This window comes from Theropithecus gelada, chromosome 4 (genome assembly GCF_003255815.1).
Source record: "Theropithecus gelada isolate Dixy chromosome 4, Tgel_1.0, whole genome shotgun sequence".
Taxonomy (NCBI): Eukaryota; Metazoa; Chordata; class Mammalia; order Primates; family Cercopithecidae; genus Theropithecus; species Theropithecus gelada.
In genome coordinates, this window is record NC_037671.1 from 52,406,728 (window position 1) to 52,478,816 (window position 72,089).

Genomic DNA, 72,089 nt, shown 5'->3' on the forward strand with positions numbered 1-72,089 from the left:
CACAAAGTGACAAGTAAGTATTTCATAAATGTTGCAGCTGTTGCTGTTTTTATGGTTATTGTAATCATATCAGTTGCGATAGGCAATATTAAGCTATGTAACAATTATCCCCAATATTTCAAGCATTTAAATAAGAAAGGCTCATTTCTCACTCATGCTGTACTTCCATTTGCAGAAGAGCTATATTCATCAGAGTTATTCATAGATCCTGGCTGACGGGGCAACCACCGTCTTGGAACTTGATGGTTGATGTACCAAAGAAGAGAACTCTGAAGTGTCTTGAGTCAACATTTAAGTATCCCAGCTCACAAAAATGCACATCGCATTTTCCAGAAGCAAGACACTTGATCCTATTAAATCACAGGTTAGCAAGGAATGAGAAAGAACTACATTATTGTTATCTGTGGACAATATTAATGCACAGCATTATTTTATTATCATTAATTTTATTAATAGTAGTAGTAATATATTTCAAGACACAAATGGCCTACTTATTAAAGTTTAATATTCCTAACAAGAGAAAATTTTGAAAAAAAAATGTCTATACGTATGCATTTTATTCTTACCAATACAATATTTCATTGAGGAACAAATAATTTCCATTGAGCATGTGTAGATAATACACTACTTGCTTTCAAGTGACTTTTCACATAATTCTAACAACCCTAGAAGATAAGCACTTCTGGCCCAATCTTACAGATGAAGAAGCAGTGTCTGGAGAAGTTACATAACTTGGAATCAGCTCTACCTGATTCTGTGTGCGGAATCTTTATGTTATGCCCCATTACACATTAAAAAGGTTAATCTAGTACAAATAAGCGAAGATTGAGGCCCTTGGGTCCCTATACGAATTCCACCTAGACATGGACTGGCCTAAGAGAAAAGTAAGCTTTTACTGAGTGATTTTGTAAAATCTTAAACCACTTTTTTTTATTTTCTGGTAGTGGAAGGGGAAGTTTTGACTGGTTAGCAACACAGATATCTATTTAACCTATTGTGGGATGATTACTCAATTTTAAGTTAAATAAAATACTTCATTCACATTATCCTGGTTTTCACACCCAAAGCAAAATTTGAACTTGGGCACTTAGTCATAAAAGGAGAGTAAGGCATATTAAAAAATGTTAGTCTCGTGTAGGTAGTTCCATTGGACATCAACCATGTTCATCTGCTCCTCCAGATGGAACCTCTTTAGAAAATGTGTGAGCTGGAAGGAATAATGGGATGGACTGGCAGAGCAGGGAACGCAGCAATTAACATACCATTCAGGAACAGTGATTTTAACAAATCTGATAAAAACGTGAGAGGGGTTGGGAAACAGTACCTATCATTTTGTACTGGGCTAAAAAGGAATAGGAAAAGAAAGTGATTATTCCTCAATTACAAGCCTCTCATGGATTATTCAAGATAATTACTCAGCTAACTTTGGGAAACCACACATGAGGTGAAAATTATTATGCTTTAAGGAAAGAGCAAGACCAGCCCCTGGACTCTGCATTTCTGGATAGAAACCATTTTCAAACCGAGAGACATTCATTTATTTTCTTCCTAACTTATGTTTAGCCCTAGGAATATAATGCTTGACAACACAGGGTGTCAATGTATCAGCTTTGCACTAAATAAGAGTGTCTCTTTAGGAAGTTAGTTATGGAGCTCACCAGAGAGAATAATTGTATATTTTAACCTGTAATATCTCTTTTCATTTGATCAATTTCATAAAGACATATTAGAAAGAAAAAAAGGTAAAAGAATAAACAAATGCAAGTCTTTAATCTGGCATATATCTTTCTGGATCAGATTTACTCCTGCCTACCATTTCTAACTTCATTGCACCCAATTCTCTACCTCACATGTAGATATTTGTAGCAACCCAAATGTACCCTAATTGATCTTCAAATTTAAAAAATACAAGCAAATCATTGTATGATGCTTAGACTTCTCCAGGTGCTTTATGCATATTATTTTATTCTCATAATAATAACCCTTTGCAATAGGTAATATTATTACCCCTATTCTGCAGATGAGAAAACTGAGGGCAAATATAGTGGTATATAACTTATTTGAATCCACACAGCTAGTAAGTAACAATCCAGAATTCAAACTGGGCGAATCTAGTTTCAGAGTCTATCCTCTTACCTTACCTATGCTTTTACATTTGATAATATCTTTATCTGGAACACTTTCATCCTCTTATGTCTGGTCAGCTCATCATTCATAACCTGACTTAGATTTCACCTACTTAGGGAAATTGTCCTTGACCCTTCTCTGATTTTGTTGCCCTGCAATCCTTCACTAGGCTAGGCATCAATCGTCTGTGCCTAGCAGCCTAGGCATAATGCTATTGCAGCAGGAACCACAGTGTGTGTGATTCCCTTTTTAATTCTTCACCTCCTCTATCAAGCTGTGAAACCTTGTATGCTGTGTACATTTCTACAACCTTATTACCAAGCCCAGGGTATGATAAACAATAGGTGTGAAGTAAATATTTGTTGAATTAATTAATATGATAAATAGATTGAGGAAACATACATGGAGATTAGAGTTGCCTTTCAATTAAGTGGCTGGGTGATCTTTGATATTCAGTTAATATCAATTTCGGGTGCTTTTTAAATAAGTGCACCTCAGAGCTTCAACTACCATACACAAAAATCACATAAAGAATTCTGTTGACACGCAGGTGCTTCTCAGAGGAAAGTGAGCACTGCCTATTTTTAACTACTCTACAGTGTTTCCAACCTTAATCCACAAAGTGTCAAATTTCTATGTCTCTTTCTCTAAAAGGACAGCTACTCCTGGGATCTAAAGAATGCTTTCTTTAGTTTTTACAGAAGGAAAGAATATCAACAAAACAAAAGCAGATGTTTGTGACTATATTACATTTGAGGAGAGGCCTTGAGAGACTTTTTTTTTTTTTTTTCTTTTTTTCCAGATACGAGTGATTCAAATCTCAACATCCTTAAAGGAATTCTGATTTCAAGTTTGAAATAAGAACCGTCCTTTGTGTGGATTCTGATGACAGAAGTCGAGGTGATGGTTTTAGACAACATGACATTAAGTCAATAGCTTGTTTTGAAAACCATGCTGATGTCAATGGCTCCTTTATAGTAAGTAGGGGATCCAGTGTGAGTTGCTATAGAAGAGCCGGCTCTCTACGTGGCTGCTCCTGCAATGTCTCCTTCAGAAGTTTCTTCCCTTTAGTTCCCTACTGGGAATGGGAAAGCCACAGTGTCCAGTAGTCCCAGGCTGGAGGCTTCTTCCTGTTTTCATTATGCATGTGTCTTTGGAAAAAGCATAGGCTTCAGTGTCAAAGCTGCAAAACCCTGAGTTTGAATACCAGCTGAATGGTCTTCAGAAAAGCCTCCTTCCGTTCCTTGTCCTCTTGTGCTCCTGCTCTTTCTCTTCCTCATCTTCCTCCTCCTTCATCACATGTATTAAGCCTCTAAAAATAATAATTTTTTTTCCCATAAACTGAGAATCACAACATGTATCCCATAAGGTTGTTACAAGGATAAGAAACAATAAAAATATGTAAAGTGCCTAGCACAGTGTGGCACATGCACAAATACAAAAAGTAATTTATGATTATCATCCACCCTGCATTGTCTGAAGTGCTAAAGGTGGGGTGGCCAATATATTAAGGTATGCTGATTTTGTTCTGTTGGATGAATGTGAACTGGAATATTATTCTACCAGAAATCAGTGAGTTGGAATTGAGGGGAAAAAATGATAATTAAAAAAATGATTCATAATGCACCAAGCAGCCTGCAGGGCATTGTCTTGAAACTTCACATATCTATAAGAAAGACCAGGGAAACACACTGGTACCCACAATTATAGTAAGAGAACATCCTTTTCTACCCTAGGTCAGTTTCAAGAGTTTTCATTCATTGCAAGGGAATACTTTTTTCTCTTTAATGGATTTAAAAATTTATATCCTGCCTAGGCATGATAGAGACTTTGTGAAATAAGCAGTATGTGGGACAATGAGAGAAAAGCCGGAAGATAAGCAAGGAAGAACATCTTCTGATTTTCATTTTAACAGTTTAATTCCATAGTCCACTTTCTAACAGAACCAATAGCTGTATCTACCTTCCCCCAACCTTTTCTCTATCTTTCCTCCATATTTATCTTCACCATGTTTGAGCTTGAAAAATTGAAGCAGCAACTATGAATGTGATCATAACTTTTGGTACAGATCAGGTTACCTGGGAAACCTATCATCTCAGAAGATACATAGAAGTCATTGTCTTCCTGTGCTGCTCCTGTCCTCCCTCCCTTCTCTCTGTGTGGTAGGTGATTTCCTTGTCTAGGTGCCACCCTCTGCCAGTCTTTTGAGTCCTATGCCCTGGGACTTCTTCAAGATTCTTTCACAATCCAATTTCCTCCATCAACTATACTCTTCTGTTGATGTAAAACATGATTTAATCACTCCCCTATTAAAATAACAGAAGGACAGGGGGCCGTGGTGTGTGCCTGTAGTCCCAGGTACTCAGGAGGCTGTGATAGGAGGATCATCTGAGCCCAGGAGTGTGAGATTCATTTGACTTTTCACCTCCAACCTGTCCAGATTATGTCATAGTTCCTCAGGCTTGAATCCTAGCCCTTCTTACTTCCTATTCTGAGCTCTCTCCTTAGGAGACCTCATTCATGGACACAGTCTTAAGTCTAAACTACATGGTCAAACCTGAATTTCTCTGATTCCTAGATGCACAAAGATATGACTCACTTCCTGCTTCATAGCTCCACTTAGAGATCTCTAAAGTACTCACACTCAATTTTAAAGTCCAAGGTTTATGTTCTCCTCCTGTCCACAACGTCTTCACGGATTCTGTCTCAGAGATGACATCACCAGGCATTGAAGAGTTGCCTTAAAAACCCTTTCACTTTTCTATACAAGGCCCTAAAAAGAGAGCATGCTAAATAGCTTTCCAACACATCCCCTTCTGACCCTATGCTATCATCACCATAGTCTAAACTATAATCATTTAATTTTGCTGCGCTACAGGAGAGTTTCAACTAGTCTCCCTTCTTGCCCTCTCTAGTCTGTTTTTCTTTTTTATCCTGCTAGAAAAACACCGTTCTCAAATGGATTTATAAATACTGTCTACTGGTTGGATCTTCAGGCATCTTATTTCTTCCATCCCTGTCTGCCCTTTTCCTGGGTAGACCAGGCATCTCAAGAAGGCTGAAATTCCCTGCACCTGAATTCTAATTCATTGACTCCTTTGGTAATAATAGTTGATTTTGTTTGTTTAAAATTGATTATATAATTCTTATGACGTAGAAGACATTTCAATTCATTTATTACACATAGAAATTAGTAGATTCTATGAAGATAGTATAATGTGAACCTCTTCTAAAGAAAAACCAAAAAACCCTATTGATAAATCAAGATTTTAAAAATTGATGTAACACAGGAGTGCTGCTATTTAAAATATCTAAAAGCTGTCATTTTAGAAGTAGTGATTGCTTACAAGGGAATTTACCTTAATTCACCTCTCTGGACACAATTCAGCCATGTTCCTGATTCTGTCCTACTTTCAGACTTCCATTTCTCCACTGATCTTTTCATTATGGATTGCATCTTCCCAACCCAGGCTCTGTACAGGCCTGGTCCCTGATCACTAAACTGCGACCCTGTTGTCTGCTTTGGTAAGTGTTCTTCTGCTGAGCTCTGGCTCCCTGTGCCTGGTTAGGTTTATTATTACTCCCTCGTAATAATAACAGATTCCATTTCTATGGCACTCAGTGTGTGTTAGGCACAGAGCTATTTTAATAAATATTAATTGAATCTTTTACAAACACTTGACCAGGTAAATATCACCATCCTCAAATTAGAGATGGAAAACTTAAGCAATGAGAAGTTAAGTAACTTTCTGAGAATATAGAAAGGTCAGTATTCAAAATCACTTCAAACACCTACATTTTAGCCACACTAACCTGAATTGCTGCAGATTTGTTTAGTTTATCTATGACCAACCCCACCAAGGTTTGCTCTTTGCTCCTAATTATTCAAAACCAGGTCATGTTTACGAGTTAGACTTGTTACAGCCTCACAGGGGAGACTTCCTATTAATCTGAGCCTTGTCCTGCTGTTGCACCTGCCAGTTCTGTCTTATGTGGGCATAACACTAAGGAAAGGGAACATAGTGGCCCTCCACAAATTTCAGGGTAACGGTACAACTATTTGTGTGGAGCAGCAGAAGAAGGAATAAAGTATTTTGAATGAGAAGAATGTGAGTTCATGGAGCAACAGCTTGGCTTAGAGATGAAGGCTGTAGAAACAGCACTTAGCCTGAACCTCAGCTCTAAAACCTACTAGCTCACTGTGCATCATTGCTCATCTTCAAAATGTGGATAACATTAAGGAGTAGCACGTACAAGTGTGACAAGGATGAAATAATACAAGTATTTAAAACAGCACTTGACACATACATAGGGATTTATTTTTATTATTATTTATTTCACTATCTTGGTTGTGAGATTGTTCTGGGGCCTATAATCTAACTCCAGGAATTTTGGCAGATCTCAGGACTCTGAATGGCCTTCTTCTTTACTACTGTTGGAACCAGAGCGTGTTTCCTGGTCAGGAAAAGTTTTAATTGAATCAAACTCTACATGTTATGTTATGTCTCTGGCAAGACAATTTCATAATAGTGATACCATTTAGAAGACAAAGAAAACAGATTTTCAAATATGGTCCCACTTGTCCTAATTTCAATACAATCTTTCTTCAGCTTTTATTCTTTTATAGCAGTTACATTCATCCTGTGCTGTTGCTTAGCCAGATTTTCACATTTAGGTTTAACTGCTTGACTATGTGAGGGTCCCTCCTCATCAGTCGCTTAATCACGGCATTGCATTTCTTCTGACTGCTTCCCAATTTGTCTACATTGTTTTCCAAATGACATGTCTATAAATAAACGGGATTCTGGAAGTAGAATTTGTCTATTATTAGAGAGGAAAATACCATCTTCCTGATCCATAGTCTGATAAATTTATATCTGCACCTCCAAATAATTTTGGCATTTTCACACTCAATATTATGTGTCTAAATGATTGCAGTATCACTCCATAAACTGTGCACCTTCCTGCTACAGTTTCTTTGACAATATAACTTTCTGCACTTTATTCTTCTTCTTAACTATCTACTTGCCAAATTTGCAAGTTTGCTTTTTCTCCAAATGGGAGCTCATTTTGTCATTTTCAGCTCCTACTTAAAGTGACATCTGATGGAGAAAGTAATAAGTTGCTCTTCATACTTTAGTAGGTTACCTCCTTGCATCAGGATAAGCTATCCAGAGCTAAGAAAAAAACAGATTTTGAGCATTTGTTTTTTCTAAAACAAACTGGTGCCATGTTTCATAAAATGACCCAACTTTTAAAAATGCATGTTGCAAATCTGGTCCAATTATAGAAGTAGGTGGCACATACCGTTCACTCACCAGTTTGTTTTACCAGGTACACAGCTTGATAAGTATCCACAGGATGACTGATTTATATTTTGTACAAGAGGGATAACTTGCCTTAGATAACTATGGACATCTTGTTACATCCCATTCCCAAATCTGTCAACCATCTAATGACAGCCATAGCACAAGATGATATATTTCCTGTTCATAAGTAACAAGGCCCATGAGTAGTGATAGCTATTTTTTTTCTAAGTGTTTATATAGTAAGGGGGCAAGCTATAGCATATATCCATCTTCTTGGGAAATCATAAAATGTTACACCATGCTCATTTTCCATATTCCTAATCAGTAAGATTGCATATACATGGTCGCTATACTGGCAATATACTTCTGAGAAAAAACACTTCGTGAAAGTCAAACCCTGATGGATTTGTGTCCATAATACAATCCAAATGCTCCAGGAAACACTTTCATTATGCATCAAGGTTAATTCCCACGATCTGAAAACCAGTATCTTGTCAATTCAAGTTTTTCAACTTTTTTTTAAGAACGAGAAAAAATATTTAGAATGGGCCGACAACTGCAGCCCATTTCTCAATCCCACCACTATAAGCATATTGTGTTACTAATGTGTGCTCTACATCCTTTTGACAGTGGTGTAATAATACAGCTAGGGGCCTGGAGGCATCATAAGGGACTGAGAACTCACTTCAAGATGATCTTCACCATTTATTTCAATCGGAAAAATGTTTTCATGAAAGCCGAGATGAGACTGCTATTTATGGTCCAGTGTTTCTGTGCAGAAACTGATTATAAAACCCGTTGAATGGGATGATAATTTGCCCTATGTACAACCAGAGGAGTCCCTTTCCTCCACACTGCCACACAAAGACCATCATTCTATTCAGTCTAAGTAAGAAGAAGAAATCAGGCTGACCCAAATAGAGAAACATGTTCATGGAGACTTCTTGTATATTTAAGTTACTTTTAAAGAAAACAAGCAGTTTCATGACTTCTAGAGTTAACTGTAGCTTCATTTGCTTCCTCATCTTTTTGTCTTCCTGGATCTCCGAAATCTAATTTTCCCTTCTCCTAAATCCTTCCTTCTCTCTTTTGTAATAATGTTTATGTTTTATGTGTCTGGTCTGCTACTCTGTCCCCTTAGTCCCCCTGGAGAGAAAACAACCATGCTTATCTTCACACACACCCGCACACACATGCACACCTATTTAGGATGCAGGAAATATGTAATAAGAAACTTTTAAAGCAAACCCAGAAGAAAATATAATTTCAAATAAGAATCAGTTTAAGATTGAATTTTGAGAGGATGTTGAAATACACATGCAATGAAACTGGAAATAGTAAGTGAAAAGCCAGACACACGAAGGGTATTGGAGGGTTACATAAATGAAACTTATTACAATAAAAGTAAATATGGATAAGAATTATAATCAATGGAACATCTATGCACATGAAAAAAGATAAAGAAAGATGGTCTTTTTTTTTTTTTTTACTCATCCCTGGAGAAAAATACTTAACTAAAGCTATTAACTCCCAATTGCAGGAAACATTTCTCTATGCCTTCTTCCAACAATTAGAACTTCCTCAGCTAATGTTGTGTAGTATATTTCTCATTATGCCTTGCATTGAAACATTGTCAACATTAGCGTCTCTTACCTTCTATTTATAATCCAGTAGTTTCTAGGTAAGTTTGTGATCAAATGCATGAGGGGTAAGAGTGAGGAAGAACATTAAGTTCCCAGTATTGCTATAGCCCTTACAATTTCTGGCACAGAGCAAGCATGTTATATGTATTTGTCAAAAAGATAAATAAATGAACATATATATATATATATATATATATATATGAATTCAAATACTTAGCAATTCAGACAAAAATCTCCGAATGTCAAGAGTCCACATGCTGTTGACCCTGAGCTGCATGTTCATCTTTTAAGTGAAGGACAAATAAAGCACTCACAGGTATAACAGAGACCATAGCACCAATTATCAGTCCATCACTTTCAGTACTTGATGCTCCTAGTTAGTCATGTTCCTAGTGACTGATATTTAGTCACAGACAGGTTTTTAAGTATAGTTTATGGACTCATGATTTTATATGTACCTTCAAACTAGCATTGATTATTTTTTCTGAAGTCTTTAGTCCTCAATAATTTATTGTGTTTTTCCCCATGGGTTTAGATTATCTTTGCTCAATTTACCAATGTCATTTTCTTTTTTCACTACTCTTTCATTCTCTTTTGAGTGATCATCACATTCCCAGTTAAAAGAATTCAAATCACCTTTCTTGATAACCAAGTGAGCATAAGCCTAAGAAAAAGAGTCAGATGTTTTTATATAAGCCTAGTTCCCTACTGACCACTTCGCAGGCAGTACAAACACACACATTCATCTTGAGACTTTTTTCCTTACTTTTTCTCCACCTGGAGCACCTTCACTCTTCTATCTAGTTTCTACACAGCCACCAATGTCCATATTTATAAACACAACTTTAAGCCGTATTGCCTGTCTACCTATTTGACACATAGTGGATATTTTGTTATATTAGCCATTTATTTTTTCATATAATTCTGAGTGCAATTTGTTCAAATGCTATGTTTTATATAAATTGTAGCTTACAATATTGATCATGGTTCACTATGAAATTGTCTCTCAATATTTTTGATCAACTGATGAACCCCTGATAATGTTATATCTTCCATGATGCCTGTTCTTTATAAAATACACCAATTATTTCATTGCTGGAACTTATTCAGGTTAATGTGCCTAGAGGTTTAATTACTATAATCTGAACTTCTAGACAACTTAGGATGATTTTCAGCTGCAAGTATTACAAAGCCCAGTGACTAATGACTTAAATTTTTGTTTCTTCTTTCACGTAACAGGAAATCTGGAAAAGGTGCCTGCTGGATTTAATTCACTAGTTAATTGTATCAGGACTGGAATTTTTAAAAATTATCTTGGTCAATCTGTAACAGATATGAGACAGCTACTAAAGCCATGGGCATCAAGTTCATGTTCAAGAGAAGAAGGGAAAAAAGGAAGGATAGAGCCAGTAATTCATTCAGTCCTTTATAAAATAACCCAATGCTTTCCAAGAAGCACTTGGGGTTCCTGGCATGCTTCTGTAAGAAAGGTGAGCAAATGAGAATGAGGCAGGTAATATATTGGGTTAACTAACAGCATCTACCACAAACTCTCTCATGAATACGCTGTGTATCTCACCTTCTTGGGTCATAAACTAGGCATAAGACTGACAACAAATTATGCGAGAGGAGGCTGAGGTTGTGTTTAGTATAAAAATGAAAGAGAATCCCATTTATTATCTACAAAACTTGAAGAATTAAAATTAGATAAATGAAATATAAGGTCATATTCAGTTAAACATGGAATGGGAGTACAAGTAAACATTTGTTGAGCATATACTAAGTGCAAAGAAAATAAAAGGAAGTCTAGTGTTTATTATTAGCCTCTTTTATTTTGGTCTTAATGCAATTCATGCCCCATGAAGCAGTGAAATATTACAGAAGAGTAGTCAAATAATTTCCTGCTCATGCTTATGGAAAAGTATTGAGCTGTTTCTATACATAATGGGAAAAGGAGAGTTATTTTAGAGAACAGTTTGAAGTGTTCAGGACACAAAATCCTAAGTCATTTAAATTTGAGCTTTAGATGCCTTTCATAGAGAAGTAGTTACCTTTTGAACAAATACTAACTGTATTAACAAACTTTGAATGCTTGCATTGTAAGTATATATTTGTAACTAGTTAAATAAGTTTTGTAAAATATTTCCTTGTAAAGTTATTTTAGAAATACCAAGAATGTAGAATGAATATGTGGCTCATTTAAATACAGATAAGAGTGTCTGTTTTGATTTTATTTATCACACTTTTGACAATTTTGACAAAGGCTACACTGAAGTTTATATTTGTATTACTTTGTCATATTATGAAAAATAAGTGCTTAGTTTAATAAGTTTAAACTATCATAAAAAACTAATAATTCTTAGTCACCTTAATTGCCTAGATCTGCATATAGAAGAGTGGTTGTAAATAATTGCATCATTTTCAGACATTTATTATACATTCTTCTATGTTAGTGCATCTTGATAACTATATATAGGAATCTACTATTTTAAAATAAAATTTAAAATTACAATTCAAATATTTTATTAATTCACAGATATCATTTCCTTAAATTCTAATTAAATAAGGACAAAATTTCACTACAGTAGATTAATTTGACAAGTTTCTTATTTTAAATAAATAATTACGATAAAGACACAATTTTGTGCCTCTATGTAGAGTGAATAGTCCTATTCTTCATCAAAGGAGAAATTAACCTTTTTCTATACTAAAAGGGCTACATGAATTTTAATAACTTACTTTTGATTTTAAAAAAATAATTTTTTGACTTTTACTCACATTTAAAATATCTAATATTAACCTATGTATGAATAGAGGCTTATTATTTGCAGCCAAAATTTAAATTTTTATTTTATTTTATAGTTTTAGATAAAACACTAGGTGGCACTGTTGTCACAATGAAAAACTGCATTCATCTACTTCATACTCTGGAAGTAAGAACCTTTTAAAGCTCTTAAGACTTCACTATCTATTGCTTTCACTTTTCCAGTTTGATTAAAATATATATGTAATAAACATGCAATAGAGAAATTAAAATTCATTGTCAACATCTGCTATTCACTAAGAGGTGTGAACCATGATAACTTTTTAAGAAAGTGTTCTCTAAATTCTAGAGTTTTAAGAAATGTTTGCATAAAGAAGTAGCTATTATAAACAAATATTCTATTTTCTTTGTTCAAAACCTTTCTTTATTTAATGTAGCAATATTATATTGAAATAGTTTTAAAAATTCTTTCTGAAAAAGACTGCCTGAAGTTTAATGGGATGCTTAACAACCAAAGATCAAATATCTTTAAATAATTAAACAAATAATTCTAGAAAATATTATTATTCTGCAGTTAAAGGGAGAAAATGAGTAGATCTCAAAAATATCAGTTCATATGTTTGTGTGTTTGTGTGGAAGCAGGAAAATACAGATACAAGAAAAAGGAGAAAAATTATCAGTGAAAGGAAAAGTAGTTAATCTTAAAAAGAGATTGGAAAGTGTCAGGTAAAGGTTTGAGAAAGAGAAGTGGAGATAGAATATGATTCTTACAGAACCAATAGGCTACCTTCCATGAGGTCTGCCAAATATCGAAGTGAAGCTATGCTTCTCTCTGCTTAATCTGAGTTTAGGTTATGTATGTGGGGAGGGGAAGAGGAAGGTTTGCTAAACGCTCCTAACATTCAAAACACCTGCTGACAGGAGTCAATATATTTCAGCCTTTTGCACAAGGCTGCAGTTTAGTTTGGTGGGAATGAATACAGATCCTGAGCTAATGTGCCTATATTTGAATTCCAGCACACTGGGCAATTTATTATATTTCTAAATGTTGATTTTCTTATCTAGCAATTAGGGTAATGATATTCTTTTGAGTTGATTTGGGAACAATGTTAGAAAATTCATGTAATGCACAAAGCCTGACACATTGATAGGCTTTAGTTGGAGTGGTAGTGGTGGTTGTACAGGTTGTTAGTATTAACAAAGTCCTGGAACTATATGGGTGGTGCCATTTCCCAGCTGACATGCTGCCTGCAGACATCAGCAGTTTTATCCAAAAGGCTGTGTATTATGCAGGGATTGGGCCTGGGGTTCAGGGGCATCAAGAACTTTTGTTATCTTTCCACCTTTGCTTCTATAGAGCACATCCACTAACTGCAGAACCTTCAGAAAATGATATAATCTCTTTGATTCTCAATGTTCTCACCTGTAAAATAGAAATTAAAATAGTGAACCTTCTCTCCAAGGAGGTTTTATGAGAACAACCATATATATTTATTACTGTAATAAATGTGCAAGAAGAGTAGAATTTATATTAGTTATTGTGGGTACTGCTACAATGTCTACTCCTGCTGCCATAGATGATCCCCTCATGATTGCTCAGTCTGTGAGAGTTTTTCTACCTTTTAATTCTTTTTAACTTGGAAAAGCATTTAAAGATTTCAATAATATGCTTCTATGCTGACCTCTCCACTAATCCTGAAAGAAAAAGAATTACCAATAGCAAATGAATTTAGAAAAATTAACAACAGGCCGGGCGCGGTGGCTCAAGCCTGTAATCCCAGCACTTTGGGAGGCCGAGGCGGGTGGATCACGAGGTCAGGAGATCGAGACCATCCTGGCTAACATGGTGAAACCCCGTCTCTACTAAAAATACAAAAAACTAGCCGGGCGTGGTGGTGGGCGCCTGTAGTCCCAGCTACTCGGAGGCTGAGGCGGGAGAATGGCGTGAACCCGGGAGGTGGAGCTTGCAGTGAGCCGAGATCGCGCCACTGCACTCCAGCCTGGGCGACAGAGCGAGACTCCGTCTCAAAAAAAAAAAAAAAAAAAAAAAAAAAGAAAAATTAACAACAATCTCAGACAAAAGAATTATAAAAGAGCACAGATTTAAAATGTAGGAATATTGTCATTTGCAAATCAGAATATAATACTAATTTGCTGACCCCACTATGCAAACAGCAAATGCTATATTTTGACCAAGTTATAAAAAACTGTTTCTTTCTAAAACATTTGTTTTGAAAACAATTGAAAGATAATCTAAAGTGTATTTTTAAACTTACAGGCCCATGTTATTTTATTAAATATGCCCAAGTCTAAATTCTTTTCTTCCTTATATTAAAAATTGCATGATGATAAAGACTGGCTTCACACTCTCAGCACTGATCTCAACACCTGAACATAGTAGGTACTGAACAACCTTTCTCAAGAAAGAACAAATGAATGAATAAAAAAGGATATATTCAAATAGTCTGTCAATTGAATCATAATGTAACAGCTTTTTAAAAGCTCTTTCTGGCATTTGAGATCAAAATTACTTCTTATATCTTATCTGGCAGCACTATAACCTGTGGACCTTCAAATGTTGACATTCTGAGAGTGCGTAAATGGATTACGGAAAAGCCAACCAGATTCATACTTATTTGTGCTACTCCACCATTCCCCAATAGACCCCAGAAGGTCTTACTCTTTTGACCTTCAGTACTAGCTAAATAATACCAAATAGTCCCAAATGAATTAGAAGCATCGGGGCAATTTAATACATGAAATCATGTATTTTATCACTTATTATTAACATCTGCTGTTCTAATTTGCATATTTAAATTAAATGTTTCATCCTATTTATTATTCTAGCAGGGATTTGTTTTCATACATTTTGAATTTAAATAAATAATAGTTATTATAAAAGTTTTTATACTTTCCCTTAGATGAGCAGGTTTGGAGTGCTGTGCACGATGTGAAATTTAAGAACACTAATAGGTGTCTTTGAGTGAGCTCTCCTGCGCTGCAGGTATTGTGCTGACCTCCTGATATTCGTGCAATGCTTAAGATACCCTGAAAGCCAGATGTTACTACAAATGAGAAAACTGGAGTATCAGAAAGATTAAGTAATTTAATCATGGGTCACATGGCTAATAATCTGGGAGCTGGAATTTAAATCTGAATACCTCTAACTTCAAAACCTATACTTTTGTCACAATTTCATCTATCACTAGAGGTGTTTGCTGAAAGTAACAGTTTCTCTACAGAATGATAATTAAAGTAACTAAGATTATATGTATTTGATATGCCAGCTTTGGATGGTACACCTAATTTAGTAAGCAGAAAGCAATTTCTGGAAGGATATAAGTGATTTAGGTAACCTACCTAAGGAAAACAGTAAATCATCTTTACAAAAGTCATAAGGGAGGATTAACATTAGTAAGCAGTGCCAGTTCATTTAACACATATTCATTAAACATCTACTCTGTGTCAGGCACTGTGTAAGAGATCTGCAGAAATGAAAGCAAACACATGTGAAACAGGTTTCGGTGAGTGAGAGCTTACAAGTGACTGAGAATCCATGGACCTGTAAACTCGTGAAAACAAAGCTTGCAGGTGCCTTTTTCACTGCAAGAATGAACATGTGGGTCTTAGTACTTCATATGAACAAGAATGGGAAATAACTAAACCTAGTGAAATAAAGACTTGAACAATCAGATGAGAATGAAATAATTCCACCAGAGGAAAAAATTAATCAAAGTGAATGAGGTAGGTTAGATTATTTTGACTCTGGCCCCCACAGCATGTGTCTAAGCAGCCTGAATGTTTTCCTCCATGTATTCTCCACTCTAATCCATCTTTTATCAGCTTCATCGGTCAGGAAAGAAAGTGGTTATTGTATCAATATATTTCTTATATTAAAACCATCTGCCAGCTCAATTACTCGAATCCATTCTCACAGTACGGAATTTCTCGGAGGAGTAATTCTATTGTAACACTGAAGAAATTATATAAATGTCCTATGAGACCAAGAGCTTAGAAATATTCAGAATGACAATCGTTTGTATCGTAAAGAGATCCTAAATGTACTGTTGGTTTTTTTTTGTTGTTGTTGTTGTTGTTTTCCCCTAGATTTCAGAATCTTGTTTTGACATCTTAAAACTACATTTTATGCTTTTGTTTATTTAATTTAATTTTGATGACATAATAAATTCACATTGTTAAAATTACAAAGGCACAACAATATATAGAACATTTAAAGGCAGTATTATTTAATGAGATAAGTAGTGGTAGAAGCCAAGAAAAATTCTATTTCTGTCTCCTTTTCCTCTATGACCATTACCTCTATAAACCTAAGTTTCCTCATCCCCAACAGGACAGAATTAATTGCAGGAGTTGTAGTTGGGATGTTAATGTCAGGGAAGGCTTTTTTTCCTCAATTATTGACCTACTTGATGCTTTTCCTCCATGTACAATTTTTTTAATTCAAAGTAGACTGTTAAAAAATGCAAACACATTTAACACTAACTGTGTGACTTAATACCAAGATAGAAAATAAACTGCAAGAAATATAGTTTTATGCATAAAGTATATGCTTGGTGGAAATTCTCATTTAAAAGAATGGATGATATAGAAAATTATCATTTTTATCGAGAAAAGAAAATATGCCCAAAATATAGTGTCAGAGATTTAATGTAAAGACACCAAATTATTATTGCATATATGAAACCCTGGTAAATATACTGTTGGAGGCTATGAAATTCTTTTATCTCAAAGTTTTTACAATTGTTCTTGTTCAAATAAATATTGGATCAATTCAGGTCTGTTTCAGAAGCATATTTCTTTTGTTCTTTTTCAAGAAAATGCAATTTTCACATTTAAGTCAAGCGGTAATATTCTTTTTTTAAAAAATTCGGTTTTAGCAAAAAGTTGAATAAATATCTGAGTCCAGCAATTCTATACTGCATATTGTAAGTTTTGGCTAGGAAATCAGTGTATGCCCATGTTTTTAGGAGTAGGTTTCAGAGAAGTCTTGTTGGAAAATAAGGATAAAAAGCAGGTGACCTCTGGTGCTCTCTCCCATAGCTGAAAGTCTGTTAGTTTACGTTCATTAAGCTGTTGATGTGTTCAAAGAACTCTATCTGATTATAAATTTCTTTTCTCCTGAGATGGTGTTCTCTCTGGGCAAAGGTGAAAAAACAACTAAATCCAAGTCGAGACTCTATTATTTTTCTCCTGAATTCTCTCCCTGCTCCAACTGACAACAGGCAGCAAAGAACATCTCGGGTGAAGTCCAGTGAACAACCTCTCTTTATTCCACGGACAAGAAAGTGGCTAAAGAGAGGTCACAATTCTACTTTATTTATTCATTTATTTATTTTTATTTTTTATTAATCTGCCTAAAGTGAATGTTTATAGTTAGTATTTATTTTGTGAGGGTTAAATCTGATTGTAGAGGCTGATGGGGTCATGTTGCTCCGCCCTGGGAAATGTCCAAAAGCCTTTGCTATGATCTGAGTCCAAGGTTGAGGAAAAGAGCATGTTCTTCTGAGCCTTAAGAGCTGCCATTCTTGGCCGGGCGCGGTGGCTCACGCCTATAATCCCAGACTTTGGGAGAACGAGGCGGGCAGATCACGAGATCAGGAGATCGAGACCATCCTATCTAACATGGTAAAAACCCGTCTCCACTAAAAATACAAAAAATTAGCCCGCGTGGTGGCGGGCGCCTGTAGTCCCAGCTACTCTGCAGGCTGAGGAAGGAAAATGGCGTGAATCCGGGAGGCGGAGCTTGCAATGAGTCGAGATCGTGCCATTGCACTCCAACCTGGGCGACAGAGCGAGACTCCCTTTCAAAAAAAAAGGCTGCCATTCTTATCTTTTCTTTAATGACAGATCTCTGTTTTATTAGAGAATATAGTACATAACCAATTTTCTGAGATATCAGGAAAATCTCCCTGGAAGTATGTAAATGAGTACATGTACATGATTTTTTTTAAAATAAACTATGATAAAATATATAAATATAAGGGATTGCTATTGTTTTAGTAATAGGTATAAACATAAATATTATGAAAAGTCTGCCACTTTTGGATATAGCTTTAAGTGCAAGGGGCCCACTGTATTCGTAATTACCTAGAAATGAAAAGAACATTTCAGACACCTAGAGTAGACTGGCTCTGTAGACAGCCAGTCTTGAATGAGTTTAAGATTCCAATATTCCCAGATTTATTTACCAAATACAGTGCTTTTGAAACCATCATTATTATGATTTTTAATGGGTTCGTTCAAGAAAACTTTCCTAAGTGATAGCACACGAAGAAAATACCTGTGTTTATAAAGTACCATGGGCTTTACAAACAAGGCAGGACAATTGCTGCAGGAATTCTGGCCACTCCTGGCCTCTGCAACTACCCCAAAAGATTTAGGTGAATATTCGTCCCACTTGTAACCCACTAGGAGCACACAGGTGTGTTAGTCAACAAAGTAAATCATTGGGAGAATATAAAAAACCTGATCATTATCTTTCTTTTCATCATCAGGGATGCACTGTCATTTTAAACTCTATCATTAAAGAAGAGTGAGCAGGAACAAACAAAACTTTTGATGATAGCTGAAAATCATATATAAGGGCACTGGAACAGGCAACCTTCATGTATACGTTGAGTTCTAAAATGTATGTGCTTCATTTGTATGGATGTACTCATTAACATAGATTTTAGGGGGGTGTGTGTGTGTATGTGGGCACTGGAATTTCAAAATGAGGGAAAAGAATCCCAATAAATGAAACCTCTATTTTTTTTTTTTTTGTTTTGGCCCAGCCCTGGTTTCTGTACCCAGCTCTAACATGATCAAAGGTTCTCCAGCACCATATAAAGATATCATAATCATGCCTGAAGCTGAGTCTGAGCAGAGTTTTGAAGCTGATGAGTAAAACATAGACCATTCTAGGAAAAGTTAAATAAAATAAAATAAGTATTACGTGGCAGAAATGGCTGGAGCTAGGACACTTATAAACAAGGGCATCGAGAAAGTCAGGAGAAGGAGGACGGCAACTGAGATTAGATGGCTCCTCTCTTTGGCTCTCCTCACCATTAACCAGAAGCATTTAAGTAGGCATGAGACTTATTCATGGCAGACCTTAGTCTCAATATTCATTAGTGATAGCACTAATCGTTATTGAAGACACCTTTATAAACTTGCGTTACTTTCAAGGGTCTCACAGAGGATTGCAGACATTTTAGAAAATGCTAAAATAACAATAGGATAAATGCAGAATTCTGAAGACAATATACAGCATCTTCACATTTCAAGAGGCCTTTGACAACAGAAGTTTTTAAGATCTTGGTAAAAGACAGATTTTTTTTCCCCCTAGGCCTGCTGTGCTGCAAATTTTTTCAGTCTATTGAAATTTACTGCTCTTTTCACCTAAAATCACTGTAAATGTTATGACATGTCTAAAAATGTGTCTGCTTCTCTCCTATTTCTTCTAGCCTCAAACTATTTTTTTTTTAATATAATTTGACCACACACTTACAAAGAGTGTATTACTATTTTTCTTAGTAGGGACTGTTATTTATTTTTCATATGAGAAATAGCTTTTTACTTGGCTTGAGTGAAATGCCATAGATGGAGATAATCTGATCTGTAGATGAAATGCTTTGGTAAGTTGCTGAGTTTAAAAAAAAAAAAAACCTAAATAAATAAACTTATTTGAATCAAACAAATTTGGGTAAATAAAAAAGTATGAGCAAAGTAGCATTTTAATTACAATTGTAGTGCTAAAGTAACCATATAATATTGACGAAGCTGGTTCAATCTGTTTATCAGTATTAATTCTCCATAAGTAATACTGTTTCTTTCAATATTACTCATGCAGGAGTAATAATTATAAACTGAGATTGCCCAGACAAACTGTGAGTTACAGTCACCTTATTCATAGTCTTTATCTTTCTCTGCACTTCGCTGTGAGACCTGGGCAAGTTGCTCAACCATGATGTGAGTTAACCAGTGATTTAGAAGGTGAGCTCTGGTGCTGGACTTAAACCTTGGCTACGCCATTTAATGGTGGCGTGAGCAAAGGCTTCCAGGCAGAGTTGGGTAGACAGTGAGTTTACAAAGAGTAAAGCAAAAGAAATTGATACTAATAAGAAATGCCCTATTCTGCCTGGGTTTCACCCCCATTAAACACTGAATATAATTATGGAAAATGTTCCTGGAGTTGAATTCCAGGAGACAATAGGCCACTGATTTTTCTCCTAAAACCACATCGCCCTCAGAATTAAGAAAGGACTAAAGATGTTGATGAGGATAAAGTTTACATCAGTCCCCTCAACATCATACCTGCTTTCTCACCCATTTTACCCCATCTTCACTTCATCCAGTATAAGCTCTTTGGGGGAAAAATACTATGATTTACTTTTGAAACTCAAAGACATGTCTATATAATTCCCTTTTATTATCATAAAAATATACTATTTATTAATTTTTAAAAACTCATCATAGTGTTGAAAGCCAGGCAAAGTTTCCTTCTATCATCCAGTCCTAAAAATTCTTTCATTTCTGTAGAGCAATAGTGACCATGTAAATTTGTTTTTGATGGAAACACTTCATTATTTCAAATTGTGTGCTGGGAGAAAAAAAAGTTTGAAAGTTCTTCTACCAAAACAATGGAGTTACACAACAGAGCCATTAGAAGAAAGAAAATATAAATCAATTTTTGTCTTCTGGTTAGGTCCAAGTTTTCCAATAAGGGGTTACATCTTCTGAGTTTTCTCTCCTTTCATTAATGTGACAAGAAGCCTTAGCCTTGCTTGTACATATCAGAACAATAAGTTCTTGGATTACATGTGGGCCCGGCTTAAAGCAGTCATTCAATCAAAAGGAAATGCTGCCTTTAAGTTTTAGTGCTTTGTAATGTTCTGTACGAAGCCATAACCCACTTCAATAGATAAAAAGGAAGCAAATGGAGACATTGCGTGAGTGTGTGTATACATGTGTGTGTGTCCATGTCTGCATGACCCAAAGCAGCTTCCCTCTCCTACATTATGAGCAGGGACCAAGGAGTTGATACAGGTTATTTATGCAAAAATCTCCCAGTCATACCAAACTATTGAGTTTAATGAGGCCAGTTTACAACCTAAAAGGAGGATTTAATTTTTCAAATAGCCCATGTGAGAAAGTTATATAGTAAAAGGAGAAAATAACAATCCAAAAGGTATTAGATGAGGAGAAAAAAATCACTTTCAAATACTTTTCTCCCCCTAAATACCCACCTGTAGACGTAGTTTAAAAGGCTAATTGCTTGCAGACATTTAAAGTTCAGATTTCTGACGCAAAACTCAGTGGCCAATGTATAATATGTTAAACTTCAGAGAGAAAGCCGAATTAGGCTTTGCAGAGGATTAAAGAAATGTCTCATGCTCCAATATTAGTGAGCTCATGCCTTGATAAATTATCTAATGAGTTTTCAACACGCAACACAGTTAAATATAGTAATAGAAATCATAAGCGAAAAATCTTTTTATAATATTTGGTTATAGGACATTGAAGAAATAACTTCCTGATTAGATAACTCAGAAAGGGCAATACAAAACATAAGACCAGGCCGGGCGCGGTGGCTCAAGCCTGTAATCCCAGCACTTTGGGAGGCCGAGACGGGCGGATCACGAGGTCAGGAGATCGAGACCATCCTGGCTAACACGGTGAAACCCCGTCTCTACTAAAAAATCCAAAAACTAGCCAGGCGAAGTGGCGGGCGCCTGTGGTCCCAGCTACTTGGGAGGCTGAGGCAGGAGAATGGCGTGAACCCGGGAGGCGGAGCTTGCAGTGAGCTGAGATCCGGCCACCGCACTCCAGCCTGGGCGACAGAGCCAGACTCAGTCTCAAAAAAAAAAAAAAAACATAAGACCAATAACTCAAAATAGTTTCTGTTAATTTAAATACATCATGTATATTTATTCAAATATTTTAGATGATCATATATTAAAATAAATAATTAGGGTACAGTATTGCTCAGCTTCTCAAGTCAGGTTCACAGAGTGGGACTATCTTGTAAGATACAAGAATTCTTTTTTTTTTTTTTTTTTTGAGACCGAGTCTCACTCTATCACCAGGCTGGAGTGCAGTGGCAGGATCTCTGCTCACTGCAACCTCTGCCTCCCGGGTTCAGGTGATTCTCCTGCCTCAGCCTCCTGAGCACCTGGGACTACAGGCATGTGCCACCATGCCCTGCTAATTTTTGTATTTATTTTAGTAGAGATGGGGTTTCACCATGTTGACCAGGATGGTCTCAATCTCTTGACCCTGTGATCCACCTGCCTCAGCCTCCCAAAGTGCTGGGATTACAGGCGTGAGTCACCATGCCCGGCATAAGATACAAGTATTCTAAGTTTTATAAGACTCTACAAAATACAATCAATTATATTTTTATTCAAATATGAGAAGGATAAACCTAAGTCATAAATGGGTTAAATGGGCTACCTATATGCTCAAACACTTAGTTTGAGTCCCAATTCTGCTTTTTTCTAACTGTATAACTTTAGGAAAGTTGTCTAACCTTTTTGAACCTTATGTAACTTGTCAACTTCTTATAAAATTAATTTATAATTATTAATATAATTATTGACCTTGAAAATCATTTTTTACATCATGTAGCCCAACAGTTCATTTTATAGACGATAGGTCTAAGATCCACAGATTTAACTAATGTTCCCCAGGTCACACATACCATTATCCTCAGCGCTGGCGTGCAGCCTGTGTTTTCTACATCACCATACATTGTGCTTTCTACTCCACCATTCTGTCTTATGATACTTTAATAATTAGAACTCTAAGTTCAGTTTCTGAGACATACATGTTAAAACTTACCTAATATTTGGTTTTTAAAATATGTTTTCTATCAACACATTTCCACAATTTGAACTGCTAACTACACTAAACTGACGATTCCAAATGTAACTAAAACTGTAGCTAACTTTAGTTGTATTCCTTAGTTATTGCAATCTGATAATGTACCACAGAAATAATATCAGTGGTTTCTGTTTTGTCGAAACTAATAAGTAATTTTCTGAACCACAGAATTTAGTAAGTACAATTACATAGTGTCTTCTCATAAACTTTAATATAAAAATGTCTATTATTTAATTTAAAAATGTCAATTTATTATACAATAATAATCCATAAGTTATATTCCTTTTATTAAGATATTAGGCTTAAAAAGTCAATGATACAACAGATTCCATTGAAATAAAAGACGTTTGACTGTTTCGGATTGTCCTTTGTTTCAAATGATTTTTCTTTCTTTCTTTTTTTTTTTTAGTTTTTCAAAATGGGTGTTATTTTAAAGAGCAGTTTCAGATTCACAGCAAAACTGAGCAGAAAGTAGAGATTTCCCATGTACCATGTGCCCCTAAACATGCATAGCATAGCCTCCCTCATTATCAACATCCATTACCAGAATGGTACATTATTACAATTGATGAGCCTATATTGACACAACGTTATCACCCAGAGTCCTTAGTTCACATTAGGGCTCACTCCTGATGTTGTACATTCTATAGGTTTGGACAAAGGTATAATGACATGTATCCACTATTATAGCAGATATGTTGTTTTATGTCTTACATTACAGAGTACAGAGCAGTTTCAATGCTCTGAAAATCCTTTCTGCTCTACCTATTCACCTCTTCCTTCCCCCAACTCCTGTACACCATTGATCTTTTTACTGTCTCTATCAATTTGTCTTTTCTAGAATGTCACATAGTTGGAATCATACAGTCTGTAGCCTTTCAGACTGACTTCTTTCACTTGGTAATAGGCATTTACATTTCCTCCATGTCTTTTGGTTTGGTTTGGTTTGGTTTTCGTTTTTGAGATAGGGTCTCTCTCTGTCACCCAAGCTGGAGTCCAGTGGTGTGATCATAGTTCACTGCAGCTTCAACATCCTGGGCTAAATCAATCCACCCACCTCAGCTTCCCAAGTTGCTGGGATTGCAGGCTTGTGTCACCATGCCTGGTACTGTTTTTTTTTTTTAAATTTTTAAAATATTTTTTATAAAGTCAGAGTTTTGCCATGTTGCCCAGGCTGGTCTCGAACTCCTGGGCTCAAGTGATTTGCCCACTTTGGCCTCCCAAAGTGCTGAGACCACAGGCATAAGCCACCATGCCTGGGCCTCCTCCATGTCTTTTCATGGCTTGATAGTTCATTTCTTTGTAGTGTTAAATATATTGCATTGTCTGAAAGTACCACAATTTATGCATTAACCTACTGATGGACATCTTGATTGTTTAAAAGTTTTGGCAATTATGAATAAAGCTGCTATAAATATGTGTGCTGCTTTTTGTGTGGTCACAGGTATTCAACACCTCTGAGTAAATACCAAGGAGCATGATTACTGGATCATATGGTAAGAATATGTGTAGTTTTATAGGAAACCACCAAACTGTCTTCCAAAGTGGCTGTACAGTTTTACATTCCCATCAACAATGAATGAGAGTTTCTGTTGATCCACATTCTAACCAGCAGCTGGTGTTGGTGTTCTAGATTTTGGCCATTCTAATTGCTGTGTAGCGACATCTCGTTATTCTTTCAAATAAACAGTTTTGATAAGTAATTTAGAAATAAAGACAAGTTTGGGAGTTGAAGATATCAACATCTTAAAAAATTCTTTATAAAACATTTATATGTATTTATATAATTGGAGCTTGAACTGGTACTGGCCAAAATACAGAACATTTTTATAGAGCTACCCATAATATCTTATATGTGAAAAATAATATTTCTTCTTTTATTTCTTTTTAGAATAAACAGATGTCTTTCAACAAGGAACATTAAGAAAATGCATATTTGATATCATGAAATTTGATTTCATGGAGCATCAGAAAAGCACAGGTAAATTCTCACAATTTATCTGTCTTTTAGATGCTATTTGATTTTATTTAATAAAATAACCAAAAACCAAAATTAATCTTAATTATATAAATTCATACCATCTCCATCATTTAACTTTTCACTTCCATAAGATTTATTTATTTATTTATTTATTTATTTATTTATTTATTTATTTATTTTTTTGAGACGGAGTCTCGCTCTGCCGCCCAGGCTGGAGTGTAGAAGATTTATTTTATCTGTAAAACATTATCAAATTAACTACATTTCTCATTTCACTCTCCAAATTCTTATGACATGTAAGTATACAAGATACACCACTAAAACTATGCACTGGTTTATATATTGTCCTTGTTTGCTTTCCAATTTACTCATTATATATATACTTCCCCCCCATAGAGAACTTAGAAGTAGTCCAATGGCCAGAACTATATCTTATACTTTCTTTGTATCTTCCTTAGAAAATAGCACAGTAGGAACCTTATAAATGTTTGCTGGATTTTGGAGTTAAATGTAATAATCAAATGATTTTTAAAATTAGTCATTCTGAAACCTGTTGTGAGGAAAAAATATATAAACAAATTTACATGAAATTACAAATTACAGTTAGTAGCTTAATATATATATTAGCCTTTCCAAAGTTTACTAGGCAGAAGCAAGCCTTTAGGTAAAGGAACAGCACTATAACGATTGGGCTCTAAAGAGGAAGTTGAAGCCAGTGAACACACCCTTTGACTCACGCTACAATGTGGCTGCCTCCACACCCCATAGCCTGGACCAGTAGTTCTCTTACTTTAGTGTGTATCAGCATCCCCGGAAGGTGTGTTAAAACACAGATCACTGGATCTCACCCTCAGAGCTTTCAATTCGGTCTCAGTTGATGCTAAGGCTGCTGGTCAGTCAGTGGACTAGTTTAAGAATCACCAGTATACACTGGTCACTGGGTCAAATAATAGCATGATAGTTAATATGACATTAGCATTACAAATATCATAGTATATTAATAGCATAGTATAAGCATTATAATAGTAATGACATTAGCATATTAGCATATATGGATCACAGATGTGATACGAGAATCTAGGATCAGGATGTTTCAGGATCAGATCTGTAAGACTGTAAGAAGCTGGCTGGTGACCACAGAACCTATAAAACATCCCCAATCAAATGGAACATAGGAGCAAAGCATCAAGTCAGAGAACAGCGTGAGATCAGAAGTGAAGGCATACATAGCAGTGTAAAATAGAATAGTTGTACCAACACTGGATAAAGCATACAAACTGATTCAATAGAAGTACCACCAGGGCATGATGCTATAACCTGAGTTATTAAAGCACAGAAGGTGAGGAGGCAACATGCCCACGTGGTGGGGACATAAAAACCCATTGTAACAAAAGTCACTTGTTTGAGAACCCTGTATCTCCAGTTGCAATCTCTTTTCTTGCTCTCTTGATCTAATAAGCCCTCACTCACCATGGAACTCCAAGTTTGCACTTCCTGTATGAATTATATTACTTGATCTTATCACCACCTTGAGACCTCAGTTATTAACTCTCCCAAACTTAAACTCTAAATCAAGCACCCAGAGAGAGTAATGATATGTCTTCTTCCCTCTGCTTGAAAGGGAAGGAAAGCAATGATTTTCTTTAAGGTCTCTAAGGTTGTAAGCCATAAGAGCTAATGAAAGGGAATATCTACTCACGACACTGAATGATCTGTAAAAACCGACCAACCCCTACATACACACACACACACACACACACACACACACACACACACCCCTCTACACCCAGGGTTGCAAACAAAAACAAAAAAAACAAAAAAAACCCAAAAAAACCATTATTAACTTGATGGGTGAGTGAGAATAGAATCCAGAATAAAGTGCTAATAATGGATTTGGGAGATAATAAACTTTTCCAGAGAGACCCAAGTTTAGCTACATACTGGGAGGGGCTTGAGTGCTCTGAGTTTCTTGGAATATTAGATGTTTTCCATACTTTATCTTTAATTTCACAATATTCTCCACAGGTAAGTTTTGAGCACCACTTCACAGATGAGCCTTAGAGGAGAATTGCTCTAGGTCCTTAAGTAATGACCAAGCTGGAATTAAACAATATAAATCTGGTATTGTCCATGATTATTTGAAAGAGAGATCAAGTATGTAACTGAAATTCATAATTACTATTATCATTCAGATATTTTCTGGAGGTAGAAGAATCGTAATGCCTCAGAAATTCTATTTTCTAAAGCAATTTTCAGTAGTAAGAAGCACTTCACAAGCATTGCTTTAGATATTTTTACATGCTTCAAAAAACTAGGAAAGGTTTTGTGTTTGTGTGTGTGTATGTGTGTGTTTGATTTTAAGGTTGTGAAAACCAAGACACCAAACACTTAGAAAAGACATTCAAGTAGCAGATGAAGTATTCAAACCCAGGTCTATATGGATCTAGAGAAAAATATTTTATCCACCTTACTCTTGGACATTTTACAGGCTTCTTTATCCACAGGTATCCCTAGAGCTTAGAGTCCAGCAGAAATTATTTACTCCAAGAGGACCAATGAATGTATCTTGTGCCAGAATTGCACTCTAGTGAGTTATCTTAAATTGTAACTGTGGTATCTGACATGCTAAAGGATTTATTGTCTCCCTTCTACCAATTATATGAAGACTTTTCATTCTCTATAAGGTCCTTTATAGTTTTTCATGTGCCTAAGAGCCCACATCCCCATCTGAAGGAAACCGCCCACCCAGAGGCCCTACCCTTTGCTCAGCTGATTGAATGAGGGATGTGCATCTGACTCAAGAGTCACCAATCCATAAGTTTTGCAGTGACGCCCTACATTGGATTCTGACAAGCCAGGCCAATCACATTTCTTATTAAAAAAATGCACTACAGAACCAAGAAAAGATGCAAGATAGCAATGAGGATAGAGAAAGAATACCGTATGAAGTGCTGACATGGCATAGGCCTAAGGTTGGAGCCCTAGACATTTGTAGATAGTGTGTAGAGGGACGAACTATCTAGAATGAAAGTCTCACCAGGGAATTACATGATTGAACACTGTAAGTATAAAAGATTGCACATCTTATGTTCTCCATTGCATACTTTCAGAGCACTCAATGATATTCTTACCATATTTAAAAGGAAATGAGTTTTAAAGGCCACATGGAAGCTAAGTGTGGCTTTCGCATGCTTTATCCACTGGCATCCTTTAAGAATTTCTGTTAAATTAATACAGAAATTAATGGTAACAAGCACATAGAGTTATTAATAATATTTACATTTAAGTGATGAAGACTTCCTAAAAGTAGGAAAAAACACTTTACTTATGTTTCCATTGTCTTATAATTTGTGAGTAATTTTTAAGTATTAAATATATTTTAAATAATATGTATTAATGCACTTGCTTTGCCAGTCTCTGATTCTCTACATGAATTCAAGGTTAAAACTCATGGTGCTGATTTACTCCAAGTTGTGGTACAGAGGAAAGTCATAGACTCTGGAGTCAGTCCTGGGTTCAAATCATGATGCTAACACTTATTAGATATATGACGGCTGATGAAGAACATACACTCTGGGCAATATTTCACTCCTCTGTATAAGATGAGCTATGTTAATGCATACTTTGCCTATTATCGTTGTCTGAGTTAAAGGAGATCAACTAGAAATCACTCTACAGAGTGCCTGGTCTGCCATAGTACTATGAATAGTATAATGCTGTTTTGGTAACCTCATGTTTTATGATAAAATGTTACTCCAATATATATAAAGCCTAGGATTTAAACATCATTTTCATTATATACAGTCTTTGATTTTAGTTGTTATGAAAAAGCAGGTCTTACATATGCTTAAGACATCAGCTGTCATACTTCTTCCTATATTCAGTGATTTATAAATCTGATGTATAGTCAGAGAACATCAGTTAATAAAATCTTAGTATTTTCCTAGAGTGATATAGCAAAGACTTTCAGAAATCAGTTTTAGAAATTTAGCATATTGTCAGAAATCTGATGAAAAGTTAACAAATTTAAATTTTCTACTATTGATTCTGGTTTTAGTCTCATAAAACCTATTATTTTTGTCTTCTTTAAGAACTCTGATCCGATTTCCAGAACTTTACATTTTCATAACTTTCTCAAGAGTTCCCTATTCTTATAAAAACACTGTGAGGTAAAATATATTTACACCCCACTTGGAAACTGCAAGCATGAGCGTCCAGTCTCATGTTCCCCAAACATAGCCAGGGGAAGCTGCTCTCACAATATTGTTAATGTTTCATTAGCAAGCCAGATGTGGGTGACAGCAGCATTCTCCTTGACAATTCAAATGGCACATTTTTTTGGGAAAGTGCTTAATTCAGAACTACAAGTGGACGGAGCTATCCAGACCTCTTCAGCACCCTTATTATGGGTTTCATATGTTTTGCTGGTATTTCCCCCTTTTTTAATAGGTGAGGCCGCTGACAACTGAATTAGTACACTCTCCTTAGTATGCCAGTGGCTCATGACAATAGCCTGAGGGGGAAGATATAGATAACTGAGAATTTTTCTCAGTGTTGTGATATATTTTTTCATATGGTTAATAAGGCAATTGAAATGACATTCTGTCACAGTGGTATAAGAAAATAAGCTTGTGATTTCCCATATACTACCACTAGGAGGAGATGCATTTTGTTCAGTACTAAAAAAGAAAGAAGAAGAGGAGGAGGAAGAGGAGGAAGAGGAGAAGAAGAAGAACAAGAGGAAGAGGAGGAGGAGAAGGAGGGGGAGGAGGAGGAGAAGGAGGGGGAGGAGGAGGAGAGAGAGGAGGGGGAGGAGAAGGAGGGGGAGGAGAAGGAGAGGGAGGAGGAGGAAGGCGGGAGGAAGAAGAAGAAGAAGAAGGAGAAAGGGATAAGATTAAGGATGTGGTGGTCTGCAAACCTGAATGTCTTTTAGTGTAATTAGACATCAGCAGCACCTAATACTAAAGAGAGGGCAAGTCTGTGGCTGCTCTGGTGATGAAAACATTAAGTAGTATTAATAAATAAAACAAACATTTTTTAGTTGTTTATCAAACAGCAATTAGAAGGCACAAAGCTAAAAATGTGTAACAGATCCTCCTTAAACAATGTTATGATTTTTTTTTCTCTCTCTGTAAGTGGGATTTTGTGGGCAGGACTATTTTCACATCTTCCTTTGCCCTCAATCTTCTTACTTTTATAAGCCTCCATCAGATATTAAAATGTATCCACATTACACCTTATACAGGTGTGTGTGTGTGTGTGTGTGTGTGTGTGTGTCTAAAATGTTATGAGTTAAGTTGTAGTTGACTAGTTGGGGCATTACATTTTTGAGACATTTAATTTAACATAAACTGATAATAATTTTGATGTTTCCATTTCTATTTTGGAGCCAACCGTTTTTCTTCTTTGCTCTTCATTCTCTTATTAGCCACTGAAAATCTTGCAAACTTTTTGTATATTACAGATAAAACCACCTCTTTGAGAGCATACTTTTCAATATGGGTCTGTCCAAATTCCAAAAGATGAGAATTCTCAACTCTGGTTAGAAAAATGTTTCCTGAAAGTCTCATGATAAAGTCTCAGGATATAATGTGAAGATTAGGTTATCAAGTATCAGTATCAGATAATTTTTTTAGTAATATGCTACTATATACTAACATAAATTAACATAGTATCAAATTTGCTACTTTGTTTAAATTTTTTTATTGGAAAATGGTGAGAAGTGAACTATTCATAGTTACTTATGTAAGCAGCTACCTAATGGAAGAAGGGTTAGGCAGGCTTTGTTACCCACACATGTTTAACTCTAGGCTTCTTGATCTACTCACCTTTACCAAGTATTTTGCCCAATGAGCCTCTTCCAGACCTATGAAACTAGACATTTGTCGTCTGCTGCTAATATGTCACATGTACATCACCTGTGAAGTTTAATATTCTATAAGACAGACATTATTCTTTTTCAAAAGAAAAGTATTTTTCCCCATGTTGAGGAGAACCTCAAAACTCAGGGAACAGAGATATAGCTCATCATATTTATGGAACTTTTTAAACAACTTCGTGATTTTCAGCTTGTCTCTAAAATTTAGTTTTGTATCATCTTCATTCCAAAGAGAGAAAACTAGACACTGTGAGACACAGTGAGTTGTCTAGCATAACACTATGAGATAGGGTGAGTTATCCAGCATAACAGAGATAATGGTAATAATTAACACCTAAATTACATTGACATCCCAACTCTGCTCACTTTCCATTGGCTCACCATCTGTCCCTAAGTAGTCAGAGAAAAAAGGGATGCTTTCTATGTTTAACCAATTTAACCTCTTATTCCCACTTCCCATTTTTCAATTTTATTGATATGCCGCCAAGGATAACACAGCAGAGATGTCCTTGACCATTAAACTAAGCAAGTTAGAGAGTCTTTCTGATTTCTACAAGTAGTATATTAATGTGATCTAGAGAAACTTGAGCCTGGGTGAAGCCACTAGACTCACCCAGGCCCAGGAAAAGGCAGAATCATCGACAGTTAGATTTTTGGAAGCTTTGAGGGCTGTTCAAATGATGAAGTCAAAATAGTTCTTCATAAATGCCAACATTTTGTGGGGACGTCAAACAATAATTACTTTGGGAAATAGGTAAAACATGATAAAATTGTAAAGTAGTGAATAGTTCTGGTTACGTGAACTCAAATATTTATTACTGCCCAGTAGAAATAATTGGCATTTGTCCTAATTTCATAGAATTCCCATGAGTGACAAACAGACTTGCTTCCCATGAGTGACAAACAGAATAAGAGGACTAGATTCTTACCTTGGCTCTAAGAAAGGGTGTCTAGGTAAGGCAGTAATATTTTGGAAAAATCCTAAATATCAGATTCAAGGAGCTTAGCAAGAGCAGGTGCCAAATTGAAGGTTAGCAGTTCTGTTGTAGTCATGAGTTTGGGAGGAATAGCATGAACTGATATTTTGAGTTCCCAGATTTTTTTGACAGCCTACTCAACAGAGAGACAGTTTCCAAGGGCTATTAGCTGCATGACTCAAGATATTCATTTGCTCAGCTACATGGTTCAGGAGGGAGATGGCAGGAGGCACAGGGCTGATTACTGAGGGTCCCTCCCATGCCTCTCAAATGGAGTCAATTCTGCTTGCTCATAAACCTACTGAAAGAGGAGTTTGTAGTACAGGAAACACATGCCTCAGATGACTCAGATATCTGGTAGCATAACATATATTATCATAAAAGCAGGCTGGGAAAAATAATGCCGAAGTTAATAACTTTCAAAAGATAGAGAAAAATCATGTTCTTCCAATAAAATTGAATCATATGATCCAACCAGAATATATTTACTCTGTTGAACTGGGCTTATATATGGGTAACTTATGAAGAAACTGCTTATAAACTTCACCTTTGGTAAACTGAACTAGAATAAATTTCAATTGTCTATCACTTTGCTGCCACTGTAAGGACCAGAATCCCCTACCCACACTTCAGGGTCAGTGAAACACAAATAAAAAGAGAGCTAACATTAGCTCTCTTAAAAAACATTTTAGCTTCAAGGGTACATATGCAGGTTTGTTACGTAGGTAAATTTTACTGATTATTTTGTCACCTAGATACTAAGCCTAGTACCCAATAGCTTTCTAAGGCATGGAGTTTTCTAACACTGGAGTTTTCTACAAACCAAGGGCCAGGACTGCTTTCACATTACGGAGGTCTGGAGTTCCACAAAGGAGAGGATGGCAGGTAACAAATATTGGAAATAAGATGAGCTGACGTAGATCATGGGAACTGAACAACAAAAAAAAAAAATGGAAAAAGTGACAGTCACGTTCCATCATTTTGAAAAGAACAGCTATGACCTCTGACAGAGTCCAATATGCTTTTCTGAGAGTTTGAACAATTCCTAGGTGAGTTGTCACTTCCTGATAGCCAGTCTGAGGAGGTACTGACAATACCATTGTGGTGTTCTCAGTTAAAGGAATACAAACAAGCAGCCAACGCTCCTAGCACAAGATTCTTAAAGATAATTTGTCATAACTGTTCTCCCTCCCAGGACAGCAATAGACATTAGTTTAAGAATAGCATGTAGTATTCCTTACTACAATCAAATGCATTTATTTATAGATTCTTCTGCCTGAGTAAAGTAGAGATTAGGGCAGTTTTCTGTCTATTTCTCTTACATAGTTTAGTTTCTGTGAAGGTCATGCAGACCTTGTTCATGTCTAACAACTTGGTGCGTGTCTGGATGAGCACATGTGTGGGGTTTGAGAAGGAGAAGGCAGGATTAGGTTTCATAACATCTATTAATTATGAGAACCCCTTCAAAAGGGAGGAGATTCGAGTCTACACGTAAGTGTGGTCCAAGCATTTTGTGTCACTGGAAAATTGCTTCAACTCATTCCTATGACACAGTAACATCCAGAAATAGTAGCTGCCTTGGTAGTTAATGAAATAATCTCCATTTTATATAAAGTGATTGAGTTACCACAGAAACTTAGCAACATTACACATAAAACCAAGGATAAAATAAATATCATCTAAGGAAACCGATGCACAGAAAACAGTTGTATGTTCTTTGCATATTCAAGTACCATTAATGAATCAATTAGGACATATTTTTAATAAAATACTTAATATATATTTTTAAATACACATACATTTGTTTAACAAATAGATTCTGAATAGCAGAAGAATACTCTGCAAATTCCATAAGATGAAGTTATAAAACTACTAATGAAATTTGAATGTATGCTTAGCTTGTATTTAATAAATATTACTAACTTGATCAGTTTTTTTCATGGCCTCTGAATTAATCAGAATATCCCACTTAGTACTTTCTCTCATCTTGTTATATGTTGAGTGACTATAAAGGAAGCCTTTGTGACTGCTTTTTAGTACACTGGTAATGCTCACCTGTTGCTCTCAAATTCCACTCCTAACCTCCATCCCCACTTATATGGTTTGGCTGTGTCTCCACCTAAATCTCATCTTGAATTACAACTCCCATAATTCCCACATGTTGTGGGAGGGACCTGGTGGGAGGTAATTGAATCATGGGGGTGGGTCTTTCCCCTGCTGTTCTCATGACAGTGAATAAGTCCCATAAGGTCTGTTGGTTTTATAAAAGTCAGTTTTCCTATACAAGCTCTCCTTGCCTGCCGCCATGTAAGACATGACTTTGCTTCTCCTTCACCCTCCATCATGACTGTGAGGCTTCCCCAGCCACGTGGAACTGTGAGTCCATTAAACCTCTTTTTCTTTATAAGTTACCAAGTCTCAGGTAGGTTTTATTAGCAGCATGAGAGCAAACTAATACACTCACCCACCCCACTATGACACTTAGCTGTACTGTGCTAGTACTTAGTTAATTACCAGAATAGCTATTTTCAGCAGACATTTTATTATGGCCACCACCACTCATTCCAAATCTTCTAATGTTAATCTTTTCAGTAGCTTATGAGGTTCAGAGCATTGCTTTTAATGAATTCTATACATAATCATGAATGAACCTTCAATGCAAAGGTAGAAGATCTAAACATAAAGGAATGAGATGTGGAAGGAGAAGGAGTTCTCAGGAGATTGAGAGCAGAGGGAAATTGCTCTGGACAGGATTACTTAGCAAGGGCTTATCCACCCTCCTTTCCGGAGGACATCTGTAAAGGGGCAAGTCTCAGAGACTTGTTAATTTTCTGTTTTCTTGGGAAACTCTGAACTGAATATCACAGAAGTTTGTAATGGTCTTAAGATCCTGCAGACCTGATTTCCGAAAATTGCCAATCTATTTTCTTCTTCTAAGAAGGATGCCTGAGGAAGTTATTTTCATTCTTAAGTTTTTCTCAAAACAAGGAGAATTAGTTAGCTGTTAAAAACAAAATCATTAAGTGTTCCACTGTTGTCTATAGAGTACATAACCTAAGGATAGAACAAATCCTTGCCCTCAAGGATCTTACAATCTCTCTCAAAACACTGGATGTGCATTAGCATTTTTATAGTGTAATCATTTTGTGATGTTGTCAGAAATGCTTTATTTAAATGGGCACAACAGTTATATTTTATTCTAATGAAGACTCATTGGCACTATGGATTAGCATTTGCCTGTGGGAAAGTGGCTATTAACCTTGATATATGTGAATGCGCCCACATATAGGAGCCATGTCTCTAAACAGAGTACATTTTCTAAGGTAAAACACGAGGCTAGGGGAGTAGTGAGTGAGAAGAGACCATATACATGCTCTATTTAGTATAGTTGGTATATTTGAAACTAGAGGAGAATGGAGAGGTTGTTCCAGACTCCAGATATAGGTGAACCTAACAACTCTTGTTAAAATTCTGCTATCAGTATCAGAAAAAGTAAGGTAGTTTTTTGTTTTGTTTTACCTTTTATTTTAGGTTCAGTGGTACATATGCAGTTTGTTATATAGCTAAATTGTGTGGTGCAGGGGTTTGGTGTACAAATTATTTTGTCACCCAGGTAATAAACACAGTATCCAATAGGTAACCTACAAACACCTGGTCTTGTTTTTTAATTTTAAGCTTATCATTATTAAATCCTAGATAAGAAAATACTGAGAGTAATTGAGGTTGAGTAAATCTTACCTTGACACATCCAGTTGTAAGGCATAAAGGTACTAACCCCTATGTTGTTTTTTGATACTACTATTACTAGGTACGAGTTACAGGATTGTTAAAATGCATTGGGCATTTCTATGAGACAGCCCATCTAATTCTCACAACTATAAAATAAGTATTAATATTCCCTGTGATTCCAAAACTTACACCAGTGGATCCAGGATTCTTTCTTAGTTTTGTCAAACTCAATAGTTTTACTCTTTTTACTTTATTTTAAGGTTAATATGAGTCTTAATATCACTAGACTATACCAACTCTTATATACACAAACATTCACATATATGTGTACATATTAAAACCTCACAAATATCAATACCAAATATGCTACAGCCTCCATAAAAACACTTATTACACATAAACATTTGAAAATCAAGATTATTATACTGTACAGAAATATCAAATCAGAAAATAATAGACGATTCCTTTCTCAGATATGCTGACTCTAAGACTTCATGTCTCCACAATTTATCCTAGATTTAGAAACAGCAACAGCATGAGCACAAATCCACTTTGGAATACAATATTTCTACCCAAACCTTCCAATTCCCTTGGCACTACCTTTGGTTTCAGTGATGGAGTTCTTTTTGTTTGTTGTTTCTCTGCTTGTCTTCCTTATTTTTACTTGCTTTGATGTCTCTAATCCCACTGATCCGCACAGGTGACCAAACTTTCATCCGTAATCTGTAGCATTCAAATTAAAGGAACAGTTTATAGATTCTAGGATTTTCTGAGCACCTCAAGTAAATCCTTCCTAGGCCCCTCATGAATGGATAAAACCATGAGCAGCGGATGAAGCTAAATTGATCCCAATGAATGTACCACAAAGCATCAAATTGTATTCACTGCCAGCCAACAAACAAATAGAAATCGATTTCCCCCATTTTAAAAATAAATATATTTATTATGCTTTACTTTTAGCCCAGTGCCACTTGATCAAAACTGAGATTTTCCTAGCAGATATAAGATTCATAGAAATAATGTGTCTTTCATTAGGTGATAAACAGCATTTACTATTGGACAGACTTCAGCTTTTTGTTGCTCTCTTCAACTGCAGACTTCTGAAATGCTACGCTGGTCTGTATTAAGAGCAAATACTCTTTTTTCATAGAAAAATTCTATACCTCTTTAAAGAAAACATATAGAATGGAGATAACTGAATTTCTTTCCTAGTCACATTAAACAGAAAGGTTAAGCTCCTACTGACAGGAAAGATGTATTTGCAAGTGATTAGTTATATTTCTATCATAGTGCTTGTCTGTGTTCTTCCTTTGATGTTTAAGCAAAGCTCTTGAACACGCTGGGTTGTATGCTCTGATGTTGATTTATAGGTAGAACTGAATTCCAAACACTAAGCCAGTAGGTAGGCTTTAATAAAAGGCACAGACTTTCTCCCTGCTGGTTAGTGTGTGACTAAGCTATGTTGTTCTAGGGCCTCAATCTGTCAAGACAGACGTGCAGTGAGGGAGTCCTTCGACCTCAAAGACCTGAGCTATTTGCAGAGGGTCACATTCTGCTGTTTAGGATTGGAGGTTTTAAAGCCTTGGAAAAAAATAATAAACTATGTTAAAAAACAAACAAACAAAACAAAACTGTTTTCTGTTCAACAGTGATGTTGAAACCCTTTTTGTTAGAAGTTAAGGTATACCTAGGAGGGAGAAGATAAAGGTAATCAGGCAGTCAGTCATATGGCACATCAGATTCAGGCCAGGCAGTGTCAGTCCTAAAGCAAGAACATCAGAAGGAATGGTAGGCCATCTTCCACAGGCTGTTGTATGCCTAGCCAACTGACAACTCTCAGGGAGTTGGACGGTGGGGATCCAGGAAGCATCGTGAGCAGCTCAATAAAGCTATCTGGTTGGGCTACAAAAGGAGAAAAAATTAATGCAATAGAGATATTAGATTAAACAAAGAGAGGCATCCCCATCTGGCCAAGCTCAGGAATGTGTGAATTACTAAAGTCATAAAATGAGGGCATGTTTAACACCTCAGTCTGCCGGCTTCGTGGTCTCAACACATGAAAGGTACAGAACCACGCAACCACACTATCATCTAAAGAAAGAGAGATGCAGTTCACTATTCATTTTTGCCAGAAATGCTTTATTTCCACGCAGGTATTTTGCAAATTGAAATTTCTACTTTATATTCAGTTTATTTGGGGATTTTCTATCGGCAAACCCAGAAATACAATGAATGTAAGCTTTTCAAAGCCAGGGAATAGATTTTAAAAGCAAACAACAAACGAGTAACACTAGCATGCATTTCTTTTGAAAAAGACATAAAATCTCCGTTGCATAAAATACCTTAAAAATAGAAAATCTGCAAAACGCAATACCACTTGCCAAAGTTAACTACTTTTAAATTTCTTTCCAAATTTGTTTCCATCATTTTCAAAGAAATATATCAACATGTACATGTGTAGATATTTGTGCATTTGTGTATAAACTTGTGTTCACAAACACAGTATGTGTTCTGTTTTGTACTTTCATTTTTTCTACTTATATTTTAATCGTAATTAAAAATGCTTTTTAATTTTTTTATTTCATATAAGGCATGTATAATTTCATTGTAGCAATGAAAGATAGTCAACACTTGAAAGTTAATATTGTCTCCAAATATTTATTATTGTAAACACATGATATCTTGAATATAGATTTAAATAAACATTTGCTTTCTCAATTAATGAATACATGAAAATAGGCATTCTTAGTACATACTTTTCTCATTGCCCAACATATTTAAATATATTTAATATGTGTAAATATACTTAAATATATTTAATCTATTTCTCTCCAGGTGATGTAGCACTAGCAATAGAGAACTATGAATCTAGACCCAAAATTCAAATTTTTCTTTGTTCTTAATTGGCTCTAAGCTGTTTATTCCAACTTGCATACTAACTCATAATTTTCTTATAGGTGAATCTTAAGAGCAACAAGAACTTGTATATAACCTTATCTTTACTCAAATAGGGCATAAATACTGTAAAAATCTAAGGACCACCAAGTGCTCTAATAAAGACTTCGTAAAATTGACATTTGATACTCAGCCATGTTGAATCAACACATCTTTGTATAATTTACTTTTAATTTTTTTTTAACTTTTATTTTAGGTCTGGGGGTACATGTGTGGGTTTGTTATATAGATAACTTGCATGTCACAGGTGTTAGGAACATAGATCATCACCTAGATGGAAAGCATAGTAACCAACAGGTAGTTTTTAGGTCTTCACCCTCCTGTCTCCGTCCACCCTCCAATAGGTTCCGGTGTCTGTTGTTCTCTTCTGTATGTCCCTATGTAGTCAAGGTTTAGCTTCCACTTATAAGTGAGAACATGTGGTGTTTGGTTTTCTGTTCACTTAGGACAATGGCCTCCAGCTCCATCCATGTCCCTGCAAATGACATGATCTCATTCTTTTTTTATGGCTGCATAGTATTCCATGGTGTATTAGTACCACATTTTCTTTATTCAGTCTACTGTTAATGGGCATTTAGGTTGATTCTATGTCTTTTTTCTTTCTTTTTTTTTTTCTTTGAGATGGAGTCTTGCTCTGTTACCCAGGCTGGAGTGCAATGGCGTGGTCTTGGCTCACTGCAACCTCCACCTCCTGGGTTCAAACAATTCACTGGCCTCAGCCTCCTGAGTAGCTGGGACTACAGGTGCCTACCACCACATTCAGTTAATTTTTGTATTTTTGTTTTAGGAGAGATGGAGTTTCACTCTGTTGGCCAGGCTGGTCTCGAACTCCTGACCTCATGATCCACCCACCTTGGCCTCCCAAAGTGCTGGGATTACAGGCGTGAGCCACCACGCCTGGCCTCCATGTCTTTGCTATTGTGAATCGTGCTGCAATGTACACATGCATGTGGCTTTGTGGTAGAACAATTTATATTCCTATGAGTATGTATCCAACAGTGGGATTGCTGGGTCAAATAGTAATTCTGCCTTGAGAAATCACCAAACTGCTCTCCACAGTGGCTGAACTAATTTTCCCACAAGTAGTGTGGAAGTGTTCCCTTTTCTCCACAATCTCACCAGCATCTGTTATTTTTGACTTTTTAATATAGCCATTTTGAATGGTGTGAGATGGTATCTTATTGTGGTTTTGATTTACATGTATCTAATGATTAGTAACGTTTAAGCATTTTTTTCTTGTGCTTGTTGACTGCATATATGTCTTCTTTTGAGAAATGTCTGTTCCTGTCCTTTGCCCAGTTTTTTATGCGGTTGTTTGTTTTTTGCTTGCTGATTTAAGTTCCTCGTAGATTCTGGATATTAGGTCTTCGTTAGATACACAGTTTGCAAATATTTGTCCCCATTCTGTGCATTGTCTGTTTACTCAGTTTATAGTTTCTTTTGCTGTGTAGATGCTCTTTAATTAGATCCAATTTATCAAATTTGTTTTTGTTACCATTGCTTTTGGTGTCTTCCTCATGAAATCTTTGCCAGAGCCTGTGTCCAGAATGGTATTTCCCAGGTTATTGTCAAGGATTTCTGTAGGTTTAGGTTTCACATTTAATTCTTTAATCCATCTTGAGTTGATTTTTTGTTCATGGTGTAAGGATTTCTAACTAAATGCATATCTAAATATATTTTCTAATTGCATAATTATGAAATAAAAGCATTTATTGTTTATGTCTACTGTTTTACATATCAATATTTATGACCATTTAGCCAAAATTCCACTTGGTTATCTACACGTGTGTTTTAACTATTTATTAATTGATTTTTTCTCTTCTTAGTCATTATTTTTTATTTGTATCCTCTAATCCAGGGGTCAATAAATTATGGCTCACAGGCCAAATCAGACCTGCATCCTACTGACTCTCAAGCAAAAAACGTTTTCTACATTTTTGAAGTGTTGTAACTCCAAAAGCAAATATGAAACACACACCATATGTGGCCTACAGATTATAAAATCTTCACTATTTGGCCCTTTATGGAAAAATAGGACTGACTCTTCCTCTAATTCCACCAACAATCTAGGCCAACACTAGATTTCCCAAAGTGATTTGTGGAAACATCAGTTGACTGCTATTAATGGTGTTGGTGGGAGAGGTACAGGTGTGGCATTCTATGGTCAAATGAATGTAGGAAACCCTATGTTAAACAAAGTTAACCCATTTTGTTATTGTAGTATGTTTTAATATTTACTTTTAAAAGTAAGAAGAATATAAACCAAAAGGCTTTGTTTTTCAAGATTACTGCTATGAAAGCTTTGTTTGCTATGACTAGTGTTCTATGAGAATTTGCTTAGATACATTTCTTGACAATAAAGAGGAAATGATATTAAAGGTGAAAGTATGGTGTCATAAATTTAGTTTTAGTACAATGACAAATTCTCATTATATTCATCCTATTTTTTGGGATTCATTAGGTTAACATATTTTCATGGTAATAGTTATATCTACGCATGAAAATAAAACATATAATTCAGAATTTATTCATATTTTCTACGGTTTTTTTAACTTAAATTTTCTAATATTCATGCTCAAAATTTGAGATGAGGGTGGGATGAGAGAACAGAAATATGTTGACTAATGAAAATAATTGTTTTTTTATTATAAATCAACTTTTACATACTGTTAGAGGTAATATTTTCATCTTTCCAGTTCCAGCCTCTATTGGTACCTCTGGGAGAGGGAAGGACTACATTATGCAGCATAGAAAATTATACCATGACTAAAAGAAGGTAGCTGTTGAAGTGTTAGCTTTTTCAGTTCTCAGCTGTCTGCTGTATCTTCAATTAATGTGTTCTATTTATCAGCTTCATTTATAAATTATTGACTTTCAAACTCTGCCTACTACTGAACTCTCTAAGTAAAGATCTGTTCCAATTACCACATATTACATTTATCTATCTATATATACATATTAATGTGTGCAAATTCATATTTTATTACATACTTGATATAAATATCAGAATGCTTTAGGTAAACTATAAAAACTTGTAGGTAAAATGCATGCAAAACCAACGTGAAAAAGTTCTTTAATAATTTCTCCTACATATTTTAAAAGTAGACTTTGTGATCATTAACTCCTGAATTGTTAGTATTTAACATCGCTTACCTCAAGGGGTTGGACTAGGAGATGTCTAGAATCTGTGTTAGAACCATGATTCCAGAATGTTCTTGACACCTATGATATATAATCAAATACTATACATGTAACCTGGCCTTCCATATATCTTTCTACTTTCACCAAACTTAGCACCGTTTTTTTAAGTTCTCCAAATTTCAGTCTTCAAAAAAAAAAAAAAAAAAAAAAAAAAGAAAATCCTATTTTTAGGGTAAGAAGATGGCATTTAACATCTTTTTTATTACCCAACTATTTTAACTAGCATTTTCAACCTCCTGTTTTGATGTGACCTCAGAAATCTTTAATCATAGGGCCCAAAAAATAATTTGCACAATGTCCAAATGCAGCTTGAAAGAGAAAAATAAAAGGTGGAAAGGAAAATTAGACAATCAAAATATCAAAAATATCTTCGATTTGACAATTGTATCACTGAAAAAGAAAACCTACTTATTTTAACATCCCCATGAATATCCCATTCAATGCTACAAAAGAACACCTAGTCATGACTCTCTAAAATATTCATATAAGAAATTATATAAAAATCGATTTAATATTCTACTTGATTGAATAACTGAATACTTCGGACTAGTCAAATTCACACATAAAACTGACAGTCACAATAGGAAGGAAATTTCCTTTTCAGAACTACACAAGCCAGAATTTCATTCCAAGACTTTTTAACAAAAAGAAAAATGTAACTCTAATAACTCATGAAACATTACTAATACTTATACTTTAAATTCATATCATAACACTGTTCATTTATGTCCACTTGATAATTCCAGAGTTGATCACTGAATTTGTATTTTTATCAGATGCTCTGTGTAAGTTAGTGCATGAGCTCCTTCCTCTTCTGGCTTAATGTGGTGTGAAGCAAGCTTCTTTCATCATTCACACCATAAAAGTAATAACATTCATAGAGAAGAAGAAGAATGATAAGCAGCAAATTTTGTATTGCTTAATTAAGTACACTCTCTAATTAAATGATGACTGCTTGTATGTTCTCCTAAAAATTAGAACAACACATACATGTATGGAATGAGAAAAAGGTTGCCTGACCACAACCATAAAATATATTTGAAGAAAAAGAAGATGCCACTTTTTCCTTTCTTTAGCTTTTAGATTCAATCCTTATTTTTTACACCAGATATTCATTCTAATACTATTAACACATGTGCCACAAATATTTTTTAATATAGAGAAAAAAATGCTTTAGTAGTCTATGATAATCTAGTTTATGTTTCTGCTTTTCATAAGCATGGCCAAGGAGATTATTACCCAAAATTCTTTAGCTGATGGAAATGACATTGACTTTTTTTTTTTTTTTTTTTTTTTAGAGAGATGGGGTCTTACTCTGTCACCCAGGCAAGAGTGCAGTGGCACCTTCTTAGCTCACTGCAGCATCGAACTCCTGGGTTCAAGCAATACTCTCACTTCCACCTCCTGAGTAGCCTTCAGGCACATACTACCTATTCCGGCTAATTTTTTTGTAGAGATGGGGGTCTCACTATGTTGCCCAGGCAGGTCTCAAACTCCCGGCCTCAAAGCAACCCTCTTGGCTCAGTTTCCCAAAGTGTGGGGATTACAAGCGTGAACCACTGCACCCAGCCTGACTTTTTAATTTTTATAAATTAATTGTGCTATTTTCACAAACTTCAAATAAATTTATAATAAAGTATACATACCCGCCAGTCTTGTTATTATATCAAAACTTCTCATTTATTGATAAATCCAAAAATCAATCCGATTTCAAAGTTAATTTTAAAATCCCAAATTCGGGACTAGTATTTTCTCACTTCACTCTGACATTATCAGGGCAGTATTTCCTCTGTCAATTCTGAAATATGAAATGAGAAATCTGCTTTTATTAATCTAGTTAGAGGAATGAACTTCAGACTTCTAAAATGCAGCAAAGAAATTGAGTCAGGCAGGAAAAAAATAATGAGAAAGTTAGGATGCCTTAGTGAGCAGGCAGAGTCATTTTATGTAGAGGTTTCCCTCAAGCAACTAAATCGAGCCCAAACAAGCCTATTTCTCTGAAACTTGCTTTACCCGCCGTTCCGTCGCAAAATACATTGTAATAATATCATAAAACAGCTTGAGACGAAGAACGATTCTGATTGACTGTTCAACATTCCAAAAGGGTAAATTAATATCTGTGAATCTCACAGCTGAAGCATTTTAATGCAAACTTGCAGTTTGTGGGAATTGAATCTGTCCGCCAAAATCATTTATTTATATATAGAAAATGGGGGGAAATAGACATTTCACAATAGCAATGAGTTCAGGGGATGCTGTTATCATGAGCTAATCACATCCCATGGGCATGATCGCACTCAGCTGTGTCCCCTGTCTCGTATTGCTCCAGAGGAATGATTATCTCATGATAATAACCCTTATCGTGGCTTAGTGGGTAATAAAAAATATATACTTCCTTCCCAAGTTCTTGGGCATTTATTCATCAGCTAACTTTTTCCCTCTTGAGTTCTGGTCATATGTTACTTTCTGCTTAGAAAACAAAAAGAAATCTTGTATTCGGATAACATTTTCTGTTAGCAAAGTGGAAAAAAATAAACAAACAAACAATAATAGTGTGACTGTATTGATCTGACTGTTTTAGAGTGGCATTGCAGACAAGCCCTGATCACTTGAGACCTGTGGACAGAAGATCCATGCTTGCATTGACATTTGGTAGGATGTCTAGACTGGCTAATCCACTTGGAACAACAAATGCATTCGGTAGCATAGAAACAATGAAGGGAAACAGATGCTTATATAATACCATACATATCTTTGTACTATGATGCATAACTATCCAACATGTACACTTTACTGGAGGTTATAGACTATGCAACTTCAAATGTGGTTGTCCCATTTAGACAAAACATCCTACCAATGACTCTCATACTGCCAAACTGCAAGGCACAGGTATGGCAACAGAAATTCAAGGTAATGTCAGTCACTGCAGCAAGAATCCCAGTCTTTTCTGTGAGTATTTGCAGCTTAAGATGCAAAGGCAACAGGAATTCTGAGACAAAGTCATGAAGAAACAGAAAATCACAAAGGAATTAGAGCAAAAGACAATTGAGAAGAAGGGAAGTGGAACACATTTCTCCTTGTTTCCTTGTTGCCTGTATCATAACTCTAAGATTCTCTAATATGCTCAGTTTATTAATAAGTACTTACCTATGCTTTTTGAAATTTCAAGAAATGTTATGCTTTCTATGAAGAGCATACTATTATAAGGTATACCTCTTCTTATACACTAAGACCAATGTAGAGCAATATGCAACATTTAGTATTTAAAAAATTAAGCGTAGCTCCAATGAAACAGTAAGTGCTCTGTTAAACATAGCATAAGCAATCCAAATGATTCAACTGAAAAATTAATTGTAGTATATATATTTAGTTACATAACATTGAGTATATGCGAACAACATCAATAAATCTTGATGCATAGAATTTTCATTCTGCAGAAGATATAAAACTTTACAGACCGTATTATACACATTAACATAGCTCCATTCTAAGGTATATCAAAATAACATTTTAGGAAAGTTTGGAAGTGGATGAGGGATAATACAAAAGGGAATAGAATTTATTTAAACTAAAAAATAAAGGGATCCTGGAGAGATGATAGTGTGACAGCATAGCCTTTCTTTTTTTCTTTCTTTCTTTCTTTTTTTTTTTTTTTGAGATGGAGTTGAGAAGGAGTTTCACTCTGTCGTCTGGTTGGAGTGCAGTGGCAGGATCTTGGTTCACTGCAACCTCCACCTCCCTGGTTCAAGCAATTCTCTACCTCAGCCTCCTGAGTAGCTGGGATTACAGGCATGCGCCACCACGCCTGGCTAAGTTTTGTATTTTTCTTAGAGACAAGGTTTCACTATCTTGGCCAGGCTAATATTGAACTCCTGACCTCGTGATCTACCTGCGTTGGCCTCCCAAAGTGTTGGGATTACAGGTGTGAGCCACCGTTCCTGACCAGCATAGCCTTTCAATCTTTTCAATTCACGTAAAACTGACAAAGCAAGTAGATAGCAAAAGCTAAAACACAAGACATTATTTAAAACAAAATTAGAAAGGAGGGTGTGAGGAAAAAAACTCAATCATACTGTATGGCATTTCTTTTTTTTAAAAAAAATATTTTTTATTATACTTAAAACTCTGGGGTGCATGTGCAGGTTTGTTACATAGGTACACACGTGCCATGGTGGTTTGCTGCACCCATCAACCAGTCATCTATATCAAGTATTTCTCCTAATGCTATCCCTCTCCTAGCCCTTCACCCCCCAACAGGCCCTGGTGTGTGATGTTTCCCTCTCTGTGTTCATGTATTCTCATTGTTCAACTCCCATTTATGAGTGAGAACATGTGGTGTTTGGTTTTCTGTTCTTGTGTTAGTCTGCTGAGAATGATGGTTTCCAGCTTCATCTATGTCCCTGCAAAGGACATTAACTCATCCTTTAATATGGCTGCATAGTATTCCATCTTGTGTATGTGCCACATTCTCTTTATCTAGTCTATCACTGATGGGCATTTGGGTTGGTTCCAAGTCTTTGCTATTGCGAACAGTTCTGCAATAAACATATGTGCGCATGTGTCTTTATAGTAGAATAATTTATATTCCTTTGGATATATACCCAGTAATGGGACTGCTGGGTCAAATGCTATTTCTGGTTCTAGATCTTTGAGGAATCACCACACTGTCTTCCACAATTGTTGAACTAATTTACACTACCATCAACAGTGTAAAAGAGTTCCTGTTTCTCCACATCATCTCTAGCATCTGTTGTTTTCTGACTTTTTAATGATCGTCATTCTAACTGGTATAAGATGGTATCTCATTGTGGTTTTGATTTGCATTTCTCTAATGACCAGTGATAATGAGCTTTTTTTCATATGATTTTTGGCCACATAAATGTCATCTTTTGAGAAGCGTCTGTTCATATCCTTTACCCACTTTTTGATTAGATTGTCTGTTTTTTTTCCTTGGCAATTTGATTAAGTTCCTCGTAGATTCTGGATATTAGCCCTTTGTCAGATGGATAGATTGCAAAAATTTTCTTCCATTCTGTAAGTTGCCTGTTGACTCTGATGATAGTTTCTTTTGCTGTGCATAAGCTCTTTAGTTTATTATATCCCATTTGTCAATTTTGGCTTTTGTTGCCATTGCTTTGCTGTTTTAGTTATGAAGCCTTTGCCCATGCCTATGTTCTGCATGGTATTGTCTAGGTTTTCTTCTAGGGTTTTTATGGTTTTAGGTCTTATATTTAAGTCTTTAACCCATCTGAGTTAATTTTTTATAATGTGTAAGGAAGGGGTCCAGTTTCAGTTTTCTGCATATGGCTAACCGGTTTTCCCAACACCATTTATGAAATAGGGAATCCTTTCCCCATTTCTTGTTTGTTTAAGGTTTGTTAAAGATCAGATGGTTGTCAATGTGTGGTGTTATTTCTGAGGCCTCTGTTCTGTTCCATTGGTCTATATGCTTTGGTACCAGTATCATGCTGTTTTGGCTACTGTAGCCTTGTAGTGTAGTTTGAAGTCAGGTAGCATGATGCTATGTTCTTTTTGCTTAGGATTGTCTTGGCTATATGGGCTCTTTTTTGGTTCCATATGAAATTTAAAGCACTTTTTTTTTTTTTTCCTAATACTGTGAAGAAAGTCAATGGTTGCTTGATGGAGATAACACTGAATCTATAAATTACCTGGGGCAATATGGCCATTTTTCACAACATTGATTCTTCCTATCCATGAGCATGGAATGTTTTTCTATTTGTTTGTGTCCTCTCTTATTTCCTTGAGCAGTGGTTTGTAATTGTCCTTGAAGAAGTCCTTCACATCTCTTGCAAGTTGTATTCCTAGGTATTTTATTCTCTTTGCAGCAATTGTGAATGGGAGTTCACTCATGATTTGGCTCTCTGTTTATCTATTATTGGTGTATAGGAATGCTTGTGATTTTTGCACAATGATTTTGTATCCTGAGACTTTGCTGAAGTTGCTTATCAGCTTACGGATATTTTGGGCTGAGACGATGGGTTTTACTAAATACACAATCATGTCATCTGCAAACAGAGACAATTTGACTTCCTCTCTTCCTATTTGAATACCCTTTATTTCTTTCTCTTTCCTGATTGCCCTGGACAGACCTTCCAACACTATATTGAATAGGAATGGAGAGAGAGGGCATCCTTGTCTTGTGCTGGTTTTCAAAGGGAATGCTTCCAGGTTTTGCCCACTCAGTATGATATTTTTGTAGGGAAGACAGAGGTAATGGAGGCGGTTTTCAAAGGGAATGCTTCCAGGTTTTGCCCACTCAGTATGATATTTTTATAGGGAAGACAGAGGTAATGGAGGCAAAGACTCATGAACTCAAGAATAAGATAACCACCAATTTGAAAACAGGAACTAGAACTAAGTAGAGATTTGCTCTCTCTTACAAAAGGTGAGTGCAAAAATGTCCATTATAAGAAGGACAAAAAGGATTGGAGCAGTCTAGCCCCTGTGAACTCAAGATAAAAGGAGAGAAGGTCAAAACCAAAATTGAGAGGAACACAGTAAGGAAATAAAAACAGAAAATGGGGTTTTATATTGTTGAAAAGGTTTTCCTAATCTCTCCCTCATTTTAGGAACATGAAAAGTATAATTTCATATAAAAATTAGCAACAGAAATGATCAAGGTTACATTCCATGTAAATTTATATTACGAAAAAAAGAGGAAGAAGCAAACCAAAATTCTTATAGAAAATAAAAATATACAAATGAGATTTGCTGACAAACAGAACAAATTATATTTTAAAGAAAACTAAAAGAGCTTAAGATTTTAATAGCAAATATAAAAGAATAATATAAATCAGAATTAGAAAAATTTAGAAAAGAGAATACAAAACAGTGTTACTAATAACAAATAAGAGAAAGTCATTTTAGAAAGGAAGACCAAACTATACAGAACACATGAGTTAATAACTACAACAGCTTACATTTTAAGGAAAATACAAGAAGAAAATAAATGAAATCCAAAATCAACTGAAAAATAATATTATTTGGAACTAAACTACAAACCTGATAATTTTGACCTAGACAAACAGCACCTTAAAAAATTAATAAACATTAAAGAAAAAAGTTTCTTTGTGCATTTAGATAAAAAGAATACCTAATTTATTTATTTATTTTTAAATCTTGACAGCAAAATTTTATTGTTTGGTTACGTCAAAAAAATTTTTTTTAAATTGTTAGGCAGTTAAGTCTGACTTATTAATTTAAACTATTTTAATATTAATTAAAACAATTTGCAAGCAAATACATATTCCTAAACAAGCAAAATTTTAAGGCACTTAATTAAGAAGACATGGTTGCCACACAGATATACTTCTCTTTAAAGAGTACATACTAATATAGAAATAAAATTTCCGACAAGAAATTATATGTTAAATATCAACCATAATTACTCGATTTAACATGATAATAATCAGATATACAAATATTTTATGAAGCTTTAAGTGTGTACTTACATTCTTTTTGACATAAATATTTTAAATTTTAACTTTTATTTTAGATACAGGGCTTACATGTACAGTTTTGTTACATGGGAATAGCCTGTGAGGCTGAGGTTTGGCGTACTGATCCCATCACCCAGGTAGTAAGCATAGTGTGCAATAGGTAGTTTTTCAACACACACCCCCCTCCCTCCGTACTCACTCTACTGGTCCATAGTGTCTATTGTTCCCATATTTATCTCCATGTGTTTACAATGTTTAGCTCCCACTTATAAGCGAAAATTTGTGGTATTTGGTTTCCTGTTTCTACATTAATTCGCTTTAGATAATGGCCTACAGTTGTATCCATGTTGCCACAAAGAACATAATTTCATTCTTTTTATGGCTGCGTTAATATTCCATGGTGTATATGTATCATATTTACTTTATCCAACCTACCAACCTACCATTTATCGGCTTCTGGATTGATTCCATATCTTTGATATTGTGAATAGCACAATGATGACCCTAGGAGACTGCATGTGTATTTTTGGTAGAATGATTTATTTTCTTTTGGGTTTACACCCAGCAATGGGATTGCTGGGTTGAATGGTAGTTCTATGTTCTTTGAGAAATCTCCAAATTTCCTTCCACAGTGGTTGGATTAATTTACAGTTCCACCAACAGTGTACACGCATTCCCTTTTCTCTGTAGCCTCACCAGTATCTGGTTTTTGTTTTGTTTTGTTTTGTTTTGGTGGTGGCGGGGGGGTGGTGCTTTTTTTTTAATAATAGCAATTCTGACTGGTGTGAGTTGGTATGTCATCATGGTTTTGATTTGCATTTCTCTGATGATTAGTGATGCTAAGCATTTTTTGATGTTTGCTAGCCACTTGTATGTCTTCTTTTGAGAAGCGTCTTTTCATATCTTTGCCTATTTTAAATGGGATTTTTTTTTTGCTTCTTGATTTATTTAAGTTCCTTATAGATTCTGGTTATTATGGCTTTTTTGGATGTATACTTTGCAAAGATCTTCTTCTCTGTAAGTTGTCTGTATACTCTGATGATAGTTTATTTTGCCGTGCAGAAGCTTTTGAGTTTAATTAGATCCCAGTTGTCAATTTTTGGTTTTGTTGCAATTGCTTTTGAGGAGTTAGTCATAAATTCTTTCCTAAGGCCAATGTCAAGATTATTGCCTAGGTTGTCTTCTAGGATTTTTATAGTTTGAGGTCTTACATTTAAATCTTTAATCCATTCTGAGATTATTTTTGTATATGGTGAAAGGTAGGAGTTCAGCTTCAATCATCTGCATATGGCTAGATGGTTATCCTGGCATTGTTTCTTGAATAGGGAGTTCTTTCCTCATTGCTTGTTTTTGTCAGCCTTGTTGAAGACCAGATAGTTGCAGGGGTACAGCTTTATTTCTGAGTTTTCTATTCTGTTCCATTGGCCTATATGTCTGTTTTTGTACCTGTACCATGCTGCTTTGGTTACTGTAGCTTTATAGTATAGTTTGAAGTCAAGTAGTGTGATACCTCCAGTTTTGTTCTTTTTGCTTAGGATTGCTTTGGCTATCTGAGCCCTGTTTTGTTTCCATATAAATTTTGGAATACTTTTTCCTAATTCTGTGAAGAATGACATTGGTAGTTTGATAGGAATAGTACTGAAACTGTAAATTGCTTTGGGTAGTAAGGTTATTTTAACAATATTGATTCTTACTGTTCATGAACATGGAACATTTTTCCATTGATTTTTGTTGTCTCATTTCTTTCAGCAATATATTGTAGTTCTCCTTGTAGATATATATCACCTCCTTGGTTAGCTGTATTCCTGGGCATTTTATTTTCTTTGTAAAGTAATACCTAATTTATAAGAAAAAGAAAATTACATTATCACAAGAATTTTTAACATTTTATCTCAGAAAACTAGATAAACATTTAAATATTCAAGAAAATGTTGTACGGAAAAAGGATTTTACAATCAGTAAAACAGATTTTTAAGTGTAAAGGTGGCACAGACAAACTGCTATTAGGTAAGAACTCAGGGAACTCACATTATTCCTGATACCAGAGAACATACTTCAGGTAACCAAACAATTAGAGAGATGTTAACATAGGACTAGCCATGAATATTAAATACATAGTTAACTGTAAATATAGATCTACAGCTACATAAGAGCTAAGAGGTAAGAGTATAGTGTGCAATGACTACAGCTCTGACAGTCAGATACAGTAAAACTGAAAAATACCGGGAAGAATGGGAATAATACTCCTGCCATATTGGCAGTACATTTTGTAATTATGAGTAATTATGGAATATTCTGAACCTATCATCTCTCTATACTTGAGAACTAAGATCATTACCGTGGAAGAAAGCGAATGCAGATGCAGTACTATGAGATAAAAATTTATACTCCTGAATTTGGATTGGAAGTATTGACATTAAATTAAAAAAAAACTTATTAGAAAAAAGGTCTATTTCCAGTTTGAAAGTCAAATGTACAATTTGAGCCTGGAATATTTTATCCTATCAGATAGTAGGAACACTATTGATGACTCCTGGAGAACTTAGGGATCAACTTGAAAAAGGCTCCTACTGACCAAATATGGGAGATTTTGAACTTCAGTAATGATAAAAATTGCAGTGGATTGGAATCAAATAAGATGTTTAAATCCATGCTTATAATAATGTTTTTAAAAATGGCCATCTTTGGTAGAGAAGACAGGGAACCCATTAATTCCCTTGAAGTCTGGAAAATAATTAATTGTAAATTTTGCCTTCCCAATTTAAACCATCACATAGGGTAACCAAACAGTAGCTTAGGATAAGTATGCTTTTGTAAAAGGATTCTCACTGATGAAAGAAAAATAAATGATAGAATTATAATATCACCATTTTAAATCCCCAATGAATAGACATAAACATTAATGGCTGCTAACATCAAAAAACAAGAAAACTAGACTCCTTTTTACTTTCGTATTTTTGTCAAGTGTCACCTATAGTTGGGTCCAAAAGATTAAACCTGAGTCTAAAACAGCTTCAAGATCTCACAACCAAACTGGGAAAAATACAGACAGGAACATGTTAAACTGCATGATGAGTATATGATCAATTCATATTTTTGGAATCTGTACAGGAAATTCAGCATGGGTTTTTCAACAATTTAGTAAAACAAAAGGTTGGCAAGGAAACTGAACATCAAGAGATTTCAAAGATCCTATTTTTTTTTTTAACTTGGCATGACTATAACACCTGGGAGGTGCCTTTTGATAAAAAAAATTATTTAAAAAATGCAAACAAGTAAATACTATGTAAGTCAGAATACTGGCTGCCTATAGGAGAAGGTAGTGGCTTGTGACTGGGATAGGGCACAGGTATTCTAGGGTAGATTACAAAGTTCTATTACTTGACCTGATGATGTTTACAGGGGTGTTTATGTTATAATAACTCATTAGGTTATATAATTATTTAGCGTTTTTCTTTTTCCCTGAATCTGTGTTATTTATTTGTTTTTTATTTTGAGACAAGGTCTCACTCTGTCACCCAGGCGGGAGTGCAGTGGCGAGATCTCCGCTCACCGAAACCTCTGCTTTCCAGGCTTAAGCTATCCTCCCACCTCAGCCTCTCCCGTAGCTGGAAGCACAGCTGCATGCCACCACACCAGGCTAATTTTTGTATATTTTGTAAAGACGGAGTTTTGCCACATTGATCAGGCTTGTCTTGAACTTCTGAGCTCAAGCAATCTGCCAGCCTCAGCCTCCCAATGTGCTGGGATTACAGGTGTGAGCCAGCATGCCTGGCCTATGTCTTAATTTGCAATGGAAATTTAGTAAGTATGAATAATGAAGAAATAAAAAATATGAACAGACAAAAAAGAAGAAAAGAGATTGAACCAGTAATCAAAGGCCTCTTAAAAATAAGAGCCCAGGAACAGTTGACTTCACTGGTGAATTTTAACAAACATTTAAATAAGAATTGATGCCAGTAATTCTTAAACTTTTATAAAGATTTAAAGAGGAGAAAGTACTTCCAAACTCATTCTATGAAGAGAGCACTACCCCGATACCAAAGCCAAAGACACTACAAGTTAAAAAACAAAATTGGAAAGAAAACAATGAATTGTCTATGTTTACAGATGACCTAATTGTATACATAGAAAACCTGAAAGACTCCACCAAAAAACTACTAAATTAAAACTAATACATGAATTTGATAAAATCGTAGAATAAAACATCAACATATAAAAGCCAGTTGCATTACAATGTGCTATCAATGAAATATCTATAAAAGAAATTAAGAAAACAATCTCATTTACAATAGCATAAATAAAAACAAAATATATAGGAGTAAACTTAGCCAAGGAAGTGAAGATTTGTACACTTGAAACTATAAAACATTGATGAAATAAACTGAAGACACAAATACATGGAAAGATATTTTATGTTTATATATTGGAAAAAAATAATATTTTAAAAATGTCCATAGTTCCCTAAATAATCTACAGATTTTATGTAATCCTTACCAAAATTTCAATAGCTTTTTACAAAGAAGTAGAAAACACAATCCTAAAATTTGTATGGAATCACAAAAGCCCCAGAAAAGCCAAAGAAATCTTAGAAAGAAAAACAAACATGGAAGCATCACACTTCCTAATTTAAAATGATATTGCAAAGCTATTATATCAAAACAGTGTGGTATTAACATAAAAACAGACACATAGACCCATGAAACATAATAGATCCAAGAAATAAACTCACACATACGGTCTACTGATCTTTAACAAAGGTACCAAGAATACAAAATGGGGAAAGAATGGTCTCTTTAATAAATAGTGTTGGGAAACTTGATATCGTTGTGCAAAAGAATAAAACTGGAACTTTATCTTACACCAAACACAAAAGAGTCAACTCAAAATAATTTAAAGATTAAATATAAGATATGAAATTCTAAAACATTCAGAAGGAGACATAAGAAAAGACCTCCTTGATATTGACTCTTCTTGTCAACAATTTTTTCGATATGATCTCAAAAGCACAGCAACAAAAGAAAAAATAAGTAAGTAGAACTATATCAAACTCAAAAGCTTCTATACTGACAGGGAGATAATCAATAAAATGAAAAGACAACCTACAGAATCAGAGAAAAAATTTTCAAACCATATATCTAATAAGGAGTTAATATTCAAAACATATAAAAACTCATAGAACTCAGTAGCACAAAAAGAAATAATCAAATTAACAAATGGGCAAATGACCTGAATACACATTTTTACAAAGAAGAGATACTAATAAATAATGAGTATATAAAATGTGCTCAACATAACTAATCATGAGGGAAATGCAAATCAAAATCACAAGGAGGTATCATCTCTGTTAAGACGGCTATTACAAAACAAACAAACATTCAACCAAAAGTCTTGGCAAAGATGTAGAGAAAAGGGAATCCTTGTACACTGTTGGTTGCGATGTAAGTTGGCATAACCAGTATAAAAAAACAGAATGAAGTTTCCCTCAAAAAATTGAAAATAGAACTATCATATGACTCAGCAATCCTACCTCTGCGTATTTATTCAAATAAATTGAAATCAGTATTTCCAAAAGATATCTGCACTTTATGTTCATTGCAGCAATATTCACAACAGTTAAGATATGGAAGTAACCTCAATGTTTATGAATGATGAATAAATAAAGTGAGGTATGTACATGCAATGGAATATTATTCAGCCTTAAAAATAAGAAAATCCTGCCATTTACAACAACATGGTTGGGCCTGGATAATATAATGCTAAGTAAAATAAGACAGATATTGAAAGACAAATTATATTGTATGTACTTACTTGAATGCGGAACCTAAAATGGTCAAATTCACATAAATAGAGAGTAGAATGATGCCAGGAGGTTAGGAAAGGGGCAAATTGGGAGAAGCTAATCAAAGGATACAATGTTTCAGTTATGCACCATGAGTAAGTCCTGGAGATCTAAAGTATTGTATGGTGACTCCAGGTAATAATACTGTACTATATACTTTAAATTTGAAAAGAGAGTAAATCTTAAGTGTTCTCGCCACACATATAGAAACAAAAATATAGTAAATACAAAAATAAATATAGGACTATATTAATAAATTTATACAATATGAAAATATTTGTAAAAGATACAAATAACCTAAATCAACACAAGAAAAAAATAGTAAAATAGCTATTATATTACAGGAAGGAGTATATAGAATACATAGAATCATCTTTAATATTAGCAAATCAAATCTAGTAGTTATATTCAAAGGATAGTATACTATGATCAAGTCTTGTTTATCATAGAAATGTAACATCAGATTAAAATTTATAACTCAAAAAATGTAACTGACCATATTAACAGATTTAAAATGTAAGATCATATGATTCTCTCAATAGATACAGAATAAGAATTTTACAAATTTCAATATCAATTGTTGATGAAAACTCCTAGCACACTAGTGTTATCAGAAGACTTCCTGAATCTGTTAAACAGTGCTTACAAAAGACCTACACTGTTATGAAATGGTGTAAGTCAGTGTGACCTTCTACAACCCAAGACTAGAAACAAAAGCAAAGATACTCCTTGTTACCAGTTATATTAAATATTCCACTGGAGTTCCTAAACAATGTGACAAAGATTAAAATATGTAAGAACTATACATATTGGAAAGGAAGAGATTTTGTGGTCATATATGAGATCATATATGCATAAAATTCCAAGGACTCTCAAAAAATCTGTTAGATGTAATAAGAGAATTTAACAATGGGCACAGGATACAAGGTCAACATATAAATATCAATTATATATCTAATACAAGAAACACACAATTATAAAATGAAATAAAAAATATTTCTAGCAGTGCCAAAAGCTTAATATATTTATTAACAAATTTATCAATCAAAAAAGATGGGTAATCCCTCTAAAGAGATGGGCAAAATCAAGTGTTTGTAAAGACATGGAGTAGAAACTTTCATGCTAATATAAAATGGCACAATTCCCTCTGAAAATACTTTGGAAATGTCTTACAAAATTAAACATATACACACCATACAATCCAACTATTCCACTCTTAAGTATTTACCCCAAAGAAATAAAGGCATAACTTGGCACGAAGATTTGTACACAAATATTTATCCCGGAAAACTGCTGGGGCAAATTATATAATATCTAATTGTGTAGAAAAATATGACATACTCATGGATTAGAAACCTCAATTAGATGGCAATTCTTCAAAACTGATCTATGGTTTCAATACAATGCCTATCAAAGTCAAAGCATATAATTTTTACAGAAACTGCCAAGCAGATTCTAAGATAATTTAGAAAATACAAAGAACCTACAATGACCAAAACGATTGTGAAAAAGAAGAACAAAATTGAAGAATTCTCACTACCCCATTTCAGGCTTAGTATAAGCATAAAATTTGCATCATGATAGATATATACATCAGTAGAACAGAACAGACAATAGATCCAGAAATAAACCTACACATGTAAGGTCAGTTCATTTCAATAAATATGCCAACGTATTATTGAGGAGAAAGATAATCTTTTAAAATAATGGGGCTAGAAAAGTGGGATAATTTTTTTGGAAAATAAATAAATAAATTTTGACCTTCACTTTGCACCACACAGAAATAACTCAAAATCAATTCTAGACCTGCAGTCACAAGCTAAAAGTATACATCTTCTAGAAGGAAATATAAGGAAAAGTATTAATAAAATTGGGTAGGTAAGGATATCTTGCATAGGACATAAAACACACAAACTATAATGTAAATAATAATATAAGGTACTTCATCAAAATTAAAAACTTCCTCCCTTCAAAACACACCATTCAGAAAATGAGAAGTCAAGCACACTAGTAAAAATATTGTCTATATATGTATCAGTCAAAGCACTGGTATTCAAATTATATAAAAAATTTCTCCAATTCTATAATATAAAGACAAATAACCCAATTTTTAAAAAAAGTAATCGATACTTGAATAGATATTTCACAAAAGACAACATAGAAATGGCAACATGAAAAGACAACATGAAATTGTGCTCAACATCACTAGTAATCAGGCATAAGCAAATGAAAACCAAAATAAGATACTATTACACAACACTCAGGATGGTTAAAAATAGAGAGAGAGAGACAAAATGAAGTGTTTGTAAAGACATGGAGCAATGGAAACTCTCATGCTAATATAAAATGACACAATTAGAAGAGTTTGGAAAATTTTTGCAAAATTAAAAATATAGTTACTACAGAATTCAACAATTCCCCTTTTAAGTATTTATCCCCCCAAAATAAAGGAGATAACTTGGCACAAAAATTTGTCCACAAATGTTTATAACAGCTTTATTAATAATAACCTTTAACTGGAAACATGTTAAATGTCCATTAACAAGTGAATGGATAAACAAATTTTGGTATAATCCTAGGACAAAATATTATTCAGCAATAAAGAGTAATGAGCTACTGATACCCACAATGGCTTGGATCAATCTAAAAAATGTTGTGAGGAAAAGAAGGTAGATGAAAGAGAATGCATACTGTATGATTCCATCTACATTGATTTCTAGTACAAGAGAAATGAATCAATGGGGACAAAAAGCAGACTGCTGGTTTCCTGAGGCAAGAGGTTGGGGAACTGATGGCAAATAGATATGAGAAAATTTTTTATGGTGATGGAAATATCTTACTGATTGTACAGTTAACACGACATTGATCATGTTGATGACCAGAAAGGTGCACACATTGGTCAAAACTTAAAGTCTATATTTTATATGGCTACACTTCATTTTGTGGTTTTACTTTAATATATTCTAATTTTAGAAAATCAGTAGCCCAGGCCAGGCGTGGTAGCTCACGCCTGTAATCCCAGCACTTTGGGAGGCCGACGAGGGCAGATCACCAGGTCAGGAGATTGAGACCATCCTGGCTAACACGGTGAAACCCTGTCTTTACTAAAAATCCAAAAATTAGCCAGGCGTGGTGGCAGGTGCCTGTGGTCCCAGCTACTTGGGTGGCTGAGGCAGGAGAATGGCATGAACCTGGGAGGCCGAGCTTGCAGTGAGCCAAGATGACTTTACTGCACTCCAGCCTGGGCAACAGAGTGAGACTCCGTCTCACACACACACACACACACAAAAAAAAAAAAGAAAAAAGAAAAAAAAGTAGCCCAACCAAGTAATAAGAGAATAATGCACCTTTGCAATTGTTAACTCCCTTGGTACCACTGTTACGCCTTTCAGTAATACGGTCAGAATCATCATAAATACATTAAATGAAACTGTGCTGCTTAATCTGTTCTACAAGAACACCATTACTGAAAATTCCAGGACAAGGATAAGGTCAAACCAATTATGGTGGCTTTTGGAATTGTTTTGAGTTCTTAGATGTGTGGAAACACGTTGCTTTCATTTCTTGCTTTGGTTCGTACTGCCACCCCAAGGAATAAAGTTCTACTCAGCTCAATAGAGATCCTGAATAGAGGAAAAAATGAGTGAATAACTTAATAAACAGCCAAGAATTATCAGACAATTGAGAACAATTGTCATATATCAGAGAAAAACAAGGAATAAAAAAAAATTTAAATGACTCAGCAAACAAAAATAATTTTAATTGTACTTTTAAAATAAATTTCAATTATAATTAAAAGATACTCAAAAACATGTTTCATTAACAAAAACAGAATAGGATCTGGCGCAGTCGCTCATACCCATAATTACAGCACTTTGGGAGATCAAGGCGGGAGGACAGCTTGAGTCCAGGAGTTTGAGACCAGCCTGAACAGAAGAGGGAGACCCTGTCTCCACCAACACTACACAGATTAGACAGATATGGCCCTACTCACCTGTAGTCTCAGCTACTCAGGAGGCTGAAGTGGGAGGATCACTTGAACCCAGGAGGCAGAGGGTACAGTAACACAAGATTGTGCCACTGCACTCTAGTCTAGGCAACGGAGTGAGACCCTGTCTCAAAAACAAAAACAAAACAAATATAGAATAGTGTCCTATGTAAAATGCACAATCAGAACACACAGCAAAGATCATGGCAATTTTAAAACAGAAAGTCAAATAAAAAATTACATTCAAGTTTGGAATATATTTAAGAAATTATCTTAAATTTATTTAGTGATTCATTCATTCATTTAGTATTTACTAGACAACTAGTTTTTGCTGGTCTTGACCTTGTACTATAAATAATGTAGTGAAATACACAAATAATGAAACAGTGCATATGGGACTTATAATTCTGGGAATCCATGGAAACAAATAGACAATTTAATGTATAGTATGGGGTCAAAAAGTGATAAGGACTATGAAGAAAACTAAAACAGGAAAAGGAAATAGAACAAGAAGAAAGCGTTAATTCAAATAAACTCCGTTAGATGAATTAATATATAAGAAGAAAGCTACTAGTCATATGAAGTCTAGAGAAGGTGTTTGTTGCATCATCATCACATTTCAAGAGGGAAAAAAAAATTCTTGTCACCGAACCAACCAGAAGGTCAATGTGGCTAGAAGAGAACAAGCTAAGGAGACAATGGTGGGAGGGAAAGACAGACAGAAAAGCAAGGTATTGAAAAGATTTGTGTTTTCTTATTAGTGTGACGGGGAATCCTTGGAGCAGAGAGTCATGGCCTGTGTGTGTGCGTGTATTTCAATTGGTATTTTAGATTCAAGAGATACATGTGCAGGTTTGTTACCTGGGTATATTGTGTGATGCTGAGGTTTATGGTATAAATGATCTCCTTACCCAGGTACCGAGGATAGTAGCTGATAGTTTGTCAACCCTTCCCCTGCTTGCTTCCCCAGCTTCTAGTAGTCCCCAGTTTCTATTTTGTCATGTTTATGAACATAACTGCCCAATGTTTAGCTCTCACTTATAAGTAAGAACATGTAATATTTGATTTTCTGTTCTTGCATTAATTTGCTTAGGACAATGGCCTCTAGCTGTATCCATGTTGCTGCAAAGGACATGATTTCATTCTTTATTATGGTTGCATAGCATTCCTTGGTATATATGCACCACATTTTTTAAAAAGTCTCATCCACCATTGATGGGCACCTAGATTGATTCCATGTCTTTCAAATTGTGAATAGTGTTACAATGAACATGTGAGTGCATGTTTCTTTTTTGTAGAATGTTTTGTTTTCTTTTGAATATATATCCAGTAATGGGATTGCTGGGTTGAATGGTGTTCTAAGTTCTTCGAGAAATCTCCAAATTAATTTTTATAGTAGTTGGAACAATTTACATTCTCACCAACAGTGTATGAGCATTCCCTTTTCTCTGCAGCCTCACCAGCATATGTTGTTTTTTGACTTTCACAAAATAGCTATTCTGACTGTCATGAGATGGTATTTCATTGGGGTTTTGATTCATATTTCTCTGATGACTAGTGATAATGAGCATTTGCTCATATGTTTGTTGACTGCTTGTATGTCTTCTTTCAAAGGTATCTGTTCAGGTCTTTTGCCCACATTTTAATGGGTTTGTTTGTTTTTGTTTGTTCAATTGTTTAAGTTCGTTATAGATTCTAGATATTATGCCTTTGTAGGATGCATAGTTTGCAAATATTTTCTCCCATTCTATAGGCTGTTTACTATGTTGATAGTTTCTTCTACTGTGCAGAAGCTGTTTAGTTTAATTAAGTCCCACTTGCCAATATTGGTTTGGCTACAGTTGCTTTTCAGGACTGAGTTATAAATTCTTTCACAAGGCCAAGGTTCACAAAAAATGGTGTTTTCCAGGTTTTCTTCTGGAATTCTTGTAGTTTGAGGTTTTAAATTTAAATATTTAATCCATTTAGGGTTAATTTTTATATCTAGTGAAAGGTATGTCTCCAGTTTCATTCCTCTGCATATGACTAGCCATGTATTAGGATCCCCATTGCTTATTTTTGTTGACTATGTTGAAGATCATATGACTGTAGGTGTGTGGCTTTATTTCTGGGTTCTTTATACCTGTTCCATGGTATAGAGACAGTCTATATATTTGTTTTTGTACCAGTGCCATGCTGTTTTGCTTACTGTATCTTTATAGTACAGTTTGAAGTCAGTCAGGTATTATAATGCCTCCAACTTTGTTCTTTTTGCTTAGGATTTCTTTTGCTATTTGGGCTTTTTTTGTTTGTTTGTTTCCATAAGAATTTTAGAATCATTTTTCCAAATTCCACGAAAATGTCATTTGAAGTTGTATAGGAATTGCATTGAATCTGTACATTGCTTTGGGCAGTACAGCTATTTTAACAATGTTGGTTATTTGTATTCATGAGCATGAATTTTTTTAAATTTATTTTTGTCATCAGTGATTCATTTTAGTAATGTTTTGTAGTTCTTCTTGTATAGACCTTCAACTCCTTGGTTAGACACGTTCCTAGGTATTTTATTCTCTTTGTGGCTATTGTAACTGGGGTTGTTTTCTTGATTTTCTTGATTTGTCTCTAAGCTCAATCATTATTGGCATACAAAATGTTCTTGATTTGTGTACACTGATTTTGTATCTTGAAACTTTACTTAAATCATTTATCAGTTCCAGGGGTCTCCTGACAGAGTCTTTAGGGTTTTCTAGGTAGAGAATCATATCATCAGTGAAGAGAGATAGTTTCACTTTTTATTTTCCTATTTGGATACCTTTTATTTTTCCCATTGCCTGACTGCTCTGGTTAGGTCTTTCAGTACTATGTTGAATGGGAGTGATGAGAGTGGATATCCTTGTCTTATTCTAGTTATCAAGGGGCATGCTTACAGATTTTGCCCATTCAGTATGAGGTTGGCTGTGAGTTTGTCATAGATGGGTCTTATTATTTGATTATTATACCTTTGATGCCTCATTTCTTGAGGGGTTTTCTATTAGTTAGAGTTCCCTAAAGCAACAGAATTAATAGGATATATGTATATATTAGAAGAAGTTTATTAAGGAGAATTGACTGACACGATCACATGGTGAAGTCCCACAACAGGCCCTCCGCAAGCTGAGGAGAAAGAAAGCCAGTAGTGGTCCAGTCAGAGTCCTAAAACATCAAAAGTAGGAAAGCCTATAGTGCAGACTTTAGTCTGTGGCTGAAGGCCTGAGAGCCCCTGGAAAACCACTGGTGTAAAATAGTTCAAGACCCTAAAAGCCAAAGAACCTGGAGTCTGACGTTCAAAGGCAGGAAGCATCCAGCATAGGAGAAAGATGAAGGCCAGAAGACTTAGCAATTCAGCTCATCACACCTCCTTCTGCTTGCTTTTTCTAGCCACCCTGGCAGCCGATTGGATGGTGCCCACCCAGACTGAGGGTGGATCTGCTTCTCCCTGTTTTCTGACTCAAATATTAATCTTCCCTGGCAATACCCTCATAGATACACCCAGAAATAATACTTTGCATCCTTCAATCCAATCAAGCTGACACTTAATATTAACCATCAACAGTTTTTATTAAGAAAAGATATTGGATTTCATCAAAAGCTTTCTCTGCATATATTGAAGTGATCATATTGTTTTCATTTTTAGTTTTGTTTATGTAGTGAGTCAAATTTATTGATTTTCATATGTTGAACCAACCTTGCCGCCCAGGAATGAAACCTACTTGATCATGGTAAATTAACTTTTTGATGTGCTGTTGAATTCGGTTTGCTAGTATTTTGTTGAGGATTTTTGCATCTATGTTCATTAGGGATATTGATCTGTAGTTTCCTTTCCTTGTTGTGTCTTTGCCAGATTTGGGTATCAGAGTGATGCTGGCTTCATAGAATGAGTTACCAATGAGCGCCTCCTCCTCAAATTTTTGGAAAAGTTTCAGTAGAATTGTTACCACCTCTTCTTTGTACATCTGATAGAACTTGGCTGTGTGAATCCATCTGGTCCAGAGCTTTTTTGGTTGGCATGTTTTTTATTACTGATTAAATTTTAGACCTTGATATTAATCTATTCAGTGTTTTAATTTCTTAATTTCTTCTTGATTCAATCTTAGGATATAGTGTGTTTCTAGGAATTTATTCTTTTCCTCTAGATTTTCTAGTTTATGTAATAGAGGTGTTCATAATAGACTCTGAGGGTGTTTTGTATTTCAGTGGGATCAGTTGTGTCATTTCTGATAGTGCTTATTTGGATCTTCTCTTTTTTTTTCTTTGTTAATCTAACTAGTGGTCTATTGATCTTGACTGTCTTTTCAAAGAATCAACTTTTGGTTTCATTGATTTTTTTTGTATGGGTTTTGGGTCTCAATTTTGTTCAGCTTCACTCTGATTTTAGTTTTCTTTTCTTCTTCTAACGTTCTTGTTGTACTTGTTGTTCTAGTTCCTCTAAGTGTGTTGTTATATAATTAATTTGATATCTTTCTAGCTTTTGGGGTAGGTATGTAGCACCCAAAAGACAGCAGAGGTTATAGTGCTTCCTGTTAACATTGTTTTTGCTGCATTACAGAGATTTTGATATGTTGTGTCTCTGTTTTTATTTACTTTAAATAATTTTTGATTGCTGGTTTATGTTTAAAAGATACCTCAGTATATAGAATTGACAGTAGGTGAGCAAGAGCTGAAATGTTATGACCAATTAGAAGGTTATTGCAGTCATCTCGGTGACAATTATGGTGACTATGGCTCCGGTGTTAGCAATAGGATAAGTGTGACATAGATAAGTGATGCCAGTCTTTTAAATGTAGAGATAACATAGATCGGATGTAGAATATGAGAAAGCAAAGAATACTATTTATACTTGTTAATTAAACAGTAAGGTTAAACTTGTGTTACTGTTGGTAACAGGGAAAATTGTAAGTGAAACTGCTAGCAGAAATGATACTTGTTTTGGATATATAATGTGGAATGTAACTATTAGATATTTAGGGGGACAAAAATAGAAAACTTACGTAAAGGAAAGTAATTAAGGAAACATAGACAGAAAGAGAGGCAAAACACATGGAGAACCAATCCTCAAAACCTAGCATTTAACTCATTGAAGTTCCAAGATAATATCAGCCACATTATTACGATAGTCATTAATGCTAATCAAGAGACATTTCAGGCATTCTGCTTTCTAAGAACTTGTTAGAGTTTCACTTCCTGGCCTCCTTTAAGTTCAGTAGGGGATGTAACCAGCTCAGGCAAGAGTATTGCTAACAGAAGTGAAAGGCGTTATTGCAACACATTTAATTTCTGGTGAAAACCATCCAGTGACTTCTTTTCTTCCCCTAGCCATGGCAACTGGCCAAATCTCTGCTGCTGACTGCTCCTGCAGTCTTGTTCTCAGTGACAGTAAACAATGCTACCTTCTCTTGTGATTGATCCATGATGGACATGGAGTAACACTGAGAATAAACCTATGTTGTTTTAGGACACTGATATTTGGAACTTATTCTCGCTACTACAGAATAAACTCTTCTATTCTGTCCTAACCAAATATTACTAAAAAAGAGAACAAAAAAGACATTTTTGGACTCACAGTGGCTCAGCTATTTTATTTCCTACACATCTGTTCTTAAGACATTACTCAAAAATATGCTCCAGGGAAATGAGAGAGTAAACCACAAAAGAGGATGACAAGATCTGGAAAAATGTAACTCTATCTCAGCAAAATAAAAAAGAGAAGTCTCAGTATGGGCAGGAGAACAGAAGGCAAAGGAAAAGAGGACTCTGCGCTGGGCATGGTGGCTCACACCTCTAATCCCAGCACTTTGGGAGGCTGAGACAGGCAGATAGCGAGGTCAGGAGTTCGAGACCATCCTGACCAACATGGTGAAATCCCATCTCTACTAAAAATACAAAAGTTGGCTGGGTGTGGTGGTGCACACCTGTAATTCCAGCTACTCAGAAGGCTGAGGCAGGAAAATCACTTGAACACAGGAAGCGGAGATTGCAGTGAGCCAAGATCACACCACTGTACTCCAGCCTGGTGACAGAGTGAGACTCCATCTAAAAAAATTAATAAGGAAAAGGGGACTCTGGGAAAAGAGGGTACTATATCAAATAGAATATTATTGACTTATTAGAGGAACTGAGAAATATGACAAAGAAAAAAGTGTGTTAAAAAGGAGGAGGAGTGTAATAGAAACACTACGGATATTGTTTGGCTCTGTGTCCCCACCCAAATCTCATCTCGAATTGTAATTCCCGTATGTCTAGGGAGGGATGTGTAACCCTCACGTGTCAAAGGAGGGAGGTTACTGGATCGTGAGGGTGGTTCCCCTATGCTCTTCTCATGATAGTGAGTTCTCACGAGATCTGATCGTTTTATAAGGCAGTTTTCTCTGCTTTTGCTCACTTCTCTCTCCTGCTGCTTCGTGAAAAAGGTGTTTGCTTCGCCTTTGCCTTCAGCCATAATTGTAAGTTTCCTGAGGCCTCCCTAGCCATGTGAAATTGTGAGTCAATTAAACCTCTTTCCATTATAAATTACCCAGTCTCAGGGAAATTCTTCATAGCAGTGTGAAAACTCACTAATGCAACTACCCACTCACCCCGTCTTCCAAAAACCTATGCAAATCAGGATTCAAAGATGACTCAAGCAGGAGTTCAAGACCAGCATGGCCAATGTGGCAAAACTCCGGCTCTACAAAAAATGTAAAAAATTAGCGTGGTCTGGTGGTCCGCACCTGTAATCCCAGCTACTCAGGAGCCTGAAGCAGGAGAACTGCTTGAACCCAGGAGGAGGAGGTTGAAGTGAGCTGAGATCACACCACCGCACTACAGCCTGAGTGACAGAGTGAGACTCCCGTCTCAAAAAAAATAAGTAAATAAACAAAAAATAAAATAAAAAGACGACTCAAGGGTTCCAAAACTCAAAGGGAAGGTGGAAAATTTCAGCGAGAAGAATTAATGAAATCTATCAATAGAATGAGTAGGAAGTTGAAAGTTGCTGGTAATAAGATAAAAATGTAAATTTTAGAACACTTAATATATATTAATTAAAAATTTCCACACATTGGTATAAATTACTTATGATTATTTTTTCATCAATTATTTATGATTATTTATTTTCTCATCACAATAGTCCTATGAAATCTGTTTTATTATAAGATGAGGAAACAAATATCTTGTATAACTTGTTGAAAGTCACATAATTAATAAGTGTCAAAGTTATCATTTAAATTCTAAGAGTAGTTACATGTCAAATACTTTTTACTTTGGAATTAGAAATACGAACACAAACACAAGAAAAGGTATGGTTTTAATACGAAAAACACAAAAATATAGCATTATTTTAAACATTGTGTTTTTATTTTTTAAAAGGAAACATTTATTCTGAGTAATATGGAGGTGATAAAACTAGAAATAGAAAAAATAAATATGCACTCAGTACATGTTATTTGCTCTGCAGAGAACACTTTACAAAATCATAATATAAATTCTGATTATTGTTCAATTATAAAATTGCCCCATGATTTACCAAAGTCTAAATTTTAATTATGGACTTAAATTTAAATGCTAGCAGTCTATGAATATGTAAACACTTGTTACAAAATGAGGGTAAACAAATCAATTAGCAACATGCACTCTTCATGTACTTGCTGGGGAACTTGGTTGTCCATATGGAACAAAAATAAGTCCAAATAAGATTGGACTTAAAAGAGATGAAGATAAAGTGGATTAAGTATTTAAATATAAACAAGCAAAACTTTGTAATATTTAGAAGAAAATAAAGAAGACTATTATGACCCTATGTTACGAAATTATTTCTTAGCTAAGGTACCAAACGCACACACGATGAAGGAAAGGGTGCTTAATTTGTCCACAATAAAATCAGAAACATTTGCACACTAAACAATACCCGAAAAAAAAGATGAAAAAATAAATCACAAGAAGAGGTATTTGCAATGCAAATAATTATTGAAGAATTAGAATACAGAGTACACAAACAATTTTAACAAATCAATAAACCCATAGAATATTGGGGAAAGAATATAAGCAGCAATTCACAAGACAAAAGCATAAATGGCAAAGAATAAATGAAAAAAAGTATTTTGTTTGCCTTTTGTGTGTGTGTGTGTGTGTGTGTGTGATAAAGAGAAAGAAGTTAAAGTAGTGAGCTCACACTTTAGCTTTGAGGAACTTTTATCTAATAGAAGATACCTCTTGTGCAATTTATACTGTGTGTAAAGTATCTGACCTATAGATAAAAATGTACAGAGCTCACTTCTCCTTTCCAAACTGGGAATAATAATGGCATCTATATATAACAGCTTGCTTCCCTGGGAAACAGTTTTCCAGAAGGAGTTTACTATGCAGGAGATTTATTGAAGAGTGCCCTTGGAATCAACACCTATGAAAAAGAGTGGGGAGAAAGCAGGAGTAAGCAGAAGGCGGCGGCAAGTGACACAGATTTAAGGTTAAATTTGACCAAGCCCGAGGGGACCTCTGGAGCTAGAACGGTTTTACAGAACTCTCTAAAGTTGGGCTGAAATTACTGTAACTTTTTATGCAGGCATTAAACAGTCATTAAATGAGAGTTATCTTGGGAAAAGACATGGCCTTGGATGAGGCAACTGTCTACAGCTGAGTCAATTACTGTAGGAGCTGACAGCCGAAGACTCCTGCCTACTGCTATATTTCTTTCACTATGGGCAACAAGTCCCTCCTAGAAAGGAGAATTGGGCGGCACATTACATCTATTTCGTAAGATTGTGGTCGCCAGGAGAGAGAGACAGAGAGAGAAAGAGAGAGAGGGGAGAGAGATTATAAAAAGTATTGGTTTATAGTCAGGACTATATAAGTGTTGGCTATTACTATTAAGCAAGTAGGCAACCTCATATGAAATGTAATGTCTCCATTAAAGGAAAAGATGAGCCTATAGAAAAATTGGGAGCAGAGAAAGAGGTTAGAGTGAACATTTGTTATCATAACGTCCTTGGATAATATTCCTCTTCTTTTTGGGAATTGCTACTCTCCCATTCCAACCATGTAGTTCCAGAAGAGCTGTGAACCAATACACCCCATACTCTCCACTAACTCCTGCACAGAGTGGGCGCTGACTTTCCTAGGGCTGAGGAGAGGACTGCTTCTTCTAATACTGAGCCTTGTCTGATCTGCATGTGATACAGTGTGAACCATTTTGTATGGAACTTCATTTCCCAGTTCTTACCTGGAAACTTTCATTGTGGAAAGAAAGGGAAAATTCCTTTCTCTCTAACAGTCAAAAAGCTGGTAGGTTATGAATTCGATAGTCTCAGTGTAGGTAAATTTACAGTTTGAGTCCTAGAAAGACATAGTCATCATCATTCAATGTGGCTGAAAAATTGGTTAAAGAGAAAACACAACCCAGGATGCTGAAGAGCATGCTACCTACCAATTCCAGGCAGTAACGTTCTAAGGACTGGGAAACTAAAGTCATCTGGTATCTGAGTCTTTCCAGATCGAATATATGAATCCATAAGCCCCCTAACTTACCTTCCCATCCTCCCTGAGGACTTCTGCTCAACCAGTTTGCAGTTGCACTTGCAGTTTGAGGTATTAACACTAGAGGTCTCTCCCTACTCATGAGCCTTTATCCCCCGCAGACAAGGCTTTGCCTCTCACACCCCAGCCTGCTGTTCTTATGTTTAATCTAATCTGCTATATCTATCCCAAATGTCAACCATGCTAAGATTGGAAAATGCCCAAGAGAAAGAGTCCTGAAACCTAAAATCCTTGACTTTCTTGCTGGAGTCATGACACATTCCGTGATAGACACACAAAAAGGAAACTTCACAAACAATAACAACAAACAAGCCACCACCATCAACTCTATTAATCTGCTCCCACTAAATCCAAAAAAGAGTCACTAAGGCTGGTTGGACCCAACGATGTCACAAAGACTCCTTTCGTCGGGAAATCACATATCTAGAGTAATAGCACACTAAGTGACCACCTTAGCTCCTTGTGCCATAATCTATGATGTTAACACCATTCTCTGCCTTATATGTTTTACATTCTGAGATAGTGGAAAACAACCCCAAGGGAAATAAAGGGGGAAAGAAAGATGTTTACCTAAGGCCTAGACTAGAGCATTAAACCTAGCCATCTACTGCAAGCCTATTTTATAGGGGTCTTCATCTGGCACTCTAAAGAGGGACTTCTGCCAATCAGAAAAGAAAAAAATGCTAAGGTGTGTTAAAAAGAAAAGAGGAAAAGAAAAATAATTACTGAGATAGAGAAGACAAATAGCCCATGTAGAATTAGAACACCAGTTCCTTTTCTATTAAATTCCCTTAGACTTGACCAATCCCATTTCTCCTTCTTAGCGTTGAAGACATCAGAGGGACTGGTGGAAGAGAGGGATTGAATAGCACTGGGCTGGAGAGCAGCCTTGAATTTTACCTAGAATCCAATAATATCATGTAGGTTGTCTCAATTAACTATCTGCATCTTTATATTATGCCTATTTATAGTTTGTCCAAAGATTGAGTATGAAGTTTGATTAATTAGAACATATTTAAATTTAACTCAAGTTTAGCCTTCTCTCTTAAAACTTCTATTACCAACGTCACTTTTCTTAGTAAGTGAATTGAGATTTGTTGAGTGTGAAAGCCTAGACTTGTGAAACTAAAGTACAAATAGGTTATCAATGAAGTTTCCAAAAACCTGATAAGCAAAACCTACATTAAAATGACCAAAAAAGCTAAAGATTATTGACCTTAATAAGTATTTTACATTTTGTATTATTTAAGTGTCAAAACTCCATATTCTCCTAATGTCATTCAATTTATAACAGCTCTTAATTCACATGACTTTTCAGGACCACATAGAGTGTACTTAGTGAAATAAACCTGCACTTAACTAAGAATAACTAGAAATGTTGTGAACTTGAGGCTTTCATTTAATTGCGCACATTGAACAGATGGTCATCATTTAAGAGGAACATTCATTTTTGTCAACTACAGAGTATCCAATTGCATAATGTAAAACTTGTGTTCAAGTTAATTTTTAGTGCTCATCAACAAAATATATTCATTCTTATTAGAAGTAGTCTAAAGCTGTAGTATGAGGAATATTTGCTAGATATGACAATGAACTTCCTGACAGAGAAGGGCTTTAAATACTGGGAGAGGTACCAGGTCACTTTTCTGGAAGCTTTTGTTTCTTTCTTTTTTTTTTTTTTTTGGTGTGGAGTGGAGTTTCGCTCTTGTTGCCCAGGCTGGAGTGCAGTGGCACGATCTCAGCTCACCGTAACCTCTGCCTCCCAGGTTCAAGCGATTCTCCTGCCTCAGCCTTCCGAGAAGCTGGGATTACAGGCATGTGCCACCACGCCTGGCTAATTTAGTATTTTTAGTAGAGATGGGCTTTCCCCATGTTGGTCAGGCTCTGGAAGCTTTTAAAAGTTGAATTCATGCTCATCAACAAATATAATGTAAATATAGTCTTTCAAAGATGTACTATGTGAACCCAAAACATATTTTTAGACAGTTATTCTAGCCTGTGTTGCATGTACTACATGTATAAGTAGGAGGGAAATACATGTGCACATGTATGTTCTTCTGTTTTACAGTAGAGTCAATGGTGTGCCTTGTCAGGCTTTTCAAGTGCGATCATTATGCTATTCACTGATGTTCTGCCCATCATCCTGCTCACAAGACAGTGTTACTTGTAAGGGATGTGCCATCACCCTTTTGGCCTAGGAGCCAGCCAGACAATGCACCTCTTGGATGCACCATCCTCATTGTCATTCTGCCTGAGCACTGCCTGCTCCCTCGCCTCTCCAAAGGTCAGCCTGAGGTCTTCACTCCAACGCTAATGGGTGCACACACAGCCTGCTTCACTGCTCCTGCTGTGACAGAGGAACTTCATCCCTTTATATCTCTCTCTCCCTAGCTCTTTCCCTTCCTCCCTCCTTTTCTCTCTCCTGTGCTGGCTCTCTCTTTCTCTGCCTTGCAAATGACTCTGAGGAGCTATGCTGGTGGATGATTTATATTAAGAAAAAAAAGCCCTCAAAAAAATTTTTTTTGAACTGGGCTCCCTGAGAGCACTCAGGGCTGCCTCGTACTGCTCAACGCCTACCTGCTCAACTGCAGGGAAACAAGCTTCTGAAGGCTTTAATGGGATTTCGCCTGAGGCTGTTTTATTAAGATGTCGGCTTTTTCTGCTGCCTCTGCAGCTGACACCATTCACTGTCAGCTGTCCCCTCCCCTTCCCACCCCCACTGCCACCCCCCAACAATGCACCAAATTATTCGCTTCATTTAGTGCTCATGGCTCAGTGTGGGCAAATTGGGAGAAGGAGCCCTACTGGGCCAGATGAACCAGGCGGAGAGGTGAAAAGCCACTGTGCTACTTAACTGGGAGTTTAAAGGGGTGGGGGCAGGCCAAAAATGGAGAGCTAAATCAATGCCACTGGGGCATACTTCCATCCTATTAGGAAGAATCATATTCAGCATCAGCATACCCATTTTGGAAGTGCATTTACATTACTCATTTGCATGAAATCTTCATTTGGGAGAGCCCGTATACAAGGTTTTGTATAATTACCTACAATATATAATGTGCATTGTATACACATTGCAGGGCCAGTTGGAAATTATGCCATTCAATTTTTAAAACTACGTATTTATTAAAAGAGAAGATCAGCATGGGATTATATATTTTAATGAATGCTATATACTATTTATATACTATATATGTAATATACTTTCTGGAGAGTGGATTTGACTACAAAATGGAAATTAACATAGGTTGTGGTGGTAATGGTAAAAATAGTAAAGATAATGAGTTTGTGCCTCCATGTACGCATGCGGAGGGAGTGTATGTGTTTGAAGTATATTTGCGATACAGGGAGAGTATTTAAAACAAAATAATTCATTCTTAAGTACCTGTTATTTTTACAGCAAGAATAAATTAAACACAGCTCAGCAGTCATTGTGGTGTCAAGGGTGACATCTAATTAGCAGAGGAAAATTTATGTTTATATATAACAGATCTATTAAATGTTCAAGATGTATTTAGAGCTATTTATCATGAGTGTTGACACAGGAAAAATGTGTCATGCCCCCATTTTATGGATGGGTTAAATAATGGCATAATAGGAGGCAATTGACTAAAGATGATACAGCAATTCAACATCAGAAGCTGAGAAAAATATTGTATTCTATTTCCTTTGAAAAACCTGCCCAATAACCTTGTATAACAGAAATGCTTTCACTTAGAAGTCATTCATTCATTCCATAAATATTCGCTGAGTCCCCTATTTTGCACTTACTACACACTATTTCATGTGCTGGCTAAAGGTAAAAAATCAAAAGCAAAAATTGCCA